This window comes from Medicago truncatula, chromosome 4, assembly GCF_003473485.1.
Source record: "Medicago truncatula cultivar Jemalong A17 chromosome 4, MtrunA17r5.0-ANR, whole genome shotgun sequence".
NCBI lineage: Eukaryota > Viridiplantae > Streptophyta > Magnoliopsida > Fabales > Fabaceae > Medicago > Medicago truncatula.
Window position 1 is genome coordinate 42,745,807 of NC_053045.1, and position 52,740 is coordinate 42,798,546.

The window sequence follows — 52,740 nt, forward strand, 5'->3', positions numbered from 1 at the left end:
ATCAAGTGTAAATAATTATGTATCTATATACGAGTAATTCAAGCATCGATAAAAAATAATTAATGTCTATTTTTAATTTCAAATCTATAACATATGCAATCATTACAAGGTTCTAATTTGTAACACATACGATTTTCTTGTGTTAATCGGTATCCTTTGCATGTAATTGAATCATAGTTGAAAAATCTTTCTCAAGAGATTTGGCATTGATGCATGTCCAAGGTTGAACTCAAACTCAAACCACACGAAATAAATCTTACAAAGATTAAGGTTTTTCGAATAAGCCAATTCATTTTGGGACCTCGCAAATGCACTCTTTCTGCTATTCCAAGATGATCCTTTTGTATCGGTGTTTTCGCATCGATAATTCATTGGAGATGAGGTTCAATAAAAATAGATTCCGATGCAATTCCTTTTTTATTTTTCCTTTTTTATCCCTTTGGTTGAAGGAATTATGTGCTTTAGGAAAGGGGTTGAAAACATCCAAGATTGGTTTTGGGAGTTTACGAAGAAAAGTATTAGTAATAGAGAAGCAGCGTTTTTTTGGCATGATAGTTGGATAGGGGATAAATATTTCCTCTCCGATTTCCTTGAATGTTTTTTGCTTTCCACACAAAAGAATAACAAGGTTAGTCAAATGGGTGGGTTGATGAAGAGTGGTGTTGGGATCTTGATTGGAGGAGGGATTTTTTTGGAAGGGAGGAACATTTGTTGGGTGAGCTATTGAAACTCCTATATACCTTAAGTGAAAATAGAGAAAGATAAATGGATTTAGATCATTGAATGTACAAACATCTTTACATTGAAATCTTTATATTTTACTTTGAGCAGTAAAATTCTTCCTCTTACAGATTTAAGTGTGGCGTCTAGAAGAAGGCTAAGGGAAATTTGGACGAGTTTGGCTTTTCGAAAAATTTAAATTTTCTTCTGGCAATTAATCTTTGGTAGACTTCCGACACGCTCAAACTTATCTTGAAGAGGAGCGTTGCCGGTTGGTGTGACTTCGGATTGTGTGTGATGCTCGGGTAATCAAGAGGAGGAGAATCACTTGTTTTGTAGATGTAGCTTTGTTGGAAGTATTCTGTACGCAATTTTTAAATGGATTGGAACAGAGGTGATTTTACTTGGTATATTGTCTAACTCCTTGATTATTTTTCATTCTTTTCTTTGGCTAAAAAGCAAGGGAAGGGGATTACACTTATTTGGCATGCAAGAATTCGAAAAATTTGGGAAGCGCAAAATAAGGTTTTCTTATATTAAAACTTGGGATATGGAGGAGATCGTAGAAGTCATCAAAGTCATCTTTTGGAGATGATTTATTGCTATGAAATTAAGAAAGTCCTTATTTTGTACTCCGTAACCAATGATTTTCGAACCCTCTCCTTTGTTTTATTTCTTTTAGCAGTGACATGTTGCTTTTCATAATTTGTGCCACGGTTTGCTGCTTTTCCTGCTTTTTGCCTCTGCTGCATATTTCCAACTGTTTTGGATGTTTAGTATGTGTAGGGAGTTATCTTGGACGGTCAGGTTTGGTGCTTAGGTATTTGTTGTATGCTTATTCATCTATGAATAATTTCTTTTCATAACTAATTGGTTCAATAGTGCTTCTGATAGATGGTGTTCACGAAAGTATCCAAATAGTGGTTTTGCGAATAATCTATTGAAATATTATAATTTAGCTCAAAATTTGTTGCCAGATTTTCATCTGAACATGTTGAGGAAATGTTTTCAAACATCTTATGTGATTTCCACAAGTGGCCTTGTAATATATTGAAATATTATAATTTAGCTCAAAATTTGTGTAGGTTACAACAAAACTTTGTTCTTAAAATTGACATAATATAATGACTGAACACATTAATTGTCATATCTAAGATGTTTCCAAGAGTAATATGTTTAGCATCCACAGCATGAGAAATCAGAATTTGTTATTTAATTTCCTTAGACAATTCATTAACGATGATAGCAATGTTCCTTGCTTCAAGAGAATCATCTAATGCTTTTGCATTCAAAATTAAACGGATGACCTTAAATGAGTATGCTCCAGTATTATTTCCACTCAGATTTGATCATACGTCAACCAATCCACATTATGTTCTTTGGCATTCCTATCAAAGAAATGGTGCATAAATGGAACAAATCTTACGCGCATAAACTAGTTTTTACGGTTGATTCAATAAATTTTCACCAGTAAATTAAATGAAAGAATTTTTTTTTTGAAGAGGCTAAAAGGAATTATATTACCACATCAAAAGGGACCCCAAGCATAAGGTTTAAATGAAATAATATTATTTGTTGATCAAATGATAAAAATTAAAAAAATAAAAAATAAAAACATTTTCACATGGTGCAAGAGCGTTTTATTTATTGATGTTAGACAAAACCCAAAAAAATTGCAAATGCTGCTTTATATATAAAATAACTTAGGAAAATGCTAACAAATCCCCTTACGGTACCAATTGAGCTAAGTTCACACGGACGACGTTTTTCTTTAATAAGTTTACTTTTTTTGGGTTATTGTGATATTGGTACGAAGTTCTCATCGCCGCTTAACAAGGACTAATCTTCGTCGAGGTACATGTGGAGCACACAAGGTGTGTTCTTCCCTCTCAACCAGATTTTTTCCATATGTATGAGTAAGGAGTCGAACACCTGACCACGTGCTTATGGAGCTCAAATCACTTGCCACTTGGATCAATCAATTGTTGATATTAAGCTTACATATTTAAATATATATTTTTAAATAATTTTTTCGGTTTGTATTAATACAAGTTTTCACAAAGCACATAAAAATATTGCTATTGGGCCGGTCCAAAGTTCAATGGAGTAGTCCGATCCAATTTAATTTTTATATTGTTAAATGGGTCAGGCCCAAAAGGCTCGGTTGTTTTTTGGACTTGTTTGTTGTGAATTCGAAACTCAAAATAACATCAATATATTTAGATGTGTGAGACAAGTATTAATGACAACCAATAACTACAACAGGTGCAAGCAACAATAATGTATCTAAATTTAATCTAGCAACCAAGTGTATACAAAGCCACAACCGAACCAAAGAACAGCCAGATAAAGAAAGTAGAGAAAATGTGACAACATACCGAGAATTTGTTCATTCAGTTCGGTCCAGTAATGACCTACATTTGGAGGAGAGAGATCCCTCTACTTCGCTATCAAAAGAGTTTCTTTACAAAGAGATACAAAAGAGTTACAAGAAATTAACTTCAACAAGCTCTCCAAGAGCAATCCTAATTTCTACCATTTTCCTGAATTTCTTCCCGTGACCAAGGAACTCAATAATTTATCTATATCCAAGGTGTTTACAAATTGTTTACCAACTTTATAATCTAACCCCGAAAGGAACCAATCATTTGCCTTTGATTTTCTAGATTCATCCAAGTTGCTTACAAAGACAAAACCTCTCATTTGTTTCTCATCTCATCAATCTCTCCTCAAAAGACACCAACTCTTTTTGAAAAGCCTCATCTTTTAGTTCTTCAAGGTTTATATCTTGACCCTTTGAATCTCACCCTAAAACCATTAAACCATTGGCCTCTAAGTTCCTTAACGTAAAAAAATAAATGAATAACACGTCAATTTTCTAATGAATGTGCTTAAAAGGTTAATGAAGTAAACATTTGCAAACTAAAATGACTAACTTGTTAAAACCTATTATGCGTCGTAAGGACATATGTTAAGAAAGTACATATAATAATTTGGCTTAATTACACTTTTGGTCCTACCATTTTGACCAACTCACGAAAATGGTCCTATCTTTTTTAAATCGAACAAAATCGTCCTTAAACTATATGTTTTTTGCAGTTTTAGTCCTATCTCCCTATTTCAAACTCCAGAAACGCACATAAATGACAATTTTAGTCCAACCACCTATGCTCAACCATGAAATAAACAAAGAATAAAACATGTGGGTACAAGAAATCTACTTTATTCAGCACACTAACCTAATTTCCGAGACATGTTACATACCTGAAACATGTCTTAGAAATTAGGGTTTTTCTTGGTTTGTGTGCTGAACAAAGTAGATTCCTTGTACCCACATGATTTATTCCTTGTTTATTTCATGGTTGAGCATAGGTGGTTGGACTAAAACTGTCATTTATGTGCGTTTTTGGAGTTGGAAATAGGGAGATAGGACTAAAACTGCAAAAAAACATATAGTTTAGGGACAATTTTGTTCGATTTAAAAGAGGTAGGACCAATTTCGTGAGTTGGTCAAAATGCAAGGACCAAAAGTGTAATTAAGTCTAATAATTTTGTCTCGAAAGTCGAGCACTCAAATTTTAAAAAGTATAAAAATTATTATTTTCAATGCCAAATTTTCACTTTTGACTTTCTTAACATACCCTAAAAACACAAGTTAGCAAGATTGATAAAAAAAAAAAAATTAATATAACTATTTTTTGATAACTTTTAGAGCAATTCTCTCTCGTAGACTTTTATTTTGTTGTTTTTACTCTCCCTGTTGATTCAATTTTCGTATCAATATCTATATTTTTTTTTGTTATCTCTTAATTTATCCCAAAATTATCCCTTCAAATAACATCTAAAAAAATATACCAGGAGGTGGAGAAGGTTGATAACTCATACACTAGATGCTTGGAGTAAGAAGATTTCCACAAACAGATAAAAGCATGGGACAAAGGCTTTAACTGATTGGGTACTGAGTGGTAACCCGAGTTAACCAACTAGGGCTGGCAACTAGGCAGGTCCTAAAGTATTAGACCTCTCTATATTTGGTCTTTGGGTCCTTTGCAATTGATGGTTTCTTATAAAGGACCTGTCCCTTTAATTACTACTACTTGGATTGATTACTATTTTAGTGATTGAGCACTAAAAATGAATTCCAAAATTTGCCCTTTTCCCTCCCAGTTCCCAATTTGCCTTCTGGGTTTACTTTCATTCCTGATGGTCAATATCTGCAGCTCCGTTTTCAGTTTCTTTACAACTTACACAAGCATTTATGGCGTTTTTTTTAGTAAATTTTCATCCCATAAAGAAGAAAATTCATGACAATGACATGTGTATTTATATGAGCTTATAATTCAGCTCAACTCCCACTTTAATTATAACGTTATGATGATTTGATTCTTATTGTTGGCCAGTCTAAGGTAGTATCAAATTTGTGTAATTAAAAAGTTAAAAAACGTGTGTGGGTTTGATCTTTACCGTAGTAGAAATTCATTACTCCCTCCGTTTTCATTTAATTGAGCCATTTTTTCATTGCACACATATTAAGAAAAGTGTATAAATGAAAGTGAGAGAAAAATGATTTTGAGTGCTTTTATCAAGTATTTGTGCATTCTTCTTTATCATAAAAGTAAAAGTAGAATATATTGAATTGAGAGTGATAAATGTAGTATTAATTAGAGTTATAAAGGAAAAAAAGTAATTAATATTGTATTAAAAAGTAAAATGACTCAATTATTTTAGGATAATTTTTTTTTGCAAATGGTTCGATTATTATGGAACATATAAATTAAGTAATTTTGTCAAATTGATTTTTTATTAACTCAATTCTTTTATTAACTACATTGTAGAATACAGTAGTTTATTTCAATCGAATTGAATGAAAAATTATTTAGGTTAAATAAGTCTTCGGTTTTGTATTTGGATTATCATCATGAACATTTTACGAAGCAGTTGTGATTGGTGCACTGCATAACACCTCATAATTCTGTCACGAAATAAATTTCCGTTGTATATAGCACAATTGATAAATATAATAAGTTTTTAAATTATATAGTCTCTAAATCACCGTTCTCCCTTTTCTTAAAAGGAATTAGATGATCAACTTACATATATTAAAAAGTAAAAAAAAAATAATAGTAAATTCATCTTAGAATTTGTGTACTTTATGATATAGAAAAATTATTATTTGTAGTAATCTTAACCTATGCATAGGATAGACAAACCCTATTTTTATGGTTCATGAACTAAATTGAAAGTTGACTAATAATATTTTAAAAATCAAAGTGATAGTTTATTTAATGAGCACGTCAAGAAGGTTTCCTTCGTGAAACTTCTCGATGCCTGCGAGTTGTATTTGCAAAGCAAGGGAAAACTTGCAATTCCGGATTTCAAGGGAAACATGGGTGGGTCAAGGATTGACTAACCAATGAAAATAAATCGTGAAATGTTTGGTATGTATTCTCTCGCGACATTAAGCATTTCTGTTATTTAATCCATGTTTAAATGGGAGTTTCTACGGTACATCTTTAAATTAAGGTGTACCGGTACACCTGTTTCATAAATTTACAAGTTAACGATAATTTTTATGTAATAAAGAGATATTTATCGACTTTCATATTTTAGAAAATGTTATCCCATAAGAAAAAACATAATTTCATTTTTTATAAGAATTATACTAAATTTTTTAATATTTTATTGAAAAAAATAATCAATATTCACTATTATGAGTAATAAAAATAAAAATAAAGTTGAATTTTGCTTTGCCAACACTTTTGAGAAATTAAATATAATTATTATAATTATAAATGATAGAAAATATTTTTTTCTAAAGAAAATAAATCATTAAGCTATTCATTTAAATACACAGGTGTATCGGTACAATCAAAATTATCGAATGTATCATAGAAATTGTCTGTTTAAATACTTTTATTTACGGCGTATGTTTGTTTCATTTTTTTTTCTTGAGATCCGTGTGCATTTGTTTAAGTTAGAAGCAAACTCGAACATTGTATTAATTAATTTTTTTAATTTGTCTCATATTAGTTTTACAACTACATCTAACAATGGTTAAATCATCCAAAAAAATAATCTTAACAATGGCCAAAGTACAAAACTTTACTGCCCTCATCCTCAACGGTTAACATTATATCTTGGGGAACCAAAGACCTATACTTTTCAATTTTAATATCAATTGTTAATTACTGAAAGCTTGCATGGTTTATTTCTAGTTTCTAGTTTAAAAGTCTCTGTCTTAGGTTTCTTGTTAACTCTGGCTTTATAATTATGGGTATAGGAGTAGGGGGAAGGACTTCAACTTATCTATTTCTAATGTGGCAAGCAACATAAATGGATTGCTTACAAAGTTGGTAATATTTTAGATGGACTTCCTTGCAAAATAAGGATTGCGTTGAATCATTAATCTATGCTATATATGTAAAAAATAATAGGGAAGATGTTAATATAGGATTGCTTTCTCTAACAAATCGACATATATGCTCTTCTAATTTGGATGGATTCACTACTTTCTTTAAATTTATTGAGACATTATTATATATGAAGGACAATTATATTTACGTGGAAATTGAAGACTCTTATAGTTTATTTTTTGTTCTAATTAAGGCTCCATAATTACAGAAACAAACTACCAATATACTACTACTACCAATATACTACTACTTACTATTATACCGATTAATGTTCTTTCATCTTCTAATAATACTAAGGAAACAACAGCTTGTATGTCCCTATAGGCTATAGCTATTATACGACAAGAAATATTAATTAGTTTAGAGTACTACTTCTATTAGCCATATCCAATTATCATGTAGCTACTAGTCGTTGGCCATAGATAGGGATGTCAATGGGGCGGATCGGGGACGAATACTTTACCACCCCCTTCCTCGTCGGTGACAGGGGCAACTTGACTAATTAGTTTACCATTTTTTATAGCGATTTAGTCATTGAACATATTCATATATTTTTTTAGACAAGGATCACGCATGTGTAGGGTTGGGCATTCCGGGTCAAACTGATCCAATCTGCACGCCCAAACTTAATGTTTTTAAGTGTATCGGGTTGGTTTGTGTCGGACTTCGGACCACTTGGTGGTTATTTTGGTTTATGTAGGGTTTGATTCAGTTCGAGTGGTAATTTTGGGTCTTATGAAACCTGAACCGAATCATTATCATATTTTATATTTTTCTTATAAATAGCTACCCTAAAAAAGTGAAGTTTTTCACTTTATGGTTAGGATAGTTTATCTAAATGAGCATGGATCCTCTACTTCTATCGGTGTACTTGAGAATTTTCACATACTATGTTGGATAACCATTGGCTAGCTACCAATTTTTGTCTTGGACATATAAATTTTACCCGCTCAAATATGTATAGCTTTCTGCTTATTGGTTTTATCAAATGATCATCACGTATATTTAGAGGTATATAATAATATAACCCATCATCATTCAACAAGTGCTTCACAGTATTTTCATGTATATATGCACACATATCTTCGATTTGCATTATAAAGTTTTGTATTTTGTCATTTGACAATTAATTACTAAGAGTTAGAGGGTATTTTTTTTTTTGAAGAAAAGAGTTAGAGGGTATTTCTTACGTATAGATCAAACATTTGATTCTAACTGAGCTAACTCAAATATGAAAAAAATCATATTTGGTAGGGATGGATCATGGATTCATAGGCCAGTAGGCATGGGTACCAATGATCAACTTAACGTGTCATGTGCAAAGCAATAAAAACCTTTTCAATGGCAAGGGTTGGCCTAAAGAATTTTAGAAAGAAAAAAGGTTGTTATAAAAAGGTTGATTAGTTTACCACTTCCTTAATTGGTTAGGCACGGTGATCTGGATTAGCCAATGCTTTTTGTCAAACAAAACAACCACTGTAATAATTATGATAGGAGTCTAATTGCAAAATCAAAACTTGGGTTGGCAAAGTAATTGGCGGTTTGTAAAGTGAAACAAAAATAAAAACATTGTTTAAAAGTAGCATGCAACTTGCCATATCAAGTTTATTTGTCTCTTACGAACATCGTTTCAATCAAAGATTGAATTTGAATATTTCTTTCGGTGTAACCAAAGTTTCATTAGTGAGTTGAATTTAACCACTACAATACTATGATATCTGAAAACGGAAAACAGTTTATGGACATTAAACGAAAATGATGTGTTAGATGAGTGTTGAAAAATTGAAAGTGTCCATATCCAAAATGAAAAAATCGAATATCATTGCTCTGGTTGATCATTTTGCATTATTAATTAATACTCCTAGTCTAGTTCTGATTAGTTTATAGAAAGTAATTGTGATACAACACAGATACATCGCCAAACAGAAACAGAAAACGGTGCAATACTAGTAGTATATTGGCATCCTATGACTCCGTACTATACAATTTAATGTAAATGTAATTTGTAATAATGGCAACAAACGAAATCATTGAAGAACCCACATAGAAAATGAGATTAAAATCGAAGTGAGAAATGGGAATAAGAAGACCATTGTAATGATTATTTAATATAATCCTTCACAAAAAGAATCTAAGTCCTATCATTGTTAACGAAGTTAGGGAACATAATAGTAATACTATAATTTTGATAAGATTAGGAAGAAGGATATATGAGAGATTTGGTGAAATAGAAGGGGACAGAATAGACATCCGCCCGGAAATACAGGGTGACCGTACAACCAAAATAGGATTCACTTCTCAAACAAAAAGTGACTCATTCATTCACTCTTACTTACTTACTACGGTGCACAGTCTTTGTTTTTCTTTTCTCTCTCTTCTTGTCTGCCACACATCACACCCAAACAGTCTTCAGCATTGCAGTCTCTGCAACACTGCTACTCCTTCAGCATATAGACGAACGAGTAAAAGGGTATACACAAATAATAATACCAACAATAATTATCATTAATAACTCCATCAAAAAGGTTAACTTTTTTAGTATTTAATACTTCCTCCAATCTTGTACTGTACAAAAGAAAATTGGATTGACATAAATTAACGCATCATTCAAAATTTGGATAGAGAAATCATATTTATACCATCACTTGTTTTTATTCTTTTTTTTTCCAATAAAAAAAATGGTTATAACAAAAGTTATTTAAAATTGATTGTTCAAATATTATTTCTCGTTTGATTAACATTAAATAGATCAATTTTCATTTATTCAACTTTCTTTTATATAAAAAAAAAAAAAAAAAATTCAATGACATTTGAATGATATGAAAAAAGATCCATTCTAGCATAATCAGAAATTTTGGAATCAAATTTGATCATGAAAATGCCGCAATTACAGTTCTATTCAACATGTGTTTTTTTTTTTTGAAAGGACAACATGTGTTTGTTTGTGCGGTAGGAAGAATTGATTTTTGTTCAATTGATTATGTAAACTTGATTTTGGTTACAAGTAATTCCGATCAAAGTTATTTGTGTTTGAATATATTTTTATAAAAATAAATTAAACTATAAACATTTGTAAAAATCAATTCTAGAATTAAAAACTACAAATTTCAACTTCAAGTAAAATTAACTTCAACTTTACTCGACAACAAACAAATATATTAAAATCAATTATACATCTTTAGAATCAATCATAGACATAGTCATTCTAAAGATTGAAACAAATATACACTCACTTTAAAAGATCAATTTTTACATTTGCACACAGAGTAGGAGTATGTAATTTCACACACAAAATAATAATACTAAAAAAACCATTTTTATGTGACCTGAACTTACAAATGCTTATGAAAGCTGGATTTGATGCCTACCCAAAAGCCCATTCAGTGAGAGAGAAAAAGAAAGTAAAAGGAAAGAACCCAAAAAAGAAACAAAAGGAAAATTTGGCAGAGAGTGAAAGGAGTGAGTGGGAAGAGAAAGAGAAAGAGAGTCTCTTTCTTTTTGGTGTATTGGGTCAGGTTCTTTTGCCAATGCCAAAGTTCTTCACGCTCTCTGCAAAACAAATAAAATGCACTTCTACTTGTAGTAACCATCATTATTATTATTATGAAACCACTACAACAATAAACAATACTTTCATTTTTCTCTCTTCATCAAAATATTCTCTTCACTATGATGGGTTTGATTGATCTCAACACTACTGAGGAAGATGAAACACCATCTTCTGGTTCATCTTCAAGTACAAGCATAGGTAGTGTTGGTGCTGGTTCTTCTGTGTGTTTGGAGCTATGGCATGCTTGTGCTGGTCCTATGATCTCTTTGCCAAAGAAAGGAAGTGTTGTTGTTTACTTCCCTCAAGGACACTTGGAACATCTTCATGATTTTCCGTTATCTTTTTCGGATAATATTCCTTCTCATGTGTTCTGTCGTGTTGTTGATGTCAAGCTTCATGTGAGTTTTTGTTATTCCCTTCTTTTCATCGTACAAATCGAATGTTGTCTTTTATTGGTCGGCTCATAGTTCAATATTCTATTTTCATGGTTTTTTTTTTTTTTTTTTTTTTACCTTTTCTTCTGAAATTTGGTTTCTTTTTGGGTTTTTACATATGGGTTTTGTTTGCTTAGTAAGGAAATTGATTGGAAAATTATCTGTGTTAGTTAGTGTCAAGTTTGGCATAGGTTGTTGTTGTTTTATTGACAAATTTTGTGAATAACCCTTTTATTATCTCTGTGTTTTATCTCATATTCTCTTTTTGTTTTTTGACTGAAACTTGTGAAAGTTGTTATAGTTTGGTTCTGTTGTTGCTTGGTATTTTTTGACATAGAATGTGTGTTTGTGCAGGCTGAGGAAGGGAACGATGAGGTGTATTGTCAGGTGTTGTTGGTTCCTGAAAGTGAGGTAAGGTTTTTTGTTTCATTTTGGTTTAGTTCTGTTTTGGAGAGAGTGCTGAAAATGGAAAGAAATCTTGATTAATCTTCAGAAATATTATTCAGTGTCTAAGTCTTAGGGGTCTAAGTTGACCATTTGAGATGATTATAATGAAATTGCTTGATTGAACTATGCTAAGTGTCATATTACCAAATGAGTCATAGTACTAAGTAGCTATAGGCTTGTTCTCTGTCTTTGTTGATTAACTAGTCCTTTTGAACACTAGAGTGCTACATTAGTATTAAATGAAGTGACTTTATGAACTGATTTTTGAATGAACTTGGACACTTTTTATAGCAAGTGCAACAAAAGTTGAGGGAAGGGGTAATTGATGGTGATGGTGATGGTGATGGTGAAGGAGAGGATACTGATGCTGTTATGAAGTCAACAACACCTCACATGTTCTGCAAGACTCTTACTGCTTCTGATACTAGCACTCATGGTGGATTCTCTGTACCTCGTCGAGCAGCCGAAGATTGCTTTCCTCCCCTGGTACTTACCTTGAGTGTGCTACTTTGAAATGACACACCCTTGTTCAATTTTGAAAGTTTTCTTTCATCGAAACTTGTTTCCAATTTCTGAAATTGTGCTAAATAGTTATTCCAATGCATTTTGAAAATAAGTCCACTTCCTCTTTAGGATTATTCTCAACAAAGACCTTCTCAAGAGCTTGTGGCAAAGGATCTGCACGGCCAGGAATGGAAGTTTCGACATATATATAGAGGTTTTTCACTTGTTTCTCATTTTTATAAGGACAGGAACATTTCAGGTAGAATACCAATTGATTGTTGGGTTTGTGTTTTCGGTTTCTAATAAACACAGGGCAGCCACGAAGGCATTTGCTTACGACTGGATGGAGTGCATTTGTTAACAAGAAGAAACTTGTATCTGGAGATGCAGTTCTGTTCCTCCGGTAAGATGACCTACATTCTATCAAAATATTTAGATAGAGTGTCAAGGACTCATCCGACGTTTTATATTTCACAACAATTGGCAGGGGAGAGGATGGCGAATTGAGATTGGGAATCCGCAGGGCAGCTCAATTAAAAAGTTGCAGCAATTTTTCATCTATCTCCGGCCAGCAATTGAATCTTGGTAGCCTTAGGGACATAGTTAATGCTTTATCTACTAGATGTGCCTTTAGCATACACTACAATCCGAGGTATTTTTATGGCTATTCTCTTATACGTTCTTTAGTAGTTTGTGAAAGGGAAATCGTTCATTTCTATCTACAATTTCTAGAGTGTAATATTTTCAATGCTTTTACTATTTCTTTGTAGGATTGGTTCATCTGAGTTCATCATACCTATCCACAAATTCTTAAAGAGCCTTGATTATTCTTACTCAGTTGGAATGAGGTTCAGGATGCGTTTTGAATCTGAAGATGCTGCAGAGCGAAGGTTTGTTCGTGATTCAGTTTTTTGTATTTAGATAACCTTATTTAAGAGAATCTTAATCATGTTCCTTTTATTATGCAGATTCACAGGATTGATTATTAGAATTACTGATGTGGATCCTGTTAGATGGCCTGGATCAAAATGGAAATGCCTAGTGGTATTTTGCTGGGACCTTTCTAACTTTGTTTATTAGGATTATCATTTATATACTTGATATTGGGTGTTAGGAGATGGCTTGTTCCGACCGCAGTTAAGGAAACTAGTGTGGATTTGTCATATTTAAGTTTGCATTTTCTTTGTCAATGTTGTGGCTCCCCATCCTCATGTCCTCCTGTCATATGGGGTTGAAGCCTGATATTCTCTTTTTAATAAAATTTTGTAGACGGTTTGTTAGTATGATTTTACCGTCATTTTATTATATAGCCTGCACTTTGGTGCTTGTGTTATAGCAAAATATCTTTGTCTTCCATCTAACTACACATGTTAGTGGCACACTTTCAAAACCGTAGGAAAAATTTGAATTTTCAAACCAATACCATATTTCACTTCATATTGTTTTGGCTGAGATTGTCTATACTTTACGTTCTTGAAGTAACTCAAGTTTTTGGTAGATGTGAAGTAGCTTAAGAAGTACGCCCGGCAAGCGTATTTCTACTAATTAATCTATTAAAGGTCATTCGTGTGCATGTTTGAAGATTGATTGCATTTTCTGTTCATGGAAACTATGATTGCTTCCTATTAACCTCATTACTAATTGTTTGTGATGTCATATTTTGAGTAACTTGACTGATTGCAATCAAATGGCATTTCTCATTATTTTAGGTAAGGTGGGATGACATGGAAGCTTCAAGGCTCAACAGGGTTTCACCATGGGAGATTGAGCCCTCAGGCTCATCATCCACCACCAATAGCTTGATGGCAACTAGTTTGAAGAGGACCAAGACTGGATTGCCTTCATCAAAGCTAGAGTTTCCGGTTCCCAGTATGTCTCAATTTATTTATTTTTTTGGTTTACTTTTGAATTTTCTACCTCATGCAATGAAACGTCATTGATGAATTGCTCCATTCCTCTAACAGGTAGAATTGGGACATCAGACTTTGGGGAATCACTGCGGTTCCAAAAGGTCTTGCAAGGTCAAGAAATTTTAGGCGTTGATACTACTTTCAATAGTATCAATGCTCATAGTCACCACCAGTTATCTGAATTACGGAGGTGCTATCCCGGTTCAACCTATCCCGGGATCGCTTCAACAGGAAACAACATCAGAATCCCACAAATGAATTCTGATGTTTCCTGCAATGGCTTTGGTGAATCTTTCCGATTCCAGAAGGTCTTGCAAGGTCAAGAAATACTTCCTAGCCAACCATATGGACAAGCCTTTTCTGTCGACGAGGCGTGTAGAAATGGTCGCTTTGGACTCTTTGATGGTCACCACCAGGTGCCAAGATCCACAAATGGATGGTCTTCCCAGACGAGTAACAACTCACATTTTCATCCATCAGTGTTGATGTACCAGCAAGCGTCAAACATGGATTATAATAGCAAAATCAATCCGGTGATGGAGGATAACGTCCTTCAAAGAGGTTCGTACTATGCTTCTGAAATGAAAGATGGTACATTTGCGTCGACACCAACTAATAAGCCTATTTTCCGCGGGCTAGCTCATGAAGACACAAATTCATTTGGTACACATTCACGCGATTTGGTTACACTACAGAGAAGCGGTCAAGAGTTGGTTTCCACATGTAAAAATAGCTGCAGAGTGTTTGGTTTTTCATTAACCGAGGGTGCTCCCATTGCAAATAAAGATGCTGAACCCTCTGCAGTCACTTGCCAGATAAATCCTGGACCTCCCTCCTTCACAAGACATATTGAAGATGATTTCAATCCAAGGCATTCACTTCGGAGCAAGGCGGTTGAAAGTTACTGTACCAAAGTAAGCAATATTCATCCTGTGAGAGACATGATTATTGATAGAGTATTCTAGCGTACTTTTCTTTAAATGGAATCTGTAAGTTTTCGAAACTGGAATTGTTGATATACGAGGTTATTAAACATCTTTGATTTTCGATATGGTCTAAACTAGGGAATTTTTTTGAAATGGTTGTGATATGTGTAATGGTGCTGCTGTGGCACCTGATTTCAAGTAGTTGACTAATTCTTTTTATTTGGGGGGATTGTAATATAACTTAATATTGTCTGCAGGGTGTGCTGCAGTATTGATTCATAATGCATGCTAAGGCTGATGTTGGCTTGAGGCAGTAGAAGAGAACGTCTGTTGTTGTTTGTTGTACTTGTATTCTTTGTTGTAATAACTTAGGATATTAAGAACAAAAAAATATTGTAACTAATTGCCCAATTTAGACATTTAACTTAAGGCAAATTGACTATGACTACATTGAAGTTCATGTTTTAATCTTGTATGAACGGTTTATGGACCTATATGATGCACCTCAATATCATGCATGCCAGTCCCTCCTTCTGGTCATGGACGGAACAAAGTAAGTTAGTTTGCAGAGCATGGCTTTTTATTTATCTTAACATATCGTTTGGTTTAACATTTTGAAAGAGTAAAGGGAAAAAAGGCTCCCATAATGTATTGCCCTAGACTCCTTTCACGATTGTCGGCTGATTTCACAAACCAACATGAGTTTTTTCAGCCAGTTTTGTCTTCACTCACATGTTTTCTATATAACTTCACCATCCCAAAATTGTTCCAAATCAATCATGCACTATGAAGTTTTTATGGTATGGAAGAGTGCTAAATAGATCTTATAAGCCCTCCTTCAACTATATAGTCTCATACCTACACGACCTTAGGATCCCTTTTATGTTGATATGATTTATTTCGTTCATGTGTACCCTATCTAGAAGCATGCCATGAGCCGTTCATTATTTATCATGTTCACATGCGATCTATCTCTGCCCTCGCTGGCCTCGAGCGTCTCAATACTCATTTCTTTTTTGGTACCCTAGCTTTTTTGCTAGGTGAGTTTTAAGAGGTAACATTATAGAGTCGGAGACTATGCATGAGGTAATCAGTTTTCAACATATACTCTTCCATACACTTGTGCTACGAAGGATCTACATTGGTGTTTAAAACAATTATTAAAGGTGTACAACTATCCTATGTTAACATATCCTTTATGATCAACCAATGGCTTAAGGTTTTTTCCACAATAACATATCCTTTATGATCTGATATATATTGTATTATTGTCAGTGTCGTTGAAATAGATTAATCATTGTTAGTTTGATTTTTTATAACTTGAAAGCAACAAACATAACAAATGTCTGAACTTATAATTTCAATTAAAATAAAAATTTCATATGAAATATTGTTCATAATTTACACACATTAACATAATAAAAAAGTGAAAAAACGAGCACGTGAATGTCCGTCTTTTCGTCATATAATTTTGTTCTTATCTTTATATTTAGAGTTTTTAGAAATAGCCTATTCCAAAATCCTCTCCTCTAAAGATGTCCACATCATCATAATCCTACTTGGCATTTGTTCCAAAAATTTCTCCTAATTTTAATACAAGCTTAATAATTATAATTATTATTAAAAACCGTTTTTTATTAATCATTAAATTGTACATAAAATACACTGTTGTTTACAATCAAATCATTATTAATATAATAATTGTTTCGATTAAAATTTATATGTTACATTAAAAATTTGTACGTTACAATCAAATGATTATTAATATAATTATTATTCGATTAACATTTATATAGTACATTAAAAATTTGGTAGGTTACAAAATTATAATAAATAACTTGAATTAATTATATTTTGAATTTTGGTCCGTTACACTATGACAGTAACCTATTAATTAAAAATTTAATTTTAGTCATTAGTTTTTAAGGTTATATAATTAATTTTTATTCGTTACAAAATTTATTACTTAATATTAATAGGATATTATTGAATTTTAAATGTTATGAAGTTAATTTTTGTAGGTTACATGAAATATAATCTAATCGTTTAATGCACATTTTATAATATTAAATACGTTGATAATATTAATTTTAAAACGTTCAAATTAATTATTAATAGATATTAACCGTTATGGTACTATTTTTCTGTATAAATAGTAGCGCTTTTGGGTACGAGTACACAACAATCATAAAATATAGTTCTTCTTTTTCTGTTCTCTGGTTCTCTAATATCTATATTCTAAGTAATTTCTTTAATTTTTTCTATTGCAAAGAAACACGTCTACGAAACACGACTTCATCTCTAATGTTTCGTCAAGAAAATAATCGTGGACATTGGTTGTGAGGGTTTTTCGTGCTTGGTTTGTTCAAGAATACAAAAATAAAAAACTACCATTTTCTATGGAGTTGGTTCTAATGGATCGAAAGGTACTTTTTTCATACCATTTTGTTTTTTTTGTTTAAAGTATAGTATTTTAATCTTTGTTATCTAGGGCGATCGAATAGGTGCGTTTATACAAAGAACGTTGAAATGTAATTTGAATGATTCTTACGACATGAAATGTAATTTGAATCATATTTTTATCATCAAACTAATTTCAAACCCCCATCCCTTTCTAACAACATGAAATAAATTATATATTGATGTAGTTAGTGTCTTGACTGGGGTGAATTTTGTTTGTATGAAGACCTCAAATCAATTATATTAAAAACCCTTCAAGCACAAGATGTGCCCAATAAAGAAAAATACAAAGTTCAGGATGCATAGATACAAAAGAACCAAATCATGAGGTAGAATAACCAAGACAAGTAGAAAGATTATTCCACCAACATTTCAACTCAAAGTACATACACGATTGCTTAGCATTTTGTATCCAGTAAACGGGAAATATAATTTATCTAACAACACCATAAACTGGTTCTTGTGACAAAAATGTAAGAATTTTAGTCTTTCCAAATAATCCAAATGCAAGTTAGCAAAATCAACTGAAAACTAAAACGAACTTTTTTTGGAACAATTGAGAACCACTGAAATGAAGAGTACACTCACAATAATTAATTGGAAGAACACAATAATTCCAACCACTTTAGAATATTATGTCATATGCTTCCAAAGAATTCACACTAAAAATAAAAAAGATAAATCTCATCTTTTTCACATATGCCAGAACATTAAAATAAGTCCATATTTTAAATACTTTATCAAGCTAAGTTGCAATTTATTAGAATTCAGATATTCAAGAGCATCCACGAAAAGAGAGAGACATTTAGAGGAGCTACTTTGTTCCTAATGAGATTTTTTAGAGCCATAGGTTCATCATGCTCCACTTGGAGCTAGATGATATACCCCTTTGTCAGGGTACCTTTCACCATGATCAACTTTAAAGAAACTTATAAAAAACGCTAGCCTTAAAAATAATGTTGTCCAACAAATAACAGCAATATATCCCCTGCACCTCATTCCAAGAAAAATTATATGACATCGTCTCCACCCCATCCAACCCTAACCTACGTATCTCCTTAAATGGCATAGAGTTATTTTGATATAACTCAAAAGTTCTTCTAAATATATCACACAAAGGACCACTCTACAATCACGAATCATTGCAAAAAAAAAAGGAGTATTTTTCTCATTACTCTCCACTATCATCAAGTTGTCATCAAACCAATTTCTAAACCTCATCTCCGCCCCTATTTTAACATCATGGAAGTAATTTTACCACACTTACGCCTAATTGTCCCCAGTCTTCACATGAACTCACCCAACCTATTCTAAGAAGCTAAAACTGTAAAATGCAAATTCATTGATCCATATCAGCCTCCAAAACTATTCACGTAACAAAGATAAGTTAAAATTCTGCATTATATGAACCCTCAAGCAACAACTATATCGACCAAGACACACCTTATCTCACTTAAATCAATTGACTTTACTAGCTTCCGCACTCTCTCCACACTAAAAATAATAAGGATTCAATAAAATAATTTTTACTTAAGTAAGCCTTGAAGAATGAAAGAAATTAAACCAATAGTGGTGGATATTGAAGAAGAATACAAAGATACATTAGAAGAACATTGAATTGAATTCGAATTGGTGAAATCGATTTGTTTTCATTTTTAATATATAATACATTATGATATTTAATTATTATTTTAATTATTTGTCAATTAATTTTTAAGAGATATCAGTTTGAACATACTCTTTTTTCTATGTTCTGGTAAATTTAAAAAGGCGAATCTGACAATTTTGTTGCAAAAGTTAAGTTTTTCCTAGGTAAGTATTTATAACTATCAACTTGATTATTTAATACCATTAAAACGTACATATTTATTCATTTACTTGAACCATTTTATTTGTTTCTTTAGAGATTGGAAAATGATGTTACAAAATTCTTTTCAATCAACTAAGATCAAATTCAACCGTTAAATTATGGAGACAAAAAGAACTAAAGAAAATGTATGCTTATTTTGATGAAGGAGATTTTTTTTCCACAATCCTTTTAGTAAATACATTTTCTAATAAATGGTAAAACAACTACCTTTATTTTTAGTTGCCTGATCTATCTCACATTAGCATACCAGAAGAATTTTTTAATCTTACTATTAGGATCACCATTGGAATTGAAGAACTTGCATGAAATTGAGTGGGTTGACATAGATCTCCTACCTTTTTCTTCCCCATGTTTAATGGAGGTTTTAGTTTGTGGATTTCGGTTAGGAACATTAAGAAGGAGGAAGTGTTTGCTTTGAAAAAAAAGGGGAAACGATGAATTAGAAATCATAACTACACTAAAACATAACGAAATTAGGTTAGATTGTTTTAATTTGTGACCCTTGATCTCTAATTAAAAAAAAATGAAGAGAGGATATTAAATAAAATTGTTTTCTCAAATTTTTCTCACTAGAGATAATTTGCTTCCGAGATAAATACTCTCTCCAATATTTTGTTAGGGACTCTCTCCAATCTTAGATATAACAAATAAACAACTACATTTTATTATCTTAAATTAAAAAAAATTTATAACTTACTTTGACTCTATTTAATGTTATTTATCCTAATATACATTTTAATTCATGTAAGTTTTATTTTTAATATTTTTTTATTCTCATGAAACAAGTTCCAATAGATGGTACTTTTCATAATTTTATATTTTTTTAGAAACATTCGAGAAAACTAATTGCATATAAGTAAATTTTTGAACTTAGATATTTTTTTTATAATTGAAATCCGAGAGATTGATTAAATAAAAAAAATAATAGCTTTATTCAAAGTGGTAGGTTTTTTATTATATTTTTACAAGACAAGAGCAAAAACAATAATCTCAATTATGTTGGTACCCTACTTTAATCGATTGCTAGTTGCTCATATATATTATTAAAAAAAGGAAAAAATTATATAAAACCTGGGAGGACAAAAAATATGATCCAGTCAATCCAAGTGGATCCACCCTAACGGGTAATACATCAAAAAAAGATCAACAAAGTGGATTCAACCCTAATTAATTCTAACAAACGAATACCATTAACGATAGACGTTTGTGAGGGCAAATCGGATCTATAATTTGGCGAATTGATCGATCTTCAACACAAAATCGAATCATGTGCTATCAACTCCCTGCAACAACGACAATAAGCATTAACAGCTCTTTCAAGTCCACGCAGTCTCATGTCAATCAAGGATTAATGGGATACGAAACACATACACATTCTTGAGAGTGGGGAGCAGATTCAACCGCCAACACGGTAATTAACAAATTCACACGCACTAACTGTTTACTGCTATGATCAACATCAAATTAACAGTCATTTCTGGCCCAACATAGAACCGCAACCACCTCCAAAAAAAGGGAGGAGACGACGGATTCGAATGACCCACCATAACCAATCCACACGGCGGCGAAAAGGTCTAAAACGATGGCAAAATAGAGGATAAAGAACGGACCTTTTGGGTTTCAACCAAACCAACGCGGGGTTCTGCCATTGAGAAGCCAACACACAGAACCAAACAAGATCGCCGGTGACAACCAACAATTTACGAATACCAACAACTAAGCAACCACCACGCGTAGCAGATGCGGTACGGGTTGAATCGGAAACCAACGACACGAATTGTTGTGCGAACACCGAAACAAGGGTGGTGCAGGGGGACGACGCCACTGATCGCACCATCGTTGCATGTTGGTACATCGTAAGTGATGAAGGTTTCGAAAAAAAAGGGGGCGAGGTGGCAGAAGATTTCTAAAGAGAGGGCAGAGCCATAATGGTAGATTATAACAAAGGTAATCATACCTCTTATTAATTATATATATTTTTAAGAATATACTAATTATTTATAGTATTTTTATATTTTAAGCATAGTTGTACTTTTTCTCACTATTTTAAGCAGAGTTGGCATGTCCCTGCCAACTCTATCTCAATTTTAAATATGAAGATAAAATACTACATAATATCAAAATTCTGAATGAAATCAAACTAAAAAAGTCAAATAATATCTAAAAAACTTATTTATGTGTAAACTCTGTTAATTTTTTTTAAATAAAATGTAGGCTTAATTACACTTTTGGTCCTTGCATTTTGATCAACTCACGAAATTGGTCATACCTCTTTTAAATCGAACAAAATCGTCCCTAAAGTATATGTTTTTTTGCAGTTTTAGTCCTATCTCCATATTTCCAACTCCAGAAACGCACATAAATGACAGTTTTAGTCCAACCACCTATGCTCAACCATGAAATAGACAAGGAATAAATCATGTGGGTACAAGGAATAAATCATGTGGGTATAAGGAATCTACTTTGTTCAGCACACAAACCAAGAAAAACCCTAATTTTTAAGACATGTTTCAGGTATGTAACATGTCTCAAAAATTTGATTAGTGTGCTGAATAAAGTAGATTCCTTGTACCCACATGTTTTATTCTTTGTTTATTTCATGGTTGAGCATATGTGGTTGGACTAAAACTGTCATTTCTATGCGTTTATGGAGTTGGAAATAGGGAGATAGGACTAAAACTGCCAAAAACATATAGTTTAAGGACGATTTTGTTCGAATTAAAAAAGATAGAATAATTTTCGTGAGTTGATCAAAATAATAAGACCAAAAATATAATTAAACCTAAAATGTATCTCGTACTTGGCACGGAGCGTTACACTAGTGATTCACAATGCGAAGGTTAAAAATCCATGTGCAAAATTCAAACATGGTGAAATTAAAACGTTTGTTTGCTTTATACCAACGCTAACGCAGCTTCTCTCTTTCTCTCACACGTCACTACCCACAGACAGCCCTTTTTATTTTCCCTCTTCAACTTTAAACCGTCTCAACTCTCAAAAGAAAAAAATAAAATAAAAAATAAACTCTTATAAAACAGAAACCCCAAAGAGAAAAAGAAGCAAAAGTACGAAACAAAAAAGAAAGAAAAATGTTCAATTTGTTTAACCGAAACAAGGAAAACCCCGCCGATGCGTCACCACAATCTCCGGCGCCGGCGAGGCCATCATCTTCATCTTCTCAGTTCACCGGACCACCGAGAGCTATTCGCCTTGTCTACTGCGATGAAAAGGGAAAGTTCCGTATGGATCCGGAAGCCGTCGCTATTCTTCAACTCGTCAAGGAACCTATCGGTGTCGTCTCCGTTTGCGGTCGTGCTCGCCAGGGAAAAAGCTATATCCTGAACCAGGTGATTTTTCGAATTCTAGTAGATTTTCATCGGTTTTGAAATTTAGGGTTTTGGTGTCTTTCTTCGTATTTAGGGTTTTTGGTTGGGATTATGGTAAATTATCACTTTTTGCGAGTAATGTGTGTTAGATTTTGATTAATTTTGAGAGAAAATTATAATTTTTTTAGTCTTGTGAGTGAAATTTCGATTTCAAATTTAACTGCTTCGAATGGAGTTGTTGACTATGTTTGAACGCAATGAGGAAGTTGCTCTTTGGTTTTAAACTTGTATGCTTGTTCATCGGTTTTGAAGTTTAAGGTTTTGGTCTGGATTCTGGTGTATTTAGTGGTAATTAGGGTTTTGGTTTGACGTACTCAGTGTGATCATTGTGGATTTTTGTCGGGTTTATGGTAAAGTATGAATTTTTTGTGAAGTGTTTTTTATTTGTTGATAATTTTTTTGGGAGCATATAATATTTTTTAGTCTTTTAGGGGGCGTTTGTTCCGGAGAAACACAAATTATCAACAAAACCTAACATACACCCTTAGTTTTTTTTTTTAGTTAAAATTTGATTGCAAGTTAAACTAATTAAAATCTAGTTGTTGGATTGTTTTGGGACTGTGTTTGACTATGTTTGACCACAACGAGTATGTGGTTTTTTGATTTTGAGTTCATTTGTTTGTTCATTTAAAAAAGTTAGTTTGTGGATTATTGTTTCCTTATGAACCTCATTGAAAATTTAACTGCGAAGTTCAGTGGCTAATTTCCGGCATAAGTTGGAATTGTATACTTTAATGAGAATATTCTGCAATATAACGTGTTGTTTTTTTAATACATCCAAGAGTAATGAGTTGTTTTTTAATACATCCAAGAGTAAAATTCAACTTTTCCACTTGCATAATTTCTGCAGCAAATTACTATAGGCAGAAGAACTAGAAAAACTATCAGAGTAACTATTAAAAAAGTTCTAGCGATTAACGAGCTGTATGGGGATATGGATATATATGATAGAACATTATGGCGACTGATCCATGTAGCCGACCCCACTTAGCGGGATAATTATTTAGTTGTTATTGTTGTACTGAAACACATTAATTAAATAAGTTAGATTGCTGCTTTTTGTTGTTGTCGTCATTATTATAGATTTGTGGCTTGTGTTTTTTGTACTGCAGCTCTTAGGAAGCAGTGGTGGATTTAAAGTAGCATCTACACATCGACCTTGTACTAAAGGGCTTTGGATGTGGAGTGCACCTTTGAAGAGGACCGCACTTGATGGAACGGAGTACAATCTTCTGTTATTAGACAGTGAAGGAATAGATGCTTATGATCAAACGGTTAGCATTTTTCAGTTTTCGAAGTGTTTACATATGCTTATTATTTTGAGTAAATGTATGTAGTATGTTTCTAATAATTGCTATGTTGTCTTACTCTTCATTTTATTTTTACTACTCAGGGAACATACAGCACCCAAATATTCTCACTGGCTGTTCTTTTATCTAGCATGTTCATTTACAACCAGGTTGGCACATCCTATCAAGACCTATATTTTCTTAGGAAAAATTACTTGTGTTATTTTTTGTTTTGATATTCCATGACCGGTTTGTGGGTCTGTTATTGAGCATGAAAATTTATTCCTTTTTGTTGTACATTTTTTTCTGGATTTTTTTGCTGAATTTGCAATCCGATGTTTCATTTGCTCAGATGGGTGGTATAGATGAGGCTGCTCTTGACCGTCTTTCTCTAGTCACTCAAATGGCAAAGCATATTCGTGTTAGAGCTTCTGGAGAAAAGACTTCTGCGTCTGAAATAGGACAGTTTTCCCCAATTTTTGTTTGGCTCTTACGGGTAGGTTGCGAACCATTGCAAATACTGGAAGACAAATGGAAGAGTCATAATATTGTAGTTTAATGGTCTCTCTCTTAGCATGATCTGACTGTTTAGTCTCATGCACTATTTGTGAATAATCTTGGTGGCAGGACTTCTATTTGGACTTAACTGAAGATAACAGAAAAATAACTCCACGAGACTATCTGGAACTTGCTTTGCGGTCTGTTCAAGGGAACAGAAACGATGTAGCTGCTAAAAATGAGGTATATTTCCTCTTCCTAATTTGCCATTCCTGGAAGTAATTGAGGTATATAATAAATGTTAAAATATTAGGATTCTCATTATTTCAGAACATAGGAATGTTGTTAGGTTAGTAGTTATTAATCTGGCTGGGCTGGGCTGGGCTTGTACTACTAGTAGTAGTATATTTGGCCATCTTTGCATGACTATTCTACCATCTCCATACAAGTTTCCTTTTTAAAAAATTATCTAAGATTAAAGCTCAAAGGAGTTAGAATGGCATAGGCACAGGCAAACATATCTAACAGACAACCTAGGATAATTTTGTAAAGGATGCGAATAATAATCCATTGGATAAGTTTCTATTCATAATTGGGATCCATTCTGCCTGCTAGTTTAATTGATTTGTTCCTAAACCAAAACCGACACCACACACCAAAATCTGTAAAATTGACAATTGAATCTGGAATACTTTTGAAAGACTTTTCGACTTCAAAGTATTTTTTTCCACTTTGAATCATTCTCCTCGTATACCAAACTTTTTTGAAAATGGATGTAACAATCTTTTACAGCACATTGAAAAATTGGATTATGTGAACCCTTATTCCCCCCTCTGGAGTTGCTAACTTTCTGACAATTTCAATTTGTAGATTCGAGAATCCATTCGTGCTCTATTCCCCGATAGGGAATGCTTCACCCTTGTACGACCTTTAAACAATGAAAATGATCTACAGCGGCTGGACCAGATATCAGTGAGTAACTTTTCATTAGCCACACACCATACTCTTTTGCAGATTTTTTTCTCTTTCATGTTTGATATTTTGCCTTAAATATGCAGTCGGACAAACTAAGGCCTGAATTTCGAAGAGATATTCAAGCTTTGATAAAGTTCGTTTTTGAAAGAACAAGGCCAAAGCAAGTTGGAGCAACTATGATGACAGGTCCTGTATTGATTGGTATCACCGAATCTTATCTTGATGCACTCAACCATGGTGCCGTGCCTACTATTTCTTCCTCCTGGCAGGTTAGTTTTAAATCAACTTTTAACTTTTATTTCTGCGAGATTGAAACATGTTGAGATTTGAGAATTCCTTAAAAGTGAATCAGTGACGAATGTATGTTATATTTTGACGGTTGGGCTTGCTCATTTCATTAAGATTTATCCTGTCAAGGAAATAAAATGATCAATAAAGCTTTGACTATTGATAGTATTTGATATAGTTGACACATGAACGACAACATTCATTTACTACCACAATTTCCTTCAATGTTGTTAAATAACGGCTATAGCATAACGTAATTTGAACAAATCACTACTGTTCCACGATACACTATTTGATACGAAGCGTTGTCAAATTGTGGCTAAGTGGCCTCTAGCACTGTAGTGTAGCTTAAGTTGAACAAACCGATATTTTCACAATCCACGATTGACAACTGGTTTCCTTGATGTGGATATTTAGTCCGCAATTGGAGCAAGTTCTTTATCCTTGATTGATCTTTTGAATCACTCTTTACTTCAACGCCCTTTCAAAAATAGTTTTCCAGTGTTTGGAACGAAAAATATGATAAGTCAACAATCTCGGCTTTATTTTGTTCAATATTGGTTTTGTTGTTATTGGCTTGCAGAGTGTTGAAGAAGCAGAGTGCCGTAGAGCTTATGATTTCGCTACTGAAGTTTATATGGCTTCTTTTGACCGTTCCAAGCCACCTGAGGAAGTGAGTAATCTATCTGCATGAAGTAATTTTGACTGTATAATTCCTTTTCTTTCCTTAATTTTGACTGCTCTGTTTGTAGGTCGCTTTGATGGAAGCTCACGAACAAGCAGTTCAAAAGTCAATGTCTGCTTTTAATGCTAGTGCTGTAGGAGTTGGTGCAGCTAGGAAGAAATATGAAGGTCAGCTTCAGAAATTCCTCAAAAAGGCTTTCGAGGTATGTGCTATTTAGAATTATGAGTGAGTCCCAACTGAGTGACTTTGTCAAGTTTGCTTGGATCTGACCCGATGTTTTGCCACTATGATTGGTGGAGTAAACTTCTGATAAGTTGTTACTTTTCTCTGATCACTCGGGGGGGGGGGGGGGGGGGCGGGGTATTTATCCAACTTCTCAAATAATTATGCATATGGGATATTTTATAAATTTCAACAATCCAATTGAAATACATTAATTATATTTCTTGGTATTTTGAGGTCTTCGAAATGACTCATCCAAACACAACATAGTTACATCTTAAGTTTATCACATAATTGTCGGAAAATGTCTCCTCTAGTTCTGTTGAGAGAAGCAGCTAGCTTATTTATTCTAGAACAGACATGTAAACCACTCAGGGACATCTTGAATTTGTTTGGTAAAAAATAGTGAATAGCTGATAAGCTAACTTATAGCGGATAAGCTAGCTGATTGAATTTGCAGTGTTTAGTAAAATTTGTGGTTGAACTAGCTTATAAATATGAAATGACATAAAAGTGATGTATTTAATGAATATTTGCTATTTTTGTTCAATTAAGATTACAATGGTAAAATTGAGATAAACGATGATAACCTATAAGTATTTGAAAATGATATGGTTTAATAGTCCTTCTGCTTTTGGCATATTTGGAGGTTATGTGAATGGCGATATTCTATCCTCATTTTTATATGTGCAATATATATCATCAGATTTGTTTTGATTGACCTTTTTTTTATTATTAATTCTGGCAAACATCATGTGGTGCATTTAAAAATGTATTGATGCAAAAGATGAATCTCTGGCTTTAACAAACCTAACTTGGCTCTTGTGCTTACACCCTGTTATAGTATATATAGGGAGAATTGCAAATGATAATCAGTGTGTGTGTGTTATGTTTATATTTATGTTTGTTTGTATTAACAACCAGAACAGGTCGTTATTTTTAATATGGTGTAAATATTTGTGCCACTTTTTTGGAGTGAGGCAATGCAGCAAATGCTATGTTTGCTAATATATTACTTAATATTGAATAACAGGATTACAAAAGGAATGCATTCATGGAGGCAGATATACAGTGTTCAAATGCCATACATTCTATGGAAAAGAGGCTGAGGGCTGCTTGTAATGCTTCTGATGCTAGGGTTGATAATGTTGCAAAGGTAATATGTTGCTTTTAAGTGATGCTTTCATTCTTTTCATTCCTTCATTCTTTCATTTTGTTGGTTGTATTGTAATATCTTGTTTGAAACCTGAAAGGGGAAAACAAGAGAGCATGCATGTTCTTTCAATAAATCTTTTATGAGCTCTTTTTTGCAAAAAAAAAAAAAAAAAAAAATATCAAGATGGCCTTGTTGAATTGACGACCAGGTTGGATATTTTATCTTCGACGCAGGTTCTTGATGCTCTTTTATCTGAATATGAAAAGTCCATTCAAGGTCCTGGAAAATGGAAAAAACTTGCTGTCTTCTTGCAGCAAAGGTTTGTTCAAATATTTTTCTGTGAAGTTTCTTTTTGTGGTTGAGTGGAGTGGAACCGGTCTTTTTTGCATCTTTTTCCTAAAAAAATATGTTTCTTTCAATAGTTTTGAAGGCCCTGTGCTTGACCTTTTCAAGAGGGTAATAGATAAAGTTGAATCAGAAAAAAGTTCTCTTGCTTTACAACGTCGGTTGAATGAAGATAAAATGACCTTACTGACCAAGCGGCTGGAAGCCAGTGAAGGTGAAAAGTCTGAGTACATCAAGCGCTATGAGGATGCCATCAACGATAAGAAGAAATTAACTGATGAATACATGAACCGTATTACTGAATTGCAAGCTAATCGTCGCTCACTGGACGAGAGATATTCTAGCTTATTGAAAACATTGGATTCTTCTAAGCAGGAATCCATGGATTGGAAAAGAAAATATGAACATGTTTTATCAAGGCAGAAAGCTGAGGAAGGTCAAACTAGTTCTGAAATAGCAGCCCTCAAGTCCCGCAGTAGTGCAGCTGAAGCAAGGTTGGCAGCAGCAAGGGAACAAGCTCAGTCTGCTCAAGAGGAGGCTGATGAGTGGAAACGAAAGTATGATGTTGCTGTCAGAGAAGCAAAATCTGCTCTAGAGAAGGCAGCAATTGTTCAGGAGCGCACAAACAAGCAGACACAGTTGAGGGAAGATGTCTTGAGAGAAGAGTTCTCTGGAACTTTGGCTGAAAAAGTGAGCTCTCCCTCCTGATACCCACCCATTTCTTTCGCATATTTGTTTAATTAGTATTGCTATTATATAAATACCCATAATTCCTTGCAAACTTGGGTTCTGACTTGTTTGCTAATTATGCAGGATGAAGAAATAAAAGAAAAAACTGCCAAAATTGAGCATGCTGAGATGTGTTTAACAACTCTGAAATTAGAGTTGAAGGTAATTTTTTTTGGCTTCTTAGAAGTGTTGTGACAACTATTGTGAATGGGCTTTCAATAAGAAGATTTCTGTTCACTTATGCACATCATGTAACAAATTCTCTTTTTTTCGTGCGTTTATTTCGGTCTTTTCGGGGCTAATATTGGGCTTGTACTTGCAGGCTGCTGAGTCCAAGATAAGGAGTTATGATACAGAAATATCGTCACTGAGGAATGAAATTAAAGATTTGACTGACAGAATGAAATCTGAAAATGCCAAGGCCCAGTCATATGAGAGGGAAGCAATAGTATATCAGCAGGAAAAGAACCATCTTGAGCAGAAGTACCAATCTGAGTTCAAAAGATTTGAAGAGGTTCAAGAAAGGTGTAAAACTGCTGAAAAAGAAGCTGCAAGGGCTACTGAAGTGGCTGATAGAGCACGGGCTGAAGCAGGCATGGCTCAGAAGGAGAAGAGTGAGATGCAGAGACTGGCAATGGAAAGACTGGCACAGATTGAGAGGGCTGAGAGGAGAATTGAAACTCTAGGAAGGGAGAAAGATAATCTGGAAGGTGAATTGCAGAGAGCAACGGATTCAGAGAAGGATGCACGTTTGACAGTTGCAAAGCTCGAGGAGAAGGTGCAGCAAAGAGAGAAGGATTTAGAAGCACTTCTGGATAAAGATAAAACTCACAGGAGAAATAATGCTCAGATTCTTGAACAACTTTTGGAAACAGAGCGTGAGGCACATACACAGGCAAATAACCGGGCTGAGACTCTCTCTCTGCAGCTACAGTCTGCACAGGCCAAAATTGACTCTCTACATCAAGAGCTGACTAAGTTTCGAATGAATGAAACATTGGACAGTAAGCTAAAGACAACTTCCGATGGTAAGCGATTGAGGGCAGAGAATGACACTGATTCTGTACAAGACATGGATGCAAGCCCTAGAATTTTAAGGGGAGCTAAAAGAGCCAGGAGTACAACCAGTCCTAAGTACACACAGCCAGAAGATGGTGGTTCAATCTATGAGGGTGCGGAGGACAATCTTAGTCAGCAAGCAAATGAAGAGGATCATACAAAGTTCACCATCCCGAAGCTTAAGCGAGAACTGACAAAACATAACTTTGGTGATCAGTTGCTTCAGTTGAAGAATCCCATGAAGAAAGATCTTGTTGCTCTGTATGAGAAATGTATTCTTCAGAGGTGATAACGGGTTTTGAAAAGGATTTGTATTGCCTGTTGCTTCTTTATCACTCCGTCTAGGTCTGTCTAGATCTCATTGATGCCATGGTTACTGACATACGGGCTAGAAATATGGCATGAATTTAACTTCCCTTTTGTCTGTGTGGTTTTGCATATTGGTTGTGATTACTTGTGTTTGCTAGCAATGATTATCATATTGTAGGCCATAGAAAGTTTTGATGGCATGATTTTATTGGTTGATTGATTGAGTTGTATGTATAGCAGTATTTAGCGTGTTAATGAAAACTCTATTAACATTGTTTCCATGTTAGATGAGATACATTATTATTAATTAAGACTGGTCTTTTACCATCTATTTATATGATCTGTTTTACCTATTTTAAGAGCCTCCCTGCATTGAAGTGGGAAAAACAGGAACCTGCTGGGTAGTCTATAAGATGGTTAGTAAGTTCCTTCAGAGCCTGAGTACCCTTAATAGTACTTTGTGAAAACTAATTAAAATGTTAAACCATCACATTTGTCCAAAAAAAAGTATGTATTGTAAAAGCATCACTGTCACGTACAGCTGAATATCCGACGTCCCTCTCCTCTCCTAGATCACTGATACTTAAACACGCCTTTAAGGTACTGCACTGCCACAAACTCCATACTGTATTAGTTTTGTTTTTCTGGTTATATTCATAATTTTTTTCCCTTTCTGTTATGATTTGTTTTTCCTTGATTAATGAAGGATAACCTAACTTCCTAAAGTAAATAATAATTTTTATAAAATTAACGGAGTTTTTTTAGTTAGTGTATCATGTGCTAAAATATTGATGGAAGTATATACTATCCCAAACAGTAAAAAAATCCTACACCTCAGAAAAGTGTCATGTTCATATTCATGATAAATCCTACAACCCTAAATCAATATTATTTGGATACATTTACATGAGAAGAATAAAAAAAATTAAACAAAAATAATTTAGTCACGTCAATTGACATCATTTAATTTTATTCTCTTTAAAAAAAAATTAGTTGTGTGTGCACCCAAATACTTTTATTTGGGTTTGTGCACAAGTATTACTCAATAATTGCATAATTGTCTTATAAGAGACGAGGAAGGGTCTCTAATATAACGGTGAACAAGTCTTCTATAGACAACCTCAAATCAATACTCACATGAAATAAATAAAATTGGGGCTGTTTGTGCTTTTTACTCAAGCCTTCTCTTGGAATTTTTTTTTAATGATGTAGGAGGGTAGTATTCTAAAAACACAAGAAATATAGATCATATTATTATGCATTTCTTGATCTATAAGAATTTACAAAATGTCAAAAAAATCATAGTAAACAAGATAACATATATAGCTACCGACTGTGAAATGCGTCCCTTGTCTTTCCTTATCACCAGCCCTTCAATGATAGGGTAGTTGACTGTAATGATAAAACTTGCAAGGGCAACCTGTATGAACATTTTGTCCCAATCACCCACCAATATCACTCTATACACTCCAACTACCAGACAAAATATGTTGACTGTGAGGAGGGCAAGCATTGGAACTATAAAAATGTTTGATGCTCGAAAGTCGTATTTATCATTTTGGTATAGCAGAGTTTGTTCATCATCCTCTGCTTTATCAGTAGGCAAGAAACTGGCTTGTCTTATTCCAACTTTCTTCAGTAAAGCATCCAAACAACCATATAGATCGCAAGTAGTTGATTTCATCATCCAGATTCTCTGCTCATTGATCCAGTTATGGAGTGTTCCTCCAGTTAAGAACACTTCTAGTAAATGTTTTGAAAGAGATGATAGAAAGATGAAAAAAAAGACAATGAAAAATGTATCTGAAACCTGTCAAAAAAATGTAAAAGGAAAGAGTGTGTAAGTGTATGACACGAATATATGTAAGAATCTGACATTGAAGTGTCATGGTAGGAAGTTGAGCTCAATATATGTGTTACCTTAGGGTACAAGGGTATTCCACGTTGCAGGCAGAGCTGAGGGATGGTAGCAAAACACCAAAGAGGCAAGCAATAAAGAGGGAAATATGTGAGTTCTGCAAAACACAGGCTCTGGAGTAGTGGCATCCTTAAAGACCCATATATAAGGGGGCAAAACTTACTTATACCATTTTCAAACAAACCAGAGTACCATCTAGTGCCTTGAATTAGTACATCATTCAAATTTGTCGTAGCTGTACCAAGGAACTGTGGCCTAGATGGTTCGCAGAAAACCGAATTCCATCCGTTACAATGCAAGATAAATCCAGTCAGGAAATCTTCTACTACACTATCGTATAAGAAACCTACCTGAAACAGTTCAAAATTATACATTGAGTTTTTCTGTATAAATTTTGATGTAATAATATCTGAGTTTTGAAGAAGTCTACTTACATCTTGTCCCCATTTAGTGCCAGTTTCATATCTACAAGAAGCCAACAAGTGAGGTTCTTCGAGCAATGTATTCCGTCCCGGAAAAAAAACACTTGTGTAGTTTTGAGTAAGTGACTTGATGAATTCATTCGATGAACCAAAATATTCTCGAAGTTGCAGCAGGTCAGTCCATCCTAAATTTAAAACTCAGAACAGTAAAGTATGTTAATTCATAACATAAAGGCTATATTCATTTGTCAATGTTGTTAAAATATATCGATCTAGTGTTTTACAAGCAAACCTTGTGGGTCAATACCTTCATTCGCTTGATTTCCGTACAATGATACCCTTTTCATATAAAAGCCTGTACCTGACAATACAGGTCCCTTAAGCCCGTCCATCCCTTGCCATTGGAGCTGAAGTTGTTCAAAAGATTTAGTTTAATACTGCAAAGATTTAATCTAAAGGATCAGTTTTTATGAGCTTACAGTAAATAATGATCTCAGCTGACTGTCATAGATGTCTTTCTTGCTAATGTTGTGAAATTTCTGAGGAAATTGAACAAAAGACAAGGAGGATGATATCTTTGGATCAAGGTGAAAACACATTGCATATCGAGCTGAAGTTGGATCGTTGCAGAACATGTCACAATCTAGATCTAGGATGTAGGGAGAATTACTCATCACAGCAGATACACGAAGCTGAAAAATTATTATGCAAGACATGAAATCATTACATTTGCTGTGCTTGTAAAGCAAGTTTTGTATATATACTTTGGAAGATAAAATGATGGCCGTACAAGAACATTGAGGGCTCCAGCTTTGAAATGGTGGGGACTAGAAGACTTTCTCTCTCTCGAAACATAGACAAGTTGAGGCATTTTGACATTATCCACATCATCAATGATATCTTCTTGCATCACCTGCAAAATTCAGATAAAATGTGTCTAGTATATAGTGCACATGGCAGAAATTTAGCACATATATAGTTGCAGATGAGCATTGACTAATTTTTGTTGTCGCAAATTTGTAATTTGTTGAGCACACTAGAAACTCAAATTATTGCTGACAGGTACACTTGTTATTCTTCAAACGTGTTTACATATTGACAATGAAGTGCTATTATACCTCAATGACTGATGAATGATCTCCAACGGTAATACTATCTCTTGAAAAGGCCTCAGCTTTTCTGAATGTCTCTATCTCTTCTTTAAAAGCCTCATACTTTCTCTGCAAATTTTTAAGTTTCATCAGAAAGCAATGTTTCTATATGTATGTTCTGCAATCTATAGGAATTCAATAAAAACAATCATATCATATTCAACCTTAATCTTTTGCTTGTCTTCCATGTAAAAACTACTCCTGGCAAAATCATTATCATCACTCTCCAAAGCAGAAAAGTAGGCCTTCGGGCACCTGTTCTTTATTTTGTACCTTCTGCAGAAGGGAAGCCACCACCTTGCAAACTCCCAAGCCTTCCTCACACCATACAGAGTCATGGGGGAACACCCATCATCTGAAAGATACACATGAATCTTCTCTTGAGGATAATCTAGTGCCATGGATGATAAAACAGTGTTCATCACCTCTAAAGTGGGTTCCTTGATTGGATCTGCAGTGCATATGAACACATCAACGGCAGGAAGCTTGTCATCCTCTGGCAATCTCTCTGGGAAGACAAAACGTGAAACAGGTCGCCAACGATAAGCTTGTCCAAGGAACCAAATGAAGGAGAGAATGATTTCTGAAGTAAAAACAAGGAGCCATGGTAGCAAATGGCTTACCCTGTTTTCTTGGTCTTGGAAAAGAAAGCACACTCTGTAATAGAACAAGAAGCCTAAAGCCATGGAATGAAGGAGCATGTGTAACCTATTGATGATAAGCAACAACTTTTGGACATGGCAGGTATTGAGAGGAAGAGTTCCTTGACTTGCCTCCATTTCTCCCTAGATGATAAACCTTGCAGTTACTTGATGTTTCTAAAATGACTTAATCACTTAACTATATTATACTACTACTGTAGCCGACTTCTTGTTTCAAAAAATAGGGTGAAGCAAGAATTTAACTTTGAAACGTCTATTCTGACCATGGGACAAAAAGGACATAAAGAAAACAAGGATGCTAGCCTATGAAAAGTCTCAATGGCCAACTCAATTGAATTGGCAGAATGAATACGTCTCTATTCTATGAGGACAAAGATGTCAATATCTCAACTTTATTTTTTCCACTAGTATTGAATAATGTCTTATACAACCAAAAAAGAAAACATAAGTAATTATAATATATTTCACTTGTAAACTTAATTACATTATTACCCCACAGGTGCTCAAAGGTAAGTTAAGTACCTCAGCTTAAAAAGCCTAGAATCTATAAAAATTTCTTTTTTTTACCAAGAACTTCTTAATTAACATCGAGTATCTCAACAAGTCACAGTTTCAAACAATCAAGCTGAAATGGAAGAATGGATAGGATAAGCTTATCATTTCTCAAGATTTTGTATAGATTTATCTTCACTCCTACAACCTACTATTACTCACCTGTCACCACTCTCTCACGTAGTAGTGCTTACTGCACAATTGCTGGAACTACAACATGAAAGCTATATTGACTTGAGAAACAGCTTGTGTTAAAAAGTGAAAGATGAAAACTCCTCTCTCACAACCCAAGCAAAAAACACAATGACACATGGCAAGATAAACAAATTGAGATGATGCACACCTCACACATTTTTTTTTTTTAACCAGCAAATTTTTAAGCTCGGCTAGCACAAGAAGCGCTAAGCCCGCAAGGAGGAAAAAGAGTACATTTAGGCACCTAATAACAAAGACAAGAAACTGCCACAGCCTAACCTCAATAAAAAACCTCCTAAGTTCCAATTCCAACAACAGGAACCAAATCACACAAAACAAAAACAACAGCAAATGAAAACCAAAAGAAAAACGCCAAAACGACAGGCTGCAACACAGTAGCAGCAGAAAGGAGCTCCTGCACGCCTGCACCGGAACTGCGAACAACACCTTAACCGAACCAAACCTGTCAAAAACCTCCAGCAATCCCGGAATCGCATCACCGCATCAAACAAATCCTTTGGATTCCAGCTCCATTCGTAAAACAAACAAGACGGCACATCCAATCGACCTAAACACCACCTCCACCACAAAACCTTTATTGATTCCAACAGTGCCTCAAAATCTAAAACAGCATTGTTAAAAATAATATCATTCCTCGCTTTCCATATGCTCCAAATCGCGGCGTGCCAAATAAGCCTCACTCCCTTACGAATCTTTTTATTGTGAACCGCACCATTCCAACAATTCCACATGATAAACAAATTCGGAGGGATTATAATATTAATGTCTAACCACTCCATGAGCTTACTCCAAATCACAGACACCCCTACGCAATGGAGGAAAAGGTGAATAGAGTCTTCAGCGACATCATTGCACAAAACACAAACCTGTGAACCATCCGGCGGAAGAGAATTCCTAATAGCAAGGTTGATTTTTGTTGGGATTCTATCATGAAGAAGTTTCCAAGCAAAGACGACCACTTTAGATGGAGCCGAACTCTTCCGAATTTGCGCAAACACCCTCCTCTCCCCATCTTGAAGATTGTCAACCGGCACCATCAATGTTTCCAATCTAGAATACATTGATTTTACCGAAAAGGCCCCATCCTCCTCCAACCTCCACCTCCACAAGTCTTCGTCTTCCGAAAACACACACCTCACACATAAAAAGTCATAACATGCAGTTTAAAATGTTAGCTGGTAGTGTGTAAATAGATACAATTATATTAAAGAAAATCTTATAGTACAAACACGTGCGATAGAGCAAACCTTACATCTCAGTTTCATTGCACTGGTGATAGTTATATGATATCTGACATCCAAACAGATTCGGATCCTCCAGCAAAACTCCTTCTTCAGCCCCTCTGATTCCCCTCATCTCTCCTTCACCACCGTCCTCTCACTGTTGTACTTCTGGAGAGGAGAGGCAGGAGAAAATCCTCACTCGCATAGTTAAGCGCGTCTATTAAGAGTGCTCAAACTTAAATGCAATTGGTGAACAATTTATAGTATACAGTATACACGACTACTGAAAGTATAGTGAATATTGGGATCTCACTACCGCCAATAACTAGCATTTCAACTTCACACATCCTCTGGAGATAAGGTACTTTATAAAATTCTACATAACAAATACCTTCAGCTCAATGCAGATTATGCACTAGCAGTCACTCCAGTTTCCTCAAAGGTTCAAACCTCACTCCATACACTAGCAGTCACTCTCACACCTCAAACCTCAAACCTCATCCAATCACAGCAAAAATCATTAACCAACTTACAAATTAGACGATTCGGTGTCAGCCTATTGCATATAATACAGCAGTCGAATACGAGTTAAATTGATCAAGATCATGCTTTATGTTAGTGTATACACGCAATATTTACAAACTATAAACTGAGCCAAACTTGTAACACCGACAAGGAAGTAAAATTGTCATTGACAAGGAGAATCCACATTGAAAGATCCAAAGGAGAAAACAATAGTTTCTGTAAATTTGAGTTACTTCACTAAAAGCAATAATAGCGGTACAATATATTCTGGAGAGAGTAACAAAAGAGTGCTGACTAAAAACTCATTCAGTTAACAAATTCTAACTACCTAACAACACTTGTGCTAATGCTTCAAATAACTATCAGTTAACTACATATACTAGCATTCAGTGGCAGTTCCAGCTTTCTGATTCTGATACATTATGACGTACTCGCGGAGTCTCTCGGCTTTTTGTCTCATGGAATCAATAATCTCTTCCGTTTCATCATGTATCTGTTTTGGCAAATAAACTTCCAAGAAATCAAACCACTCACCTAAATTCATCTTCTCCAAATCAGGCCAATTCTCATCCCCATTCAAATTCTCCTTTTCTTTCGCATCATAAATCTCTTTACCAACTCCATCACCAACACACTCTTGTGATTTCTTCTTCTCTTTATCTTCTTCATCACCAACACACTCTTCCTGTAATTTCTCCTTTTCTTTATCTTCTTCGTCACCAACACACTCTTCCGATAATTTCTCCTTCTCTTTATCTTCTCCATCACCAACACGCTCTTCCGGTAACTTCTCCTTTTCTTTATCACCAACACACTCTTCCTCCAATTTCTCCTTTTCTTCAGCATCATCACAATTCTCTTTACCATCTCCATCACCAACAATCTCTTCCCGCAACTTCCTCTTCCCCTTAGCACAACCCCTCGTTTTCTTTTTCTCAACATTCTCCACTCCATCCACCAAGCTCAAATCTTCCCCAATTACAACCCCTTTATTCTTCACATTCCTTGTCATCCTCACACTCCTCGGCTCCTCCACCTTCTCTTTCACACCATCCAAATCCCCAATACTCAATTCAGAAACCCCCATTTTATTTATCTTATTCCTCAAATTCCTTGTCACCCTCACATTCTTCTTCACTTCCTCCACCTTCTCCTTGACACCCTCCAAATCCCCATTACTTGAATCACAAATTTCAGCCACATTCTTCTTATTCTTCGAATTCCTTGTCACCCTCACATTCTTCTTCACTTCTTCTACTTTCTCCTTCACATCATCCAAATTACCATTACTGGAATCACAAATCTCAACAGCATTCTTCTTATTCTTCGAATTCCTCGTGGCCCTCGCATTCTTCGGTTCTACAGCATCCAAATTCACATTAGTAGAATCAGTAACAATTTTCCTGCTCCGCATATTCCTCGTAACCTTCATTGGTTCAGGTCGATCCACAATTCCATCTTCATCATCACCATTCAACATTCCATCTTCATCAATACTCTGTACCGGAACCCTAAATTTAACACTTTTACCACTATTCCCTTTTTTACCCTTCATTGGTTTATCTTCTACCATGGTTTCCGTAGGTTTACTTTGGGGATTGATGAAATTGACAAGGATGGAAGTAACTTCACCGATCTTAATGGTGGAACCATCGCTGAGATGAAAAGGAGTATTAGGAGGAACAGGTACGTTGTCCAAAACGGTGCCGTTAGAGGAATCGAGATCTGTGAGAATCCAATTACCGGAATCGAAATGGATAGTGAGGTGTTTGGTGGAAATACCTGGATCTTTGATGGGGAGGTTGTTGCCGCGGATGACACGACCGATTTTGACGGTGGATCCAGGTTCGAATTGGTGGGTTTCTCCGTTGCGTGGACCGGCGAGGATTTGGAGTGTAAGAGTGGGTGAGTCTTGTTGTTCTTCCATTTTAGTGAGAGAGTGAGTGAGTTTGGAAGGGGAGGATTGAGGTGATGAGTATTTGCCTAACGACTCAATTTTTTTTTGAATTATCAACTTTCCCGGTTACATTGAGCTATTGTCATTTTACAAAGAGTTATTCAAATTTTTTTTTTTAATAATTTTATAAGAGGCTTTTTTTTTTTTTTTTTTATATATATATATATTTTTTTGTAACGTAAGAAAAATGAACAAGAGAAAAAAATAACTAATTTTTTTTGAGTAAATAGTCAATTTCCTTCTGAAATTGTAAGTTTCATCAATTACCCCCTGAAATTAACAAAACTTCAATTACCCCCCTGAAATTTTACAACGTTAGTCAATTTACCCCCTCTGTTAAATTTTTCTGTTAGTGAACATGACGTTTTGCAAATATCCCCCCTGAAGTTTTGCACTTATGTGTAAAATGCCCCCAAACTTAAAAATTTATATTATTTTTTTCTTAAAAACAAACAATTAATAGTTAAATATTAAAGCTAACTATTAATTTTGGAGTTTGGAAAAACTACATACATATATACATCAAAATAGGGAAAAATGTGTATTTTTAAAGTGACAATAATGGTTATTTCTAATAGACAAATTATTATTTTTAGAGGTTTATAAACAAATTAATAATCAGATTTAAATTTATATTTTCTCCTTCACCATCTTAGTCTTTTAACTCCTCCAACTTCTTCAACAATTTGATCAAACCATTTAAACTAAACAACCCCCAATATTAATCCACAAATCATCACATTATTGTCACTTTAAAAAATACATATTTTTTCCTATTTTGGAGCCTATTTTGATGTATATATGCATGTAGTTTTCCCAAATTCGAAAATTAGTTTTAATATTTAACTATTAATTGTTTGTTTTTAAGAAAAAAATAATATAAATTTTTGAGTTTGGGGGGCATTTTGCACATAAGTGCAAAACTTCAGGGGTGTATTTGCAAAACGTCATGTTCACTAACAGAAAAATTTGACGGAGGGGGTAAATTGACTAACGTTGTTAAATTTCAGGGGGGTAATTGAAGTTTTGTTAATTTCAAGGGGGTAATTGATGAAACTTACAATTTCAGGGGGGAAATTGACTATTTACTTTTTTTTTTTTTAAAAACGCTGTCGGACACCGGTCCAAGGATTGTCAACGTAAATAAGAAAACAATTTATTTAAGATTCTTATCCATCCATGTCGTACGGATGTTATAGAAGTGTTGGACACTGACGCATATCGGAACACGCCCCATCCTAAAAGTGGTTGTGCTTCATAGGGAGAAACAACAATGAAGGATGCAAGCAAGAAAGAAACAACATTGACGGATGCAAGCAAGAAAACAATAGTTACCGTAAATTTTTGTTACTTCACTAATAAGTAGGCCTTACCAGACAGACCCTTAACGAGTTAACAAAATCTAACTACCAAACAGTTGTACTAATGCTTCAAATAACAATCACTAATTATTCTAGATTTACTGCAGTTGCACCAAGACTAATTGACTATTCAATTCCAGGGGCATTTTGAGCTTTTTGATTTTCATGCATCATAACATATTCACGGAGTCTCTCAGCTTTTTGTCTCATTGAATCAATAATATCTTCCGTTTCATCATGTATTTGTTTTGGCAAATAAACCTCCAAGAAATCAAACCACTCACCTAAACTCATCTTCTCCAAATCAGGCATATTCCCATCCCAATTATATTTCTCCTTTTCTTCAGCTTCATCACAGTTCTCTTTACCATCACCAACAATCTCTTCCTCTAACTTGTTCAAAAAAATATCTTCCTCTAATTTCTTCTTTCCTTTGCGACCACCACCCTTCATTTTCTCTTTCACAACATTCTCCAAACCATCTACTATCAAGCATGAACTTTCTCCAATTTCAACTCCTATATTCTTCATATTCCTTGTCATATTCCGTGTCACCCGTATACTCTTTGGTTCTTCCACCTTCTTACCTCTTCTACCCCGTTCTACTGTGGTATTGGTAGACTTATTTTCGGGGTGGATGAAGTTAACAACAATAACGGTGACTTCACCGATCTTAATGGTGGATCCATCACGGAGATAAAAAGAAGTATTTGGAGGAATGACCGCATCGTCCAAAGAAGTTCCATTTGATGAGGAATCAAGGTCTCTGAGTGCCCATTTACCGGATTCGGTATGAATAGAGAGATGTTTAGTGGATATTCCGGGATCCTTAATTGGCAGGTTGTTGCCGCAGACGACACGTCCAATTCTGATGGCATATCCCGGTCGAAATTGAAGAGTTTCACCTTTACGAGGACCTTTGATGATTTGTAATGAGAGAGTTGGTGGTTGTTGTTCTTCCATTTCTGAGTTAAGAGTGAGTTTGTGAGGGAGAATGAGGGATGGTGGCAATTTTTTTATGGAGGAATGCTAACCCTTTATTTATTTATAGACTAAAAAAGAAGTGTTACTGTTATTCTCTTCTCAGAAAAGCCTTCATCATCACTAACGAGGTGAAGAAGAAATGATTTGGTTTCTGCGATGTCTTTCTCTAAAAAATTAATTGTTTATTTTAATTAAGATCGGAGGGAGTAGATAATTTTCTTTCTCATATATATTTTTATTTTTTTTCTCTATTGTTTTTTATCAATAAAAAAAGATAAAAAGAAAATTGTTATTAAATGATTGTTCAACTAAAATGTGTTTAGTAACAACTAACAAGCTTCTCTCACAAGCTTATAGTTTTATTTTTGTGATGCTATTATAATTTTTTTAAATGTTATTTTAACTAACTTTAAATATGGAGAAGTAAGGTGTCGGAGTTCGAACCATCACTCTTATATAAATTATAAATCATCTGTCAACCGAACTAAGCTAATGAGCTTGTTGAAAATATTGTTATTAGGTTCTTAAATTTGATTTTTTTTTTTTTTGTATGGTATCATGTTGCTTTCTATTTGAATTTTTATTTATTGTTCCAGTTGGTTCGAAACATCGTAGGCTTAGATTTGATTTTTTTTCTTCTCTTCATACGGTATCTTTCTATTAAATTCATACTCCCTTCGTTTCTAAATATAAGTAAATTTTACTTTTAGGTTCATTCAATTAATAATATATGTGGTCAATATCATAAACCACATACATCATTAATTGAATGAATCTAAAAAATAAAACTTGCTTATATTTAAAAACGGATGGAGTATGTACATAGTTATCATTATTTTTTTTCTTTGAATATATTTACCAATTTAAATACAATGAAATAATTTTCCATAAAACAATTAAAAATAAAAATATATGATAAATAAGTCAAGCAAAATTTGTTAAAGATTGTAACGTCCCAAATTTTCGGTCCAAGACATACGTCTATTTCGTTCTTAATAGGAAAATACTACTATAATTTTTATTTTTTTTCAAATCCAAATTTCCATACAATCATTTTTTTTAGTGTCCGAGGACTATTGCTATGATACCATAATGTAACGTCTCAGATTTTGATTCAAGACATTACGCTAAATTCATTTTCATTTTTTGAAAAAACACTACTATTTTTTTTTCCATCGATAATAAATTCTTAACAAAAACTTAGACAAAAATTCGTAACATAATTTAATTTAATTCTCAAAATAAATATGCTTCAAATTATTTTTAAAATTACAATTCAATCAAAAATCCAATTTTATCCCTATATGCGCTTCAAGCAAAAACATCAAAGCATACACCATGTCTTTTTTGGTACCTAAAATGTTGGTGTACAAGGTCAACTTCCATAAACCACAAATCATACAAATCAAATCAAACATACGGTACAATATTATAAAATAAATTGTACAAGATATAAGCTGCCAACAAGAAAAGAAATATTCACAAATCATTCTTCTTTTATTTTTCTTTAGGTTATTATGTAATGCATGCTCCTAAAAACTAAATGATCCGAATATAACTCGCCACTAAGGCAAACATACTATTTAACCACCACACAAGCAAACATAATTATTTAACCACCACTAAAGCACACAGAATATTTAACCACCACACAGACAAACATAACTTTTTTAGCCGCCACAGCAGCAAACATTCAAAATTAGAAGCATTGTACATAGACATTACAACTATGTTGTCGCCCTTATGAACAACCAATATCATCTTCAAAAGTATTATTCGTAATAAAAATAAAAACAAGGGCGAGGACATAAATTAAACCCACCAAAACAAAGCTAACAAAAATGATAATTAATAAATCAGTCGAATCTATCTCTAAAAAATGTTTCTTTAGAACAATTTGGAAGGGTATCCTACAAAACTAAGGCAAATTCTATGATACACCCAATATATTTGAGTGCACCGGTATACCCATTCTTTAAATTAACAGTTAAATGAGTTGTTTTTTGAAGAAAAATATTATTTTTTATCATTTATAATTATAATAACTAAATCTTATTCATCAAAAGTGTCAACGAAATAATTATTTTTTTTTTTGAATTTTTATCACTCATAATTGAGAACATTTATAATTTTTTACTATAATATGTAAAAAAAGTTACTATGATTCTTATAAACAGTAAAATGATATTTTTTCTTATGAAATGTTGTTCTATAAAATATAAGTATTGACAAATAGCTATTTACAACATAAAAAATTATCGTTAATTTATAAAATTAAGATGCAAGAGTACCGGTACACCTCATCTTGTGAGTGTACCGTAGAAATTCCCCAAAACTAAACCATCTATATAAAAACACCTGTATTGAAAAAGCATTTATAAAGTAACATTGGTAGGTGACACACTTTAATTGGCCATTGATATATATCATTGGTACCTTAATAGTACATAAGTGAAATCCCAATTCTATGAGCATAAACACTACCTTCTTTATAAACGTGAGAAACTCTAAATCTAAAGTTTCTAATAATACGTAAACAATTCTTCCACATGTTTTTGGATCCTCAATTTTCTCTAATATAAATCCATATATATAGAATAAATATACAATTTTTTTTTCTACAATTATAGAATAAATATACATGATAATAATAGTAATAATAATAATATTATTGGAAAAATAATACTAATAATAATAAATAATACTAACAAACCATCAACTTCTATGTAGCTATATTGTCACCATTATACATTAATAATCTACGAAGAAGTTTTTCACATAGCTAATTTCTGCTCAACCCAGCTTTGTTTGCATCCATTGCCAATCGAATAAAGGAAGAGCCATCACCTTGCATAACCAAGTTTGGAATAAATTGGGATTCAGAGCTTCCCAAATTATGACCAACATGGTCATAATTTATGAAAGGATTGTAGTATTCCATAGGAGGAGCTTCATTATCATCATGGACATTTCCTTGATTTATCATCAGTTCATTTTCATAACTAGTAGTAACCTTGATAATATTGGAATTATTACCACCACATTGTCGAGGTTGTGTTTGGTAAAACACCTTTGAAACAACTAATTCACCATCTTTCTCTTCTTCATTACTACCAAGGTGGTATTGATGCATCACCCAATTGGTCTTCTCAGGCTTCTTTTGCCTTCCATAGTTGGTGTAGAGGACTAGTATCTTCTTGAAACCTTTCATAACACCGTCAATAAAAACTGGTCTAGTTTTCCCTGTTTTGTGCCATCTTGTTTCACTTCCTTCTTCATCAGTTTGAACCTTTCTTCTTTTCCTTGTTCCTGTTGTGTATGCTTTAGATGGCCTGTGAAAGAAGTGCCGGATCTGTCCATCTTTTTTTACACCTGCATGTTCACATAATATATAGTGCATGTTTCATAAAGGACCTTGATATGATGCATGTAAATGGATTATGGATTATTGCACAGGTCCAATTAGAGGGAGGTAACGTATTGGTTTATTTTGACATATTATAACACCTTAATATATTTTTTAATCTCGTCTATGTGGGACTTCTTAATTTCCAACACATATTATAACAAAAGACTATGAATGTACAAAAAGTGAGTTGGATGTGTCCCTCACTTGGCCCTAATAACATTAGACTAAACCAATTTGTTTAGATCTAAACCCGTCTCTTAACCCGATCACACTCGATGAGGTACAAGTTCAAAAAAGACACAATGATCCCAAAACAAGTTGTTAAATAGTAATACATGACCATTTTATTTGGAAATAAATTTAACTAACATGTAACTAAGAATTTAAAATCAAGAAACAAATCATTTAAAACAAAGAAACAGAAAATGAAGTTTCATAAAAAATCAGAATTAGCACGAGAAAGTGAAAGTGTAAGACATTTTCTTTTTTCAGAGATAATTAGTAAATGTGAGAGACGAGAAGTGAGAATGAAATTATTAAATTAATAAGTAAAAAAACACTGTCCTTTAATATTTTGGAACGGGTTAGGTAACCCGAGGGTCAACCCGAGTCCGTGTTTTATCTCTATTTTTGTTTTTTGGATTCGGATCAGTCCCAATCCAAAAGTTTAAGTGTCGGCCGGATCAGGTTTTGTAACACCACTGCCGAAAACATACGGAAAAGAGATTTAGCTAACACAAGTATGATGCATATGAGTTGCGAGTAACAGATTGACATAAATGGCTTGTTGGTGAAGATATAAAAAGTTTATCAAAGAAAAAATTAATTGCATCTCCAGGATTTTGGTTTGTTCTTTCTCACTTTTTAACTTTTGATAATTATGTGCAGTTACGTTACGTCTTGACATGTGATTAATGTTTAGGATAGTTAAGATTCAAGACACCTTTCTCATTTTTGTCTCCTTCCTTGTTCTTTATTTTCATTGGGAATAAAATGCTACGTACTTGAGTTACATAAAAACAGCAATAAAGAAAATAATAGAAACAAAATTAGTTTTCAATGTACATGTCATGAAGTCATCTTTAATTTTTGGAAGGATCATCAAGAAAAGGAATAGAAAACAAATACTTTGATTCCTTATGAGTTAAATATAATCAAATCATGTGAAATTTTGTTTACACAAACTTCTATTTGGTATATAATCAATCATTTGTATCATGTTAATTTTCAGGTATAGAAATATTATTGCCCATGATTAAAGAATAGTGTACACGTTTACATTTCAATGCCACCACACTCACTCATGCATGCAAACTTGTTGAGTTGGTTAAAAAGTCATGTGATTAGTCCTCTCATTTGCTTAAATTCTTCGAAAGATAGAATCTCCAAAGAATAATCACATTATCACGTTACAAATTAATGCAAGAACTAAACATGAAGCAAACTAGACGTTATTCCTTTGACTGGTAAAATATCTTATTCCAGGGTCTTTATTAAATAAATTTCTCCACTAATTATTTCACAAACCAACCCCAAGCCTCGTGTTATTAAACTTTTAGGATCTATCATAACATACAAGGTATATATTTCATAGGAGATTCTATATATATAATTTTTTTGAGTCATCTATATATAATTTTAAAATCAGCAAATTAGTGTAGACTATTTATAATATCTTCGCCAAAAAAAGAGCATATATTATTTTTTTGACAAAAAAAGAGCATATATTATATACAATAACAATTAATTTAGTTCTTAATCAGCCAAAAAATAGCTGTATTTTTTGGTAAACCAAATTTTATCACTGAGAATGCAAGGGGTACTTCTTATAAAAAAACCACTAAGTTTTAGATAAAACATAAAAATCGTACTTCTAATATTAATTTGTCTCTAAATTTATTAAGTAAAGAGTTAAGACAAATATCAATTTTTTTTTTATCATTAATTGATTTTTCTCCCTAGTAGTATATGCATAAAACGGGATTTCCAAAATCCAAACCATGCATCAAACAAGAGGAAAAGTTAGAAAGTAAAATGAAATTAAGACCTGGTAGCTTTTCTGGATGTGTATAACAGATTCCGTTCTCTCCTTCAAGTGTTGGTATGAACTCATCAATAAGAGGATGAAGTTTGGGCACATCAAACAGAACCTTTGCTTCCAAATGCTGAAGTATCTCTTGATCATTCGGATCAAACTTCACTCCTGCCGGTAAACCCGGCAGTTCATTGATTCCACCCTATTCAATCATTCACACACAATCAATAATAAAGTTAAAAAGCTAAATAAAGATTGGTGGTGCGTCAGTGGTGCGTCATGTGTGTGAGTGTTGAAAGTCCAGAAAGTACTGGGTTCGATTTCTGCTAATAAAATAAATATAATTAAAAAAACACAAACACTAAGGGTAATAAATAATACTATTAAAATTAAAATACCTGATCTTGAAATTCAATGTTATGGCCACATGAGGGGCAAGTTAGGGTTCGAACTTCGGTTGGTTTTGTTTCATCATCTGTAACAAGAGTACTTTCATTGCTAGTTCCAGGAATAACAGTAGATGTTATTAGTTCAATGCCCCTATCTTGATCATCTGAGTCATTGCACCATGTCATGATCTCTTTAATTGGGATTTTCCAATTCTATCAACATAAAAACAAAGCTCTTTATTTCTTCCACACCACCCTATAACAAATATCACAGATTCAGCTCCAAAATTAGTAATAATCCAAACAAAACAAGAAAGAAAGAATATATAACAAAATAAAAAAGGAAAAAATAAAAGAAAAAGAGAAAAGGGTTTCCCTGAATCACCTATTATAGGAAGATAATGGAATAAATCCTAACACTTATTCTATATAATTGAAGTGCAAAGAGGTAATAACTTGTTGTTGAGAAATAGATATAGAGAGAGAGAGAGAGAGAAGAGAAGGAATGAGGCAAAGGGAGAGGGGTGTAAGTCATAAAGAAAAGAAATGTGGGACTCAAGTGGGCTCTACATATAATATATAAGGAAAAGGCTGCTTGAACGCCAAGTTTGCTTGTTTTTGTGTCCCGTATAAACGCTTGTCTATATCATGGAATAAATGAGTTTGCTAAGTATTTCTAAATTATTATCTTTAAAAAAAAAAAAAAATTCTAAATTAATGTAATGTGGAAACTGTTTTTTAGACACCCAAGCACTCAATCTATCTACGGAGTGTGAAAGGAAATAAAGAGAGTGATATGATAGATTTGATAGATTAGTGACGTGATAAGAAAATAAAGATAAGGAAAGAGATGGGGTGGTAAATGATAGTAGGTAAATTAAAGGTATTCAGATATATTTGATCCTTCTTAATTGCAATTACAATTGAGAGGAGCAATACAAATTAATATTAGGCTTTGGGAACGGAAAGACCCATGATGCCTTTAAAATCAATCGCGTGTATTTTATTAAGTGTCAAACATAAAATTCTAAAAAAGAGTTAGTGGAGTACACACGATTGATTTTAATTAGTTGTGTGAGTAACTTATTCACAATTTTCCAGAAACAACCTCGAAGTCACCTTTCATAACAATATTATAATTGTAACTGCGACCACGTTAATTAGTTTTATTCACCTATAAAGTCGGTCCAACAAATATTAAGAGACATGTTCTATGGAGAAAAATGGTCTCTAAAAACCTTTTTTTAAATGAGATTCTTTTTAAAAAAAACATTGAAAATAAAATTTAATATGAACAGAAAATTGTACCATGCCGGTGTTCAAACAATGGAACATAAATGACTGTTGTATTTTTTTTTTTTGGTGGTGTCCAGTGTTCGAACCCCGGACCTTGCATATATTATGCATTGTCTACAAGATCAAATACAAATCTATTAGACACAAAATATTACTTCAGCTTTTTATTCTTTTAATTATTTAAAAATATTAAAAATTAATTCTACATTTTGCATTTTTGTGAGTGTGCTGAAGACTTCTTTTTTTTTATTTTTAAAAAAAGGAGTGTGATCAAGACATTTTTAGTTTTAGGGAGAGTGTGATCAAGACTTATAATCATATAAGTCTTGTGACTATATATGGAGGACCTGCTTTTCAGATTTTATCAACTGAGCTAACAAAAAAAATTGTAAAATAACTAATAAAAGCATAAACTTTGTTTGGATGTTTGTCCTATAGATATTTTTTAGGTCAAAACCCTTGCTTTAGAAGTTTGGAGTATAAAAAGTTCACATTTTAACCGTAACTGTGGTTTCCTTTTGAGAGTTAAATAGTTAATTAATATTTTATATATGAATCAGAGATTAATACATCGGTAGTAAGTAAAGAAAACTAGTGTAATGAATTAAAACAGAAATTAGTAACTAAGAAAAGAAAAAAGTAGAAAAGGGTGGTGGGTAAGAGTGGAGATGGGGCAACCTGATTCTTCTTGGTTGGACGTTTCACCTCTTTAGAGTATATGTGTCTTGTGTGTTGAAAGTTCAGCTGCAGTGTCAAATTTGAGTGTTCTTAAAGCTATTTAAAATTTCAGACACGTACATACAAACCGACACAGAATGTAACAGATTTCACACGGGAAAAATACGTCTATGATCACAGAAATGTATACATCTATCTATATATGTATGCACCAACCAATAATTATACTACTACTATTCCTAAAAAAAAAAAATCAAAGAATTAATAATTTTTCAGTTTCTTTTTTGAAGAAAAATAATTTCTCAGTTATTCGTCGTGTTTATTTAACACAATTTACACCTCTTTTGTCACGTCGAATTCTCATATTTTTTTGTTAAGGAAATGGACTTCGTATTTTTTATTTGAGTAAATGAACTTCTTACATTTATGATTTTTTTTTAAGCTAAGTGTATTAACATGTACCGAAATGTTTGATGATAGACATCTTAATTAGGTTGACATCCTTATAAAACAATAGTAGCATGCATGCATACTCATAATATAATACAATAATAATAATTACAACAAGGTTTTTTCTAGATTACCTTTGAAAAATGGTGGGTAATTTACCCACCAACCAATCATAATGAGCAATTTATTGGTGGGGTCAAGATAGTTTATGAATACCATCTAAAAAGGTGAATGTTTATTGGTTGGGGTAAATTACCCACCATTTTTCCATGGGTACCCTAGTTGTCACCTTAAAACAATACATCTAGAAATCGGAGGACCAAACCTTACCTATAGGAAAAAATATTAAAAAATTAATAAAACAAGAGGAAAAAAGCAAAAAAGAAATAAATAACAAAATAAAAGATGGAAAAAAAAAAACTAAAGAAAAAGTTAAGAAAATAGACATCATTTAGAATGATGAGACCTCATTTGGGGTTGGTCTAGTGGTTGGCTTGGGATCTTAGAGTTTGCTCCTCTTAAGGTCTCATGTTCGATTCCCTCTGGTGTCAATTTCGGTGGGCTAAGTCCATACGGAGCTATGTCTGGCTTTAAATAGGGCCCCCCGCAAGTGGGCGTGAGATTGGTCCCCTCGGATTAGTCGATTCTTAGATCGAATACTGAGTTTTAAAAAAAAAAATTAGAATGATGAGATAATGCAACCCTAGAGCGGGTGTTTCGTTGAAATATAGAGAATGACTGAAACAACTTTGCCATTGCCATCATCAGCCCCAGCTTCCAAAACTTTCTGAATAACCTCGAGATCATCATGCACTACCTAAGCTTAGAATTGGTTGAGAATTGGCCTATTCACATGTGTCTTTTGAATAACTTGCTCTCCATCCGGTGATACCCTTCCCTCATGTTGAGAACATGGCGTGTCATCAGTCACACATTTAACATGCTCCTCATTAGTCTCGTCCCAATATGTCATGAGTAAAGAATCGAGCTACAACTCTCGATCTATACAAAATGCACTGTTTTTTTTTTTTTTTTCTTTCGGTTTCATTGATAGCAGAAGAGCCCCGACTCTATAGGATTAGCGGCACTAGCACTTTATTTAAAAAAGAAAGAAAAAAGTAAATGGGCTTGAGTTGATCCAATAATTATTACGTAGCAAATACATATTTTCTTGTAGTGAAAGTTGATTAATCTAGTGTATGATACTTGCTACAAAAGTATTTGAATGTTTTCACCGTTGTTACAAGACATAGCATTTTTAAAATATATATATATATATATATTTAAAAGGGTTTTCTACAATAGACCCACTTATTTTTATGAAGGTCTATTTTATCAACCAACATCTTTTCAATTGGACCCAAAAACCCTTATTTTTGTTTTTTGAGCAAATTAAAACTAAAGGGCACAAATGTAATTTTAATTTAACATTTAATTTTTCTTTTTTCTTCTTCCCGTGAAATCCAAAGGTCCCTCATTCTCTTTCTTTCTTCTCTTCTTTGTCCTCCTTCCATGTCGTCTGCAACACATGATTGTCAATTCCAATTCAATTGAATCCAAATCCAATACAATCCATACAAACCAGAGAAAACTTTCCAATGTCAACATAAATGAAAGGCTTATTGATGTGTTTAGCCCTTGCAATTAGGCGGCATTTAAAAATTCGTCCCTGTAATTGCTAATCCTGGCATTTTAACCCTGCAATTGTTAATCGTTTAAAATTTGGTCCTTGGACCAAATTAATCACTGCCACGTCACTAATTTGATGACGTGGCAATCACTGTCACACATGAAATTCCAATTTTGCCCTTAAGAAGAGGACAAAATATTGAAGAAAGAATTGGAAACCCAGGGGTAAATTTGGAATTTCATGTGGCGTGGCAGTGATTAAGTGGGGAGAGGGACGAAATTTTAAACGATTAACAATTGCAGGGTTAAAATGCCAGGATTAGCAATTACAGAGACGAATTTTTAAATGCCGCCTAATTGCAAGGGCTAAACACATCAATAAGCCTAAATGAAATAACAAATAAAACCACAGTTAATAGATGAATGAGTCCTTTCATTTTTCTTCTATATATCCATACAATCCAACCAAATTTAGCATCTGTGACAATTTGTGGTTTTACTTATGAATTCAAACCATAAATTTTGGTAAAAATTCAAGTATAAAAGAGCGTTGACCACAACAGATAAGCATAGAAGAGTGATGTTTTCTAACCAGCTGATTGCAACAGAGTGCCAATACCAAAAGAAAGATAGAAATAATCAAGTTATATTTGCGTTTCTAATGGATGGCAGAGGAGAAGAAAGACAATCACAAATCTAATTAGACGCTGGAAACAAAACTCAATGAAAGTGGTGAGAGAAGAGGTATAACGACGGGGAAGGAAGAAAGAGAATGAGCGGGACATAATTCTCACAGAATAAAAAAAAAATCTAACTTTTAAATTAAAATTACATTTGTGCCCTTTAGTTTTAATTTGCTAAAAAAACAAAAATAAGTGTTTTTGTGTCCAATTGAAAAAGTGTTGGTTGCTAAAATAAAACTTCATAAAAATGAGTGGGTCTATTGTAGCAAACCCCATATTTAAAATATGAAAAATGCTAAGAAATGTCTTTAGGATATTTGTTAGAGCATTTGTTTGAAGATTTAAGTACTTATAATATCTTAAAAATTGTGTGGTCAACTCGTTGAAAATCTAAAAAATGTAAATTTTTTCAAGATATATTTTTGTTGTCAAGTGACTTAATGACTGAGGCTCACACATTCTAAATGTAAAGAAATGAGGAGTCTTTGAATCCCGTGTCTTGCATAATATTGTAGTTGCAGTTAGTAGGTTACCAATTGAATTTGTGCTAGACAATTTCTTTTTTCCTTAACAGTGTTAGTATGACCCACATAATATATGATTTGGAACGATGCAATTGGTTTAGTATTGAAGTATAACGGGTACGAAGGAAAGAGTGGTATTATCCGCCCCTGTCAAATAAAGTAGAGGGAGAGAAGGAAAAAGAGCAAAGGATTTACAAGTCTAATGGGAGAGGAATGGCTGACACGTTGACTGCCTTCGAGAAAAATAGAACCCAAGCGGTCTAAGCCCCGGGACGGACCCCAACCGAACGAGATAATAGCCTAACCTTTCATTAAGAATAAGGAAATAATTTCATGTATGTACATAGTATCCGACAAGTCATCATGAGCTTCTCAAAGATGCCACGCAACGAGAGAAACTTAGGCAAGAAGCTCCAACTAAGTGGTTTTGTTTTTATCTGTTTTCTTTAATAAGTTTAATAACGTTTTGGGTAGTTATTAAGAAAAGATGAAAATTCCATG

At 33.5% G+C, this 52,740-nt stretch overlaps 6 protein-coding genes across 9 annotated transcripts; 2 read left to right on the forward strand and 4 right to left on the reverse strand.

Annotated features, from left to right (window-relative positions):
- Window positions 1-10,488: 10,488 nt before the first annotated feature.
- Window positions 10,489-15,398, forward strand: LOC25493074 (auxin response factor 3). Of its 2 annotated transcripts, XM_013601480.2 has the most exons (11): window positions 10,803-11,081; window positions 11,472-11,528; window positions 11,856-12,050; window positions 12,198-12,282; window positions 12,381-12,471; window positions 12,556-12,720; window positions 12,839-12,958; window positions 13,037-13,112; window positions 13,778-13,937; window positions 14,033-14,892; window positions 15,162-15,398. In XM_013601480.2, exons 1-11 carry the CDS (start codon window positions 10,803-10,805, stop codon window positions 15,177-15,179), a joined length of 2,106 nt encoding a protein of 701 aa, XP_013456934.1. In that variant the 3' UTR covers window positions 15,180-15,398. The 2 variants fall into 2 exon arrangements, with proteins under 2 accessions (XP_013456935.1, XP_013456934.1); XM_013601481.3 differs by lacking the exon at window positions 15,162-15,398 and having other exon boundaries at window positions 10,489-11,081; window positions 14,033-15,038.
- A 6,925-nt stretch (window positions 15,399-22,323) lies between these two features.
- Window positions 22,324-30,510, forward strand: LOC25493075 (guanylate-binding protein 1). The gene is made up of 14 exons (XM_013601482.3): window positions 22,324-22,581; window positions 23,733-23,894; window positions 24,014-24,079; window positions 24,262-24,405; window positions 24,537-24,650; window positions 25,278-25,379; window positions 25,466-25,651; window positions 26,254-26,343; window positions 26,423-26,557; window positions 27,611-27,733; window positions 27,967-28,052; window positions 28,156-28,768; window positions 28,892-28,969; window positions 29,130-30,510. The coding sequence occupies exons 1-14, from the start codon at window positions 22,324-22,326 to the stop codon at window positions 30,153-30,155; spliced, it is 3,183 nt and encodes a 1,060-aa protein (XP_013456936.2). The 3' UTR covers window positions 30,156-30,510.
- Window positions 30,511-31,318: 808 nt separating this feature from the next.
- Window positions 31,319-34,590, reverse strand: LOC25493076 (cellulose synthase-like protein G2). 3 transcript variants are annotated; one of them, XM_039833261.1, is made up of 8 exons: window positions 33,831-34,590; window positions 33,634-33,735; window positions 33,306-33,428; window positions 32,995-33,207; window positions 32,877-32,922; window positions 32,528-32,700; window positions 32,096-32,443; window positions 31,319-31,985 (listed from the first exon to the last, which is right to left on the reverse strand). In XM_039833261.1, the coding sequence occupies exons 1-8, from the start codon at window positions 34,443-34,445 to the stop codon at window positions 31,446-31,448; spliced, it is 2,160 nt and encodes a 719-aa protein (XP_039689195.1). In that variant the 5' UTR covers window positions 34,446-34,590; the 3' UTR covers window positions 31,319-31,445. The 3 variants fall into 3 exon arrangements, with proteins under 3 accessions (XP_039689195.1, XP_024638059.1, XP_013456937.1); XM_024782291.2 differs by having other exon boundaries at window positions 32,808-32,922; XM_013601483.3 differs by having other exon boundaries at window positions 32,823-32,922; window positions 33,831-34,588.
- Window positions 34,591-37,057: 2,467 nt separating this feature from the next.
- LOC25493077 (FHA domain-containing protein At4g14490) lies at window positions 37,058-38,863 on the reverse strand. The gene has a single exon (XM_013601485.3). It carries the CDS (start codon window positions 38,769-38,771, stop codon window positions 37,224-37,226), a length of 1,548 nt encoding a protein of 515 aa, XP_013456939.2. The 5' UTR covers window positions 38,772-38,863; the 3' UTR covers window positions 37,058-37,223.
- A 1,425-nt stretch (window positions 38,864-40,288) lies between these two features.
- On the reverse strand, window positions 40,289-41,125 carry LOC25493078 (FHA domain-containing protein At4g14490). The gene has a single exon (XM_013601486.3). It carries the CDS (start codon window positions 41,123-41,125, stop codon window positions 40,289-40,291), a length of 837 nt encoding a protein of 278 aa, XP_013456940.1.
- A 2,509-nt stretch (window positions 41,126-43,634) lies between these two features.
- On the reverse strand, window positions 43,635-47,525 carry LOC25493079 (NAC domain-containing protein 10). The gene is made up of 4 exons (XM_013601487.3): window positions 47,365-47,525; window positions 46,989-47,235; window positions 46,603-46,792; window positions 43,635-44,518 (listed from the first exon to the last, which is right to left on the reverse strand). Exons 2-4 carry the CDS (start codon window positions 47,163-47,165, stop codon window positions 43,929-43,931), a joined length of 957 nt encoding a protein of 318 aa, XP_013456941.2. The 5' UTR covers window positions 47,166-47,235; window positions 47,365-47,525; the 3' UTR covers window positions 43,635-43,928.
- Between the last annotated feature and the right edge of the window lie 5,215 nt (window positions 47,526-52,740).

What these genes read in the sequence shown, in the direction of transcription:
- LOC25493074 (XM_013601481.3), top strand. Translation starts at nt 10,803, where the DNA reads ATGATGGGTTTGATTGATCTCAACACTACTGAGGAAGATGAAACACCA. An exon ending in AGCATACACTACAATCCGAG is followed by an intron (nt 12,721 to 12,838) that starts GTATTTTTATGG and finishes ATTTCTTTGTAG; the next exon opens with GATTGGTTCATCTGAGTTCA. An exon ending in GAAGATGCTGCAGAGCGAAG is followed by an intron (nt 12,959 to 13,036) that starts GTTTGTTCGTGA and finishes TTTATTATGCAG; the next exon opens with ATTCACAGGATTGATTATTA.
- LOC25493075 (XM_013601482.3), top strand. Translation starts at nt 22,324, where the DNA reads ATGTTCAATTTGTTTAACCGAAACAAGGAAAACCCCGCCGATGCGTCA. An exon ending in GCATGTTCATTTACAACCAG is followed by an intron (nt 24,080 to 24,261) that starts GTTGGCACATCC and finishes TCATTTGCTCAG; the next exon opens with ATGGGTGGTATAGATGAGGC. An exon ending in TCCTCAAAAAGGCTTTCGAG is followed by an intron (nt 26,558 to 27,610) that starts GTATGTGCTATT and finishes ATTGAATAACAG; the next exon opens with GATTACAAAAGGAATGCATT.
- LOC25493076 (XM_024782291.2), bottom strand. Translation starts at nt 34,445, where the DNA reads ATGGAGGCAAGTCAAGGAACTCTTCCTCTCAATACCTGCCATGTCCAA. An exon ending in ATCATTCATCAGTCATTGAG is followed by an intron (nt 33,429 to 33,633) that starts GTATAATAGCAC and finishes TGAATTTTGCAG; the next exon opens with GTGATGCAAGAAGATATCAT. An exon ending in GAATACCCTTGTACCCTAAG is followed by an intron (nt 31,986 to 32,095) that starts GTAACACATATA and finishes TTTTTTTGACAG; the next exon opens with GTTTCAGATACATTTTTCAT.
- LOC25493077 (XM_013601485.3), bottom strand. Translation starts at nt 38,771, where the DNA reads ATGGAAGAACAACAAGACTCACCCACTCTTACACTCCAAATCCTCGCC.
- LOC25493078 (XM_013601486.3), bottom strand. Translation starts at nt 41,125, where the DNA reads ATGGAAGAACAACAACCACCAACTCTCTCATTACAAATCATCAAAGGT.
- LOC25493079 (XM_013601487.3), bottom strand. Translation starts at nt 47,165, where the DNA reads ATGACATGGTGCAATGACTCAGATGATCAAGATAGGGGCATTGAACTA. An exon ending in ACATTGAATTTCAAGATCAG is followed by an intron (nt 46,793 to 46,988) that starts GTATTTTAATTT and finishes ATGATTGAATAG; the next exon opens with GGTGGAATCAATGAACTGCC. An exon ending in ACATCCAGAAAAGCTACCAG is followed by an intron (nt 44,519 to 46,602) that starts GTCTTAATTTCA and finishes GTGAACATGCAG; the next exon opens with GTGTAAAAAAAGATGGACAG.